The sequence below is a fragment of the Orcinus orca genome, chromosome X (genome assembly GCF_937001465.1).
Source record: "Orcinus orca chromosome X, mOrcOrc1.1, whole genome shotgun sequence".
NCBI lineage: Eukaryota > Metazoa > Chordata > Mammalia > Artiodactyla > Delphinidae > Orcinus > Orcinus orca.
Window position 1 is genome coordinate 44,077,738 of NC_064580.1, and position 72,089 is coordinate 44,149,826.

General features: G+C 41.2%; 1 protein-coding gene and 1 long non-coding RNA gene across 4 annotated transcripts in view; both read left to right on the forward strand.

The window, feature by feature from the left end:
- Positions 1-11,303: 11,303 nt before the first annotated feature.
- GAGE10 (G antigen 10) lies at positions 11,304-25,681 on the forward strand. 3 transcript variants are annotated; one of them, XM_049704653.1, is made up of 9 exons: positions 11,304-14,104; positions 14,326-14,417; positions 14,958-15,066; positions 16,068-16,159; positions 16,698-16,806; positions 18,279-18,370; positions 18,909-19,017; positions 21,693-21,818; positions 24,478-25,681. In XM_049704653.1, exons 2-9 carry the CDS (start codon positions 14,334-14,336, stop codon positions 24,498-24,500), a joined length of 744 nt encoding a protein of 247 aa, XP_049560610.1. In that variant the 5' UTR covers positions 11,304-14,104; positions 14,326-14,333; the 3' UTR covers positions 24,501-25,681. The 3 variants fall into 3 exon arrangements, with proteins under 3 accessions (XP_049560610.1, XP_049560611.1, XP_049560612.1); XM_049704654.1 differs by lacking the exons at positions 16,068-16,159; positions 16,698-16,806; XM_049704655.1 differs by lacking the exons at positions 14,958-15,066; positions 16,068-16,159.
- Positions 25,682-50,311: 24,630 nt separating this feature from the next.
- Positions 50,312-72,089, forward strand: part of LOC125963017 (uncharacterized) — a 29,554-nt gene continuing 7,776 nt past the window's right edge. The window contains exons 1-2 of the long non-coding RNA XR_007474777.1: positions 50,312-50,408; positions 66,153-66,266. This is a non-coding gene — a long non-coding RNA (uncharacterized LOC125963017). The remainder of the gene's footprint in view (positions 50,409-66,152; positions 66,267-72,089) is intronic.

Sequence of the window (72,089 nt, forward strand, 5' to 3'; positions counted from 1 at the left end):
CTATACCTGCCTTCGCCAGCAGGGATGTCTCATCTCCAAGTCTGGGAAGGCTTCAAAAAAGACAGAGGAACGACAGAGGCTTTAACATTCACACCTGAGAGGGTCACAGGCCTCTGGGTGTGTGAGCCCCAGGCCTGGGTGTCCCTCGGAGGCTCCCTCTCTGTGTGTGGACAGCTGGGGGTACCTAGGGTCAGCTCTGCCTGTTCCTCCTGGAGAACCCTGGTCTAAGTTCAGGGTCTTCTGTAGATGCCTTCCTCTCCCTCCTGCTCTACTGCCTCCTACCAGAAGCTCATTTCCAGGGTTAAAGGGAAGTTGTTGTCATAGTTTTAATCTTCTTTTTCTCACTGAAAGGTTGCATCATATGCTTCTTTCCACCAAGCCTGGAGTTCAGAAGTCTGCAGCCTGGATCCTGGGGCAGGTTTGGCTATAGCCGGAAGGCACAGCCACAGATGCTGAAGGCACTGGGGGAAGCCCCAACAGAGCCTGGGGTTTAGGAAAAGACCCCCCCCCAAGTCCCCATTCAGATCCTGGCCAGCTGCCAGCTCTGCTTCCACCCAGTCCCCTCCCTGAGACTGAATGCTGGTCTAGAACCCCTGGCTGGGGTGAGTGGAGCACCAGGGCTGCTTGTCTGGGGAGACACAGGCCTGGAGGGAGAAGCAGCAGAAAAGCTCCATTTGGCTTGAGGGGATGCGCTGCTGCAGGACGAGGACCACAACCCACAACCTGCCTGCTGACCTGCTGTGGGGCTGCAGGCCCAGCCCCTGCCCTCTCTGGGCCTGTCTCCTCACCTACACAGCAGGCACTATTACATTCCCAGTTTAATGCAGGGGGTGCTCATGAATGGAGGGTGACCTGTAGAGATGAGAGAGCAGATTTGCCCAAGAGGAGGAGGAGGAGGGGGTCAGAGCTGGTGGGGCAGGACTGAAGTGGCCGCCTCAGGCCTGGCCCAGGGATGCCTTCCTGGAAGTGCTCGCGGCAGGCAGGCAGGTGCAGAAGCTCTGAGATCAGAACCCTGGGCCAGGACCCGTTGAGGCCCTCTCCGGAGTGCTCTGGGGCGGCCAGCAGCCTGTGTCACAGGCTCCTTCCTGTTTGTCCTCATCTCTGCCCTCGGGAGCCCCAAGATGAGCTCAGTGAGCTCCCTGCCCCAAACGTTACTGGGACCCATCTGCAGTCTACAGGGACATGAGTCATCACCACAACAGCCCCTGGTGAGCACTTGTGTAACTCATCCAAACAGTGGCTCACAGGTTTTGAAGTGATTCTGATGATGTGCCATCATCTATCATAGCCAGGGTGTATTCAGTCATTCTCTATTGGGTGGTTAGGTAGTGTTCGATTTACCTTTCTGCCATCTTATACTAGCTGTGGTGCGCGTTCTCACGCATACATGTAAAGCTGGGAGAGATACAGGAATGTTCATGTAGTAAAACTATTTTTAATAGTAAAAAACCCGGAAACAAGCCAATTATACATCAATAGGAAGTGCATAAATAAATTGTGTTATATGGATACCATGGAATACTACACAATTATGAGATGGAATGAACTAAATCACACAGACAAAATGTTAAGTGAAAGAAGTCAGATACGAGAGGACGTAACTTAGGATTCCCTTTATATGTAGAGCAAAAGAAAACAGAACTACTGTTTAGGCATACGTACACCTGTGTTAAAACAGTCTTACAGAAAGCAAGGATTCTCACCTGTTTGATTGACAAAGATTTAAAAATTTATTTAAAAAATAATCATACAGGGACTTCCCTGGTGGCACAGTGGTTAAGAATCCGCCTGCCAACGCAGGGGACATGGGTTCGAGCCCTGGTCCAGGAAGATCCCACATGCCACGGAGCAACTAAGCCCGTGCGCCACAACTGCTGAGCCTGCGCTCTAGAGCCCATGCTCCACAACAAGAGAAGCCACTGCAGTGAGAAGCCCGCACACTGCAACAAAGAGTAGCCCCCGCTTGCGGCAACTAGAGAAAGCCCGCGCACAGCAATGAAGACCCAACGCAGCCATCAATCAATCACTCATACAGTAAAATTGACCTTGGGGATTCTGTGAGTTTTAACCCATGTGTGTATTCATGTAACCACCACCACACTAAGGATACATGACTGTCCCATCGCCCTACAGAACTCCCTTGTGCCATCCCTTCATAGTCACACCTTCGCACACAAATATGACCAATTGATATTTTACAAAGGTGTATCTATCCCTTTGCCAATACTACACTGTCTTGATTATCGTAGCTTTATAGTAATTCTTAAAATCCATCTTAGTCCTCCAATTTTGTTCCTCCTTTCAAAATTATTTTGACAGTTGTAGTTCCTTTGTTCTTTCACATACATTTTATTCTTTATTTTTAATTTTTTTCAATTAAAAAAAATGTTTTTGGCTGCCCTGCTCGGCTTGCAGTATCTTAGTTCCCCAATCAAGGATTGAACCTGGGCCCTCAGCAGTGAAAGAGCAGAACCCTAACCACTGGACCGCCAGGGAATGTCCTCCACATACATTTTAGAATCAATTATTCTGTATTTACAAAAAAATTCCTACTGGGATTTTGATTGGAATTGCATTAAATCTAAAGATCAATTAGGAGACAATTGATGTCTTAACTACATTGAATCTGTCAACCCATGAACACTATATTCATTTATTTAGGTCTTCTTTTATTTCTTTCATCAGCTTCTTGTAGTTTTCAACATCCACAGATCCTGTACATGTTTTGTTAGATTTTTTGAGGAGCTGTTGTAAAATAGTATTGCATGTGTGTTTTTAAATTTTGGTTTTGATTGTCCATTGCTAGTGTAAAGAAATAAGCCTGATTTTTGTGTGCTGAACTTATATTCTACAATGTTGCTAAATTTACTTATTAGCTCTAATATGTTTTAAATTTATTTATTTATGGCTGCGTTGGGTCTTTGTTGCTGCATGCGAGCTTTCTCTAGTTGTGGCGAGCGGGGGCTACTCTTCATTGCGGTGCGCAGGTTTCTCACTGCGGTGGCTTCTCTTGTTGCAGAGCACGGGCTCTACGTGCGCGGGCTTCAGTAGTTGTGGCCCATGGGCTCAGTAGTTGTGGCATGTGGGCTCTAGAGCGCAGGCTCGGTAGTTGTGGTGCATGGGCTTAGTTGCTTCTCAGCATGTAGGATCTTCCCGGACCAGGGCTCGAACCCGTGTCCCCTGAATTGGCAGGTGGATTCTTAACCACTGTGTCACCAGGGAAGTCCTAGCTCTAATATTTAAAAATTAAATTCCATGGGATTTTCTATGCAGATAATCATGTCACCTGAGAATTGGGATGGTTTTAGTTCTTCCTTCCCAAACTGTAAGCCATTTATATCCTTTTCCTGCTTTACTGAACTGGCTAGGACTTACAATACAATGTTAAATAACAAGCGGGAGAATGGACATTCTTGCCTCATTCCCTATCTTAGGGAGAAAGCATTGAGTATCTAACGAGATGCCCTGGTAGACAACACTGCACACATGTTGTCACAATTCGTTGCTGGAGGAATGAATTGTGTGACTCCACTGGGAAAGGACTCTTAGAAGCTTCTGCTGCTTTCCTCTGGACGTCACCCTATGCATTTTCCCTTTGCTGATTTTGCTTAGTACCCTTAAGTTGTAACAAATCTTAGCGATGAGCACACCTATATGCTGAATTCTATGGATCCTCTTTGCGAATAATAAACCTGGGGTGGTCTTGGGGGCTCCCAACACAATTGCATATACGTTATAGATCATTAAGTATTTTTGGTTAATTTTTATCAGTTTGTAACATCTCATTATCCCTGGTAATTTTCTTTGTTCTGTGGTTTACTTTGCCAGATATTAATAGAGTCACTTGAACCTTCTTCTTATTTTTAATTAATTAATTAATTTATTGTTGGCTGCGTTGGGTCTTTGTTGCTGCGTGCGGGCTTTCTCTAGTTGCACCGAGTGGGGGCTACTCTTCGTTGCGGTGTGCAGGCCTCTGATTGCGGTGGCTTCTCTTGTTGCAGAGCATGGGCTCTGGGGTCACCGGCTTCAGTAGTTGTGGCTCACGGGCTCTAGGCGTGCAGGCTCAATAGTTGTGGCGCACAGGCTTAGTTGCTCTGCGGCATGTGGGATCTTCCTGGGCCAGGGCTCGAACCCGTGTCCCCTGCATTGGCAGGAGGATTCTTAACCACTGTGCCACCAGGGAAGCCCTCTTCTTCTTATTTTTAATCTCTATAACTCTTTCACTTCTGGTTTTCTGAAGGAAAAATTATATATGTTTTGTATAAAAATTATAGATGTTTTAGTATTTTCCCACAGGTCTGTTTGTTTTTTTGATCTCTTTTTTTCTGAGTTGTTCAGATTGACTAATTTCTATTGATCTATCTTCAAGTTCACTATTTTCTCATCCCCATTCTGCTACTGAATCCATGCAGTGAGATTTTTATTTGGTTATCATATTTTTCACTTCTAAAATTTCCATTTGTTTCTTGAAATATTCCCTCTCTCTCTCTCTCTCTTTGCCAAGACTTCCTGTCTTTACGTTTATTTCAGAAGTGTTCATGACTCATTTGCTTAAGTATTTTTTTTTAACAATAGCTGCTTGAAAGACATTGTCAGATAATCCTGGCATCTTAGTCTTTTCTGCATTGGTGTCTATTGATTGTCTTTCCCATGTGAGCTCAGATTTTCCTGTTTTTTCATATTTTGAGCAATTTTTTCACTTAAAAATTTTAATACAATTTTAAAGGTTATTTTCCATTTACAGTTATTACAAAATATTGGTCATATTCCCTGTGCTATACAATACATTCCTTTTTTTTTTTTTTGTGGTACGCGGGCCTCTCACTGTTGTGGCCTCGCCCATTGCAGAGCACAGGCTCCCGACACGCAGGCTCAGCGGCCATGGCTCACGGGCCCAGCTGCTCCGCGGCATGTGGGATCTTCCTGGACCGGGGCACGAACCTGTGTCCCCTGCATTGGCAGGAGGACTCTCAACCACTGCGCCACCAGGGAAGCCCCTACAATACATTCTTGAGACTATCTTGCACCCTATAGTTTGTACCTCCCACCCCTCCACCCTTATATTGCCCCCTCCCCCCACTGGTAACCACTAGTTGGTTCTCTGTATCTGTGAGTCTGCTCTTTTGTTGTATTCACTAGTTCGTTGCAATTTTTAGATTCCACATATGAGCAATATCATACAGTATTTTTCTGTCTGACTTATTTCACTTAGCATGATGCCCTCCAAGTCCGTCCATGTTGCTGCATTCTTTTTTATGGCTAAGCAGTATTCCACTGTATATATGGATCACATCTTCTTTATCCATTCATCTACTGGGGGACACTTTGGTTGCTTCCATGTCTTGGCAATTGCACACAATGCTGCTATGAACACTGGTGTGCATGTATATTTTCCAAATAGTGTTTTTGTTTCTTTTGGATATATACCCAGGAGTGGAATTGCTGGGTCATACAGTAGTTCTATTTTTAGTGTTTTGAGTATTCTGCGTATCTTTTTTAACATCTTTATTGGGGTATAATTGCTTTACAATGGTGTTAGTTTCTGCTTTATAACAAAATGAATCAGTTATACATATACATATGTTCCCATATCTCTTCCCTCTTGCATCTCCCTCCCTCCCACCCTCCCACCCTCCGTATCCGACCCCTCCAGGCAGTCACAAAGCACTGAGCTGATCTCCCTGTGCTATGCAGCTGCTTCCCACTAGCTATCTACCTTACATTTGGTAGTGTATATATGTCCATGCCTCTCTCTCGCTTTGTCACAGCTCACCCTTCCCCCTCCCCATATCCTCAAGTCCATTCTCTAGTAGGTCTGTGTCTTTATTCCTGTCTTACCCCTAGGTTCTTCATGACATTTTTTCCCTTAAATTCCATATATATGTGTTAGCATACGGTATTTGTCTTTCTCTTTCTGACTTACTTCACTCTGTATGACAGACTCTAGGTCTCTCCACCTCATTACAAATAGATCAATTTCGTTTCTTTTTATGGCTGAGTAATATTCCATCGTATATATGTGCCACATCTTCTTTATCCATTCATCCAATGATGGGCACTTAGGTTGCTTCCATCTCTGCGCTATTGTAAATAGAGCTGCAATGAACGTTTTGGTACATGACTCTTTTTGAATTATGGTTTTCTCAGGGTATATGCCCAGTAGTGGGATTGCTGGGTCATATGGTAGTTCTATTTGTAGTTTTTTAACAAACCTCCATACTGTTCTCCATAGTGGCTGTACCAATTCACATTCCCACCAGCAGTGCAAGAGTGTTGCCTTTTCTCCACACCCTCTTCAGCATTTATTGTTTCTAGATTTTTTGATGATGGCCATTCTGACTGGTGTGAGATGATATCTCATTGTAGTTTTGATTTGCATTTCTCTAATGATTTGTGATGTTGAGCATTCTTTCATGTGTTTGTTGGCAATCTGTATATCTTCTTTGGAGAAATATCTATTTAGGTCTTCTGCCCATTTTTGGATTGGGTTGTTTGTTTTTTTGATATTGAGCTGCAGGAGCTGCTTGTAAATTTTGGAGATTAATCCTTTGTCAGTTGCTTCATTTGCAAATATTTTCTCCCATTCTGAGGGTTGTCTTTTGGTCTTGTTTATGGTTTCCTTTGCTGTGCAAAAGCTTTGAAGTTTCATTAGGTCCCATTTGTTTATTTTTGTTTTTATTTCCATTTCTCTAGGAGGTGGGTCAAAAAGGATCTTGCTGTGATTTATGTCATAGAGTGTTCTGCCTATGTTTTCCTCTAAGAGTTAGATAGTTTCTGGCCTTACATTTAGGTCTTTAATCCATTTTGAGCTTATTTTTGTGTGTGGTGTTAGGGAGTGATCTAATCTCATACTTTTAAATGTACCTGTCCAGTTTTCCCAGCACCACTTATTGAAGAGGCTGTCCTTTCTCCACTGTACATTCCTGCCTCCTTTATCAAAGATAAGGGGACCATATGTGCGTGGGTTTATCTCTGGGCTTTCTATCCTGTTCCATTGATCTATCTTTCTGTTTTTGTGCCAGTACCATACTTTCTTGATTACTGTAGCTTTGTAGTATAGTCTGAAGTCAGGGAGCCTGATTTCTCCAGCTCCGTTTTCGTTCTCAAGATTGCTTTGGCTATTCGGGGTCTTTTGTGTTTCCATACAAATTGTGAAATTTTTTGTTCTAGTTCTGTGAAAAATGCCAGTGGTAGTTTGATAGGGATTGCATTGAATCTGTAGATTGCTTTGGGTAGTAGAGTCATTTTCACAATGTCGATTCTTCCAATCCAAGAACATGGTACATCTCTCCATCTATTTGTATCGTCTTTAATTTCTTTCACAGTGTCTTATAATTTTCTGCATACAGGTCTTTTGTCTCCTTAGGTAGGTTTATTCCTAGATATTTTATTCTTTTTGTTGCAATGGTAAATGGGAGTGTTTTCTTGATTTCACTTTCAGATTTTTCATCATTAGTGTATAGGAATGCCAGAGATTTCTGTGCATTAATTTTGTATCCTGCAACTTTACCAAATTCATTGATTAGTTCTAGTAGTTTTCTGGTAGCATGTTTAGGATTCTCTATGTATAGTATCATGTCATCTGCAAACAGTGACAGCTTTACTTCTTCTTTTCCAATTTGGATTCCTTTTATTTCCTTTTCTTCTCTGATTGCTGTGGCTAAAACTTCCAAAACTATGTTGAATAAGAGTGGTGAGAGTGGGCAACCTTGTCTTGTTCCTGATCTTAGTGGAAATGCTTTCCGTTTTTCACCATTGAGGATGATGTTGGCTGTGGGTTTGTCATATATGGCTTTTATTATGTTGAGGAAAGTTCCCTCTATGCCTACTTTCTGCAGGGTTTTCATCATAAATGGGTGTTGAATTTTGTCAAAAGCTTTCTCTGCATCTACTGAGATGATCATATGGTTTTTCTCCTTCAATTTGTTAATATGGTGAATCACGTTGTTTGATTTGCGTATATTGAAGAATCCTTGCATTCCTGGAATAAACCCCACTTGATCATGGTGTAGGATCCTTTAAATGTGCTGTTGGATTCTGTTTCCTGGTATTTTGTTGAGGATTTTTGCATCTCTGTTCATCAGTGATATTGGCCTGTAGTTTTCTTTCTTTGTGACATCCTTGTCTGGTTTTGGTATCAAGGTGATGGTGGCCTTGTAGAATGAATTTGGGAGTGTTCCTCCCTCTGCTATATTTTGGAAGAGTTTGAGAAGGATAGGTGTTAGTTCTTCTCTAAATGTTTGATAGAATTCGCCTGTGAAGCCATCTGGTCCTGGGCTTTTGTTTGTTGGAAGATTTTTAATCACAGTTTCAATTTCAGTGCTTGTGATTGGTCTGTTCACATTTTCTATTTCTTCCTGATTCAGTCTTGGCAGGTTGTGCATTTCTAAGAATTTGTCCATTTCTTCCAGGTTGTCCATTTTATTGGCATAGAGTTGCTTGTAGTAATCTCTCATGATCTTTTGTATTTCTGCAGTGTCAGTTGTCACTTCTCCTTTTTCATTTCTAATTCTATTGATTTGAGTCTTCTCCCTTTTTTCCTGATGAGTCTGGCTAATGGTTTATCTATTTTGTTTATCTTCTCAAAGAACCAGCTTTTAGTTTTATTGATCTTTGCTATCGTTTCCTTCATTTCTTTTTCATTTATTTCTGATCTGATTTTTATGATTTCTTTCCTTCTGCTAACTTTGGGGTTTTTTTGTTCTTCTTTCTCTAATTGCTTTATGTGCAAGGTTAGGTTATTTATTCGAGATGTTTCCTGTTTCTTAAGGTGGGCTTGTATTGCTATAAACTTCCCTCTTAGAATTGCTTTTGCTGCATCCCATAGGTTTTGGGTTGTCATGTCTCCATTGTCATTTGTTTCTAGGTATTTTTAAATTTCCTCTTTGATTTCTTCAGTGATCACTTCGTTATTAAGTAGTGTATTGTTTAGCCTCCATGTGTTTGTATTCTTTACAGATCTTTTCCTGTAATTGATATCTAGTCTCATGGCACTGTGGTCGGAAAAGATACTTGATACAATTTCAATTTTCTTAAATTTACCAAGACTTGATTTGTGACCCAAGATATGATCTATCCTGGAGAATGTTCCATGAGCACTTGAGAAAAATGTGTATTCTGTTGTTTATGGATGGAGTGTCCTATAAATATCAATTAAGTCCATCTTGTTTAATGTATCACTTAAAGCTTGTTTCCTTATTTATTTTCATTCTGGATGATCTGTCCATTGGTGAAAGTGGGGTGGTAAAGTCCCCTGCTGTGAATGTGTTACTGTCGATTTTCCCTTTTACAGCTGTTAGTATTTGCCTTATGTATTGAGGTGCTCCTATGTTGGGTGCATAAATATTTACAATTGTTATATCTTCTTCTTGGATCGATCCCTTGATCATTATGTAGTATCCTTCTTTGTCTCCTCTAATAGTCCTTATTTTAAAGTCTATTTTGTCTGATATGAGAATTGCTACGCCAGCTTTCTTTTGGTTTCCATTTGCATGGAATATCTTTTCCCAACCCCTTACTTTCAGTCTGTATGTGTCTCTAGGTGTGAAGTGGGTCTCTTGTTGACAGCATATATATGGGTCTTGTTTTTGTATCCATTCAGCCAATCTGTGTCTTTTGGTCGGAGCATTTAGTCCATTTACATTTAAGGTAATTATCGATATGTATGTTCCTATTCCCATTTTCTTAATTGTTTTGGGTTCGTTATTGTAGGTCTTTTCCTTCTCTTGTGTTTCTTGCCTAGAGAAGTCCCTTTAGCATTTGTTGGAAAGCTGGTTTGGTGGTGCTGAACTCTCTCAACTTTTGCTTGTCTGTAAAGGTTTTAATTTCTCCATCAAATCTGAATGAGATCCTTGCTGGGTAGAGTAATCTTGGTTGCATGTTTTTCTCCTTCATCACTTTAAATATGTCCTGCCAGTCCCTTCTGGCTTGCAGATTTTCTGCTGAAAGATCAGCTGTTAAACCTTATGGGGATTTCCTTGTGTGTTATTTGTTGTTTTTCCCTTGCTGCTTTTAATATGCTTTCTTTGTATTTAATTTTTGACAGTTTGATTAATATGTGTCTTGGCGTATTTCTCCTTGGATTTATCCTGTATGGGACTCTCTGTGCTTCCTGGACTTGATTAACTATTTCCTTTCCCATATTAGGGAAGTTTTCAACTATAATCTCTTCAAATATTTTCTCAGTCCCTTTCTTTTTCTCTTCTTCTTTGGTACTCCTATAATTCGAATGTTGGTGTGTTTAATGTTGTCCCAGAGGTCTCTGAGACTGTCCTCAGTTCTTTTCATTCTTTTTTCTTTATTCTGCTGTGCAGTAGTTATTTCCACTATTTTATCTTCCAGGTCACTTATCCATTCTTCTGCCTGAGTAATTCTGCTATTGATCCCATCTAGAGTATTTTTCATTTCATTTATTGTGTTGTTCATCTTTGTTTGTTTCATCTTTAGTTCTTCTAGGTCCTTGTTAAATGTTTGTTGCATTTCCTCTATTCTATTTCCAAGAGTTTGGATCATCTTTACTATCATTATTCTGAATTCTTTTTCAGGTAGGCTGCCTATTTCCTCTTCATTTGTTAGGTCTGGTGGGTTTTTATCTTGCTCCTTCATCTGTGGTGTGTTTTTCTGTCTTCTCATTTTGCTTATCTGACTGTGTTTGGGGTCTCCTTTTTGCAGGCTGCAGGTTTGTAGTTCCCGTTGTTTTTGGTGTCTGTCCCCAGTGGCTAAGGTTGGTTCAGTGGATTGTGCAGGCTTCCTGGTGGAGGGGACTAGTGCCTGTGTTCTGGTGGATGAGGATGGATCTTGTCTCTCTGGTGGGCAGGTCCACGTTTGGTGGTGTGTTTTGGGGTGTCTGTGGACTTATTATTATTTTAGGCAGCCTCTCTGCTAATGGGTGGGGTTGTGTTCCTGTCTTGCTAGTTGTTTGGCATGTACAGCACTGTAGCTTGCTGGTCGTTGAGTGGAGCTGGGTGCTGGCATTGAGTTGGAGATCTCTGGGAGACTTTCGCCGTTTGATATTATGTGGAGTTGGGAGGTCTCTTGTTGGCCAGTGTCCTGAAGTTGGCTCTCCCACCTCAGAGGCACAGCACTGACTCCTGGCTGTAGAACCAAGAGGCATTCATCCACACGGCTCAGAATAAAAGGGAGAAAAAGTAGAGAGAAAGAATTAGGAGAAGCAGGAAGAAAGAAAGAAAGAAAGAAGAAAAGAAGGAAAGAAGGAAAGAAAGAGAGGAAGGAGGGAGGGAGGGAGGGAGGGACGGTGGGAGGGAGGAAGGAAGGAAGGAAGGAGGGAAGGAAACAAAAAAGAAAGAAAGAAAGAAAATAAAGTAAAATAAAATAAAGTAAAAAATAATAAAGTTATTAAATTAGAAAATAATTATTAAGAAAAAAATGAAAAAAAAAAACGGACGGATAGAACCTTAGGACAAATGGTGGAAGCAAAGCTATACAGACAAAATCTCACACAGAAGCATACACATACACACTGACAAAAAGAGGAAAAGGGGAAAAAATCATAGATCTTGCTCTCATAGTCCACCTCCTCCATTTGCGATGATTCGTTTTCTATTCATGTATTCCACAGATTCAGGGTACATCAAGTTGATTGTGGAGCTTTAATCCGCTGCTTCTGAGGCTGCTGGGAGAGATTTCCCGTCTCTTCTTTGTTACCACAGCTCCCGGGGCTCAGCTTTGGATTCGGCCCCGCCTCTGCGTGTAGGTCGCCGGAGGGCATCTGTTTTTTGCTCAGACATGACGGGGTTAAAGGAGCCGCTGATTCGGGGGCTCTGGCTCACTCAGGCCGGGAGGAGGGAGGGGCGCGGAGTGCGGGGCCAGCCTGCGGCGGCAGAGGCCACTGTAACGTTGCACCAGCCTGAGGCCTGCCGTGCGTTCTCCCGGGGAAGTTGTCCCTGGATCCCGGGAACCCGGCAGTGACCGGCTGCACCGGCTCCCCGGAAGGGAGGTGTGGAGAGTACCTGTGCTCGCACACAGGCTTCTTGGCGGCGGCAGCAGCAGCCTTAGCGTCTCCCGCCCGTCTCTGGGGTCCGCGCTTTTAGCCGCGGCTCGCGCCCGTCTCTGGAGCTCCTTTCAGCAGCGCTCTTAATCCCCTCTCCTCGTGCACCAGGAAACAGAGGCGAGAAAAAGTCTCTTGCCTCTTCGGCAGCTCCAGACCTTTTCCCGGACTCCCTCCCGGCTATCCGTGGTGCACTAACCCCTCAGGCTGTGTTCACGCCGCCAACCCCAGTCCTCTCCCTGCGCTCAGACCAAAGCCCAAGCCTCAGCTCGCAACCCCACCCGCCCCGGTGGGTGAGCAGACAAGCCTCTCGGGCTGGTGAGTGCCGGTCGGCACCGATCCTCTGTGCGGGAATCTCCCCGCTGTGCCCTCCGCACCCCTGTGGCTGCGCTCTCCTCCCCGGCTCTGAAGCTTTCCCCCTCCGCCACCTGCAGTCTCCGCCCGTGAAGGGGCTTCCTAGTGTGTGGAAACCTTTCCTCCTTCACAGATCCCTCCCACTGGTGCAGGTCCCGTCCCTATTCTTTTGTCTCTGTTTTTCCTTTTGCCCTACGCAGGTACGTGGGGAGTTTCTTACCTTTTGGAAGGTCTGAGGTCTTCTGCGAGCATTCAGTAGGTGTTCTGTACGAGTTGTTCCACGTGCAGATGTATTTCTGGTGTATCTGTGGGGAGCAAGGTGATCTCCGCGTCTTAGTCTTCTGCCATCTTCCCTGAGTAATTTTGAATCATATGCTGGACGTTTTGAATATTAGGTTCTGAGGCCTGGGCTTATGCAAATCCTATGGAGTATATTGTCATTTCGGTTTTAGCAGGCATTCTACTCATTTCACAGGCAACTACCACAGCCCTTGTCATAGTGGGGGCTGGGATAATGGAAAACGGGCCACAAAGGGGAGAGGGGAAGTTGAAAGTTGGGAGGGGCTTGGGGGCGTTACTTGAGGTATCTGAACCCTGGAGGGACCGGAAGTGCAGACGAGTACAGATCCGGGAGTTCTCTGTGGGGTCCCGTGGAGGGGCGGGGAAACCAGCCCACGCAGCACGTGCGAGACGCAGTGCGCATGCTCAGGGCTGCACGCCTTCCCGTCGGCCCTTGTGCGGCGTGTGCAACGTCGTCTGGGTGCGGAGCTGCGCGCATCGCGTCTTAGCCTCTCCGTTCTTTCTGCCTGGCTGAGACTCACCAGGTAGGTCCACAGATCTGTCCTGCCTGGAGTTTAAGTGTGCGTGTGTGTGAGGGGGAGCCAGCGGGCTTCGGGCGGGTCAGGCGGTGTGATCTATGGCCTCTGAGGAGGAAAGCCCTCGAGGTCGTTGTCCTCACCACAGGTGTCATGGCCACCATAGCTCTCGTCCTGGTGGCTGGCAAGGGAGGGCGGTGGGCGGTGGAGGTTAGGGAGGTCAGATGAAGGTAGAGCGAGTCATGGTGGCGTTATTTGCAGTATCTGGGTCCTGGAGGCCCTGGAACTGCAGACAGAGCACAGAATCCGGAGTCAGCAGTGGGGCCCGGGGCATGGGGGTGGGGCGGGAGGTAAAGGAAAGGCCTAGACACTAGACCAATGTGGGGTTGTAACGGCATCCTGAGATTTGTAGTGCCCCGAACAGGGTGCCAAGGAAGGAGAGTGCCTCATAGGAGTCTTTATTGCAGCCGCTCAACTCTGCAAATGCAAAAATAGCCGTAGGCAATATGCGAACGAGTGAGTGTGGCTTTGTGTTCCAAAAGAATTTAATTAGGGTGGGGGCAAGGGCTTGGTAAACAAGAGTGTGACGAAAGCAATAGTCCCTAAAGTTTTAAATTTCCAGTAGTATTTTACTAAATGTCTCCATAATGGTGTATGAAGTTGTGAATCCAAAACTCATCAGAAATGTGTTCTTGTCTTTTACTATGTTTGTTTGTTTTTTTTTTTTTTTTTTTTTTGCTGTACGTGGGCCTCTCACTGCCGTGGTGTCTCCCTCTGCGGAGCACAGGCCCCGGCCATGGCTCACGGGCCCAGCCGCTCCACGGCAGGTGGGATCCTCCCGGACCGGGGCACGAACCCGCGTCCCTTGCATCAGCAGGCGGACCCTCAACCACTGCGCCACCAGGGAAGCCCTACCATGTGTTTTAAGGTGATTTTTCTGTCAGCTTGGCCATGACATAAACAATTGCTTTTGCAAGTTGCCAGATTTGGTGTGATTGGAAAGCACACACATTTAAATTACCTTGAGACTTATTTTGAAAATGTGTTCAATATTACAAAAATAGTATACATCATCATTTGGCCACAGAAGTGTTCAAATATAATTATTCTCTTAAGTGCATTTTCCAAATGACAATGTTCTGTTTTCAGTGGGAAATATGAGTCGGAGAATAAAGTCAACATACAGACCTAAAGAAAGACGTGATGATCAAGGCTATCCCAGGGCAGTTGGGCCTGTGTTTGTAAGTGTTTTAACATTTGATGATTTTTATTAGTAGAAATTAATTTTTGTGCAAATGTTGTTGAACTAATATAGATACAGTGATAAAGGTCTTCCATGTGATAAGGAACATTGATCCAGGAGGATTACACTCTGGTGTTGCCTGGATGAATGCTGTTACGTTCCTGGGGAATTTGACTGATGACTTCCTTCTCATGCTTATTAACAGATTGCACACAGCCATCCTGACATAGATTAAAATAGCTTCCAAAGTCCTTGTGGGTAACAGTTTTCTTGGAGTAGCCTCTCTGTGGGAAGAGTAACTTTGTTAAGAATAAGTATGCTGGGAGCTCGAGGCCTTTTAGGGCATGAGCCACCTTGTCTCCTAGCATGGACTTGTAATACAACTTTCTCTGCTCCAAAAAAAAAAGTGTACTGAATAGTATTTGAAAAATGTCTTTAGATTTATTTATGATCAAATGTATCTTTGTATTTTGTATATTTATATTGTTGACGTGTATTAGTAACAAAACTTTTCATTTGCACACACACACACCCATAGTTCCAGCAGCCCGGTGATAAGCAACCTCAACAAGAGAAGCCACTAACTAAAAGTCAGGACATTATACTTGGTCAAGAGAAAAAGGATGAAGGAGCATCTTCACTTCAAGGTGAAGGGAAAGGGAAGAAGAATGCTTGTTGGGTGTGTGTGTGTGTGTGTGTGTGTGTGTGTGTATGTGGTGTCTCATGCATTATGATATACCGGTCAGAGAAGGAAAGAAAACAATAGAAAGGGATCTCAAACATGGCCTGAAAATTGGCTGGAGAAGTGAAGAGAGTATAATTTGCAGCTTAGGGCAATCCCTCGCTATAATAAATTTTCCCCAATTTATGAATGAGAAAATTGAGGCTAAAGGATTGGGCTTATCAAAGAGCACTTGGCTTTTGAATACAAAATCAGTATTTCACTCCAGAGTTTGTGTCTTCCTACCATGAGTGTTGCTGTAAAAAAGGTGAATGATTTTGCTCAAAACTCAAATGTCTGTACTGTAATGTAGCTCAGTATTGCCCCAGTTCAATGTAGTAGGATAGAGGCTCCAGAAATGAGTCATGCATGATGGCCATTGTTTCTGTAATTGATATTTTTACATGGTAAGTTTGATAAAAGCTGGATAGTTCAGGAGACTGGCATACAAGTAGCTGGTTTAGTATGATTTTTTATAAGTGTTTTTTTTTTTTTTTTGCGGTACACGGGCCTCTCACTGTTGTGGCCTCTCCTGTTGTGGAGCACAGGCTCCGGACGCGCAGGCTCAGCGGCCATGGCTCACGAGCCCAGCCGCTCCACGGCATGTGGGATCTTCCCGGACCGGGGCACGAACCCGCGTACCCTGCATCAGGAGGCGGACCCTCAAACACTGTGCCACTAGGGAAGCCCTACTATGTGGTTTAAAGTGATTTTTCTGTCAGCGTGGCCATGACATAAACAATTGCTTTTGCAAGTTGCCAGATTTGGTGTGATTGGAAATCACGCACAATTAAATTACCTTGAGAATTATTTTGAAAATGTGTTCAATATTACAAAAATAGTATACATCATCATTTGGCCACGGAAGTGTTCAAATATAATTATCCTCTTAAGTGCATTTTCCAAATGACAGTGTTCTGTTTTCAGTGGGATATATGTGTCGGAGAATAAGGTCAACATACAGACCTAAAGAAAGAGGTGATGATCAAGGCTATCCCAGGGCAGTTGGGCCTGTGTTTGTAAGTGTTTTAACATTTGATGATTTTTATTAGTAGAAATTAATTTTTGTGCAAATGTTGTTGAACTAATATAGATACAGTGATAAAGGTCTTCCATGTGATAAGGAACATTGATCCAGGAGGATTACACTCTGGTGTTGCCTGGATGAATGCTGTTACGTTCCTGGGGAATTTGACTGATGACTTCCTTCTCATGCTTATTAACAGATTGCACACAGCCATCCTGACATAGATTAAAATAGCTTCCAAAGTCCTTGTGGGTAACAGTTTTCTTGGAGTAGCCTCTCTGTGGGAAGAGTAACTTTGTTAAGAATAAGTATGCTGGGAGCTCGAGGCTTTTTAGGGCATGAGCCACCTCGTCTCCTAGCATGGACTTGTAATACAACTTTCTCTGCTCCAAAAAAAAAAGTGTACTGAATAGTATTTGAAAAATGTCTTTAGATTTATTTATGATCAAATGTATCTTTGTATTTTGTATATTTATATTGTTGACGTGTATTAGTAACAAAACTTTTCATTTGCACACACACACCCATAGTTCCAGCAGCCTGGTGATAAGCAACCTCAACAAGAGAAGCCACTAACTAAAAGTCAGGACATTATACTTGGTCAAGAGGAAAAGGATGAAGGAGCATCTTCAGTTCAAGGTGAAGGGAAAGGGAAGAAGAATGCCTGTTGGGTGTGTGTGTGTGTGTGTGTATGTGGTGTCTCATGCATTATGATATACCGGTCAGAGAAAGAAAGAAAACAATAGAAAGGGATCTCAAACATGGCCTGAAAATTGGCTGGAGAAGTGAAGAGAGTATAATTTGCAGCTTAGGGCAATCCCTCGCTATAATAAATTTTCCCCAATTTATGAATGAGAAAATTGAGGCTAAAGGATTGGGCTTATCAAAGAGCACTTGGCTTTTGAATACAAAATCAGTATTTCACTCCAGAGTTTGTGTCTTCCTACCATGAGTGTTGCTGTAAAAAAGGTGAATGATTTTGCTCAAAACTCAAATGTCTGTACTGTAATGTAGCTCAGTATTGCCCCAGTTCAATGTAGTAGGATAGAGGCTCCAGAAATGAGTCATGCATGATGGCCATTGTTTCTGTATTGATATTTTTACATGGTAAGTTTGATAAAAGCTGGATAGTTCAGGATACTGGCATACAGGCAACTGGTTTAGTATGACTTTTTATAAGTGTTTTTTTTTTTTTTTTTTTTTTTTTTTGCGGTACACGGGCCTCTCACTGTTGTGGCCTCTCCTGTTGTGGAGCACAGGCTCCGGACGCGCAGGCTCAGCGGCCATGGCTCACGGGCCCAGCCGCTCCGCGGCATGTGGGATCTTCTCGGACTGGGGCACAAATCCGTGTCCCCTGCATCAGCAGGTGGACTCTCAGCCACTGCGCCACCAGGGAAGCCCTAAAGTGGTTTTTAAAAGGTGGTTAAATCCTTCTATGGTTAGGAAAATCAAAAGATTAATTATTCTAAGACTAACATGAGACAGACATTATTTCTCCTGGATATATATAGTATTTTGAAGCAAAACATTTACATAACTTAGGCCACTATTAAAGGTTTGTAGAATATGACTGGCAACAATGCCCTTTCATTTCTTTCTACCCCATTTTCTTTATTCTCATTGTATATTTGACTGTTATTCATAAATAATTTTACTGTTATTTTGGTTATTTTATTTTTTTTTTGTGGTACGCGGGCCTCTTACGTCCATGGCCTCACCCGCTGCGGAGCACAGGCTCCGGACGCGCAGGCCCAGCGGCCATGGCTCACGGGCCCAGCTGCTCCGCAGCACGTGGGATCCTCCCGGACCGGGGCACGAACCCGCATCCCCTGCATCGGCAGGCGGACCCTCAACCACTGCGCCACTAGGGAAGCCCTACTATGTGTTTTAAGGTGATTTTCTGTCAGCTTGGCCATGACATAACAATTGCTTTTGCAAGTTGCCAGATTTGGTGTGATTGGAAAGCACACACATTTAAATTACCTTGAGACTTATTTTGAAAATGTGTTCAATATTACAAAAATAGTATACATCATCATTTGGCCACGGAAGTGTTCAAATATATTTATCCTCTTAAGTGCATTTTCCAAATGACAATGTTCTGTTTTCAGTGGGAAATATGAGTCGGAGAATAAAGTCAACATACAGACCTAAAGAAAGACGTGATGATCAAAGATATCCCAGGGCAGTTTGGCCTGTGTTTGTAAGTGTTTTAACATTTGATGATTTTTATTAGTAGAAATTAATTTGTGTGCAAATGTTGTTGAACTAATACAGATACAGTGATAAAGGTCTTCCATGTGATAAGGAACATTGATCCAGGAGGATTACACTCTGGTGTTGCCTGGATGAATGCTGTTACGTTCCTGGGGAATTTGACTGATGACTTCCTTCTCATGCTTATTAACAGATTGCACACAGCCATCCTGACATAGATTAAAATAGCTTCCAAAGTCCTTGTGGGTAACTGTTTTCTTGGAGTAGCCTCTCTGTGGGAAGAGTAACTTTGTTAAGAATAAGTATGCTGGGAGCTCGAGGCTTTTTAGGGCATGAGCCACCTCGTCTCCTAGCATGGACTTGTAATACAACTTTCTCTGCTCCAAAAAAAAAAGTGTACTGAATAGTATTTGAAAAATGTCTTTAGATTTATTTATGATCAAATGTATCTTTGTATTTTGTATATTTATATTGTTGACGTGTATTAGTAACAAAACTTTTCATTTGCACACACACACCCATAGTTCCAGCAGCCTGGTGATAAGCAACCTCAACAAGCGAAGCCACTAACTAAAAGTCAGGACATTATACTTGGTCAAGAGGAAAAGGATGAAGGAGCATCTTCAGTTCAAGGTGAAGGGAAGGGGAAGAATGCCTGTTGGGTGTGTGTGTGTGTGTGTGTGTGTGTGTGTGTATGTGTATGTGGTGTCTCATGCATTATGATATACCGGTCAGAGAAGGAAAGAAAACAATAGAAAGGGATCTCAAACATGGCCTGAAAATTGGCTGGAGAAGTGAAGAGAGTATAATTTGCAGCTTAGGGCAATCCCTCGCTATAATAAATTTTCCCCAATTTATGAATGAGAAAATTGAGGCTAAAGGATTGGGTTTATCAAAGAGCACTTGGCTTTTCAATACAAAATCTGTATTTCACTCCAGAGTTTGTGTCTTCCTACCATGAATGTTGCTGTAAAAAAGGTGAATGATTTTGCTCAAAACTCAAATGTCTGTACTGTAATGTAGCTCAGTATTGCCCCAGTTCAATGTAGTAGGATAGAGGCTCCAGAAATGAGTCATGCATGATGGCCATTGTTTCTGTAATTGATATTTTTACATGGTAAGTTTGATAAAAGCTGGATAGTTCAGGATACTGTCATACAGGTAGCTGGTTTAGTATGATTGTTTTAAAGTGGTTTTTAAAAGGTGGTTAAATCCTTCTATGCTTAGGAAAATCAAAAGATTAATTATTCTAAGGTTAACATGAGACAGACATTATTTCCCCGGATATACATAGTATTTTGAAGCAAAACATTTACATAACTCAGGCCACGGTTAAAGGTTTGTAGAATATGACTGGCAACAATGCCCTTTCATTTCTTTCTACCCCATTTCCTTTATTCTCATTGTATATTTGACTGTTATTCTTAAATAATTTTACTGTTTTTTTTTTTTTTTTTTTGCTTTACACAGGCCTCTCACTGTTGTGGCCTCTCTTGTTCGGAGCACAGGCTCCGGACGCGCAGGCCCAGTGGCCATGGCTCCTGGGCTCAGCCGCTCCGCAGCATGTGGGATCTTCCCAGACCGGGGCACGAACCCATGTCCCCTGCATTGGCAGGCGGACTCCCAACCACTGTGCCACCAGGAAACCCCTATTTTGGTTATTTTTTAAATTTAAAAGTTAAATAATTTTACTTTGTTCTACATGGGATTTATTTATGGAAAGTTACATATAGGACCTTTGGACCTAAATATAACTTTTGTTTATTTTAACGAAGTAAGTTTCTGGCTACCCCAGTAGAGCGTGGCTGTCACAACTGTAAGATTTGTCATGGGCCTGCAAATGCACTGAGCTAACTCTTCAGAAGATTACCTTTTAATTGTAATTGAAATCCTATACGTGGTATAGACTTCAGGCTTTGTAAATAGCTGATGCTCACTGCTTTTAGTACACTTTAGCAAAATACAGAAATTATACGTTTATTATGGTTTATTCTTAGACCATTTAAAATAAAGGTTTCATAATACAGGAAAACAAATATGTAAAGTCCATTTCTAGTTTCTGCTAATGATGCAAAAATAACCCCTTACTGAACTGTACACTTAAAAATGGTTAAGATGGTAAGTTTTATGTTACGTGCTTTTTAAAACAATTTTTTTGTTCTTTTGGCCATGTGGCTTGTGGGATCTTAGTTCTCTGACCAGGGATTGAACCTGGGCTCTCAGCAGTGAAAGCACAGAGTCCTAACTACTGGACCACCAGGGAATTCGCTGTTATGTGTTTTTAAACCACAATTAAAAATAAGATCACTCTTGTCTTCCTGAAGTACAACGTAGTTGTCATGTATTCTCTTTAATTTTTACTTTATATTTCTAAAAACATAAAATTTACAGAAAATTTGCAAGAATAGTACAATTAACTCATAAACTTTTCACCTAGATTCACCGATTGTTAATAGTTTTTACCACATTGGTTTCATATCCTCTTCCCTTCCCCTCTATATGTATACACACACACATACACACTTACTGATATGTTTGCTCTTATTACTACTGAGTCATTTAGATAAAGGTTCAACTATCATGACCCTTTACCCTAAGTACATTAGTGTATGTATAGCCTGAGAACAAAGAAAAAGTAATTCTCTTGGCTCTAATCACTGTACAATTATCAGAATCAGGAAATTTGACAATGAGAATATGCAATCATTAAATACACAGTGTATATTCAAATTTCCCCAGTTGTCCCAATAACTTCCTTTATAGAATTTTTTTTTATCCAGAGTTCAGTCCAGGATCATGCATTGCATTTAGTTGTCATGTCTGTTTAGTTTTCTGGCATTCATGACACTTGACATTTTTGAAGAGGACATACCAGTTGGTTTGCAAAATGTTAATCAGTTTGAGGTATTTTTTAAGACTTTTTTCCCCACTCAACATTTATCGTTGTCTGCTCATGCCATGTAATATGCTAAGTACTAATAGGAGACATGGTTTCAACCTTGAGCTCACAATTTAGTCGGAGAGACCCAAACGAATCACTGATAAGTACAGTCACAGGTACAATATGGGTAAGTACAAAGGGAGCACCTAATTTGTCTGAGGGCAGTCTTGGGAAAGGAAGAGTGTAATAAAACCCTGTTTCTTGTAACAGACTCCTGAAATAATGCTCTTGGGATTCTCATGCATCACATTTATTACCACACTAGCCTAAGGCTTTTACTTCATAACACTGAAGGAGTGAATATTATCATTCCCTTATTTATATCTCAAGTTTTACTTCTTAAATTGATAAACTTTTTATTTGCAAGGTCCTGCCCTGGAAGCTAATCAGCAGGAACTGGCTCAGCCAAAGACTGGGTGTGGGTGTGGAGATGGTTCTGATGTCAAGAGGAAGAGACTGCCAAATCCAGAGCCCATTAAAGAGCCAGAAGCAGGTATGTTATTTATTATGCATGCAAATTATAGGGTGTCTGTTTTCCACAATATTATATTTTTAATAATATAAAGATAACATTACTGTTGGTTTAATAGCAGAGTTCACATATAAAGCTGATTTGAAATGTAGTTCAGACCTTAACTATCAGGTATAGAAACAAATTGGGTCAAAGCCATATTGAATTATAAAATGAAAGCATTTTCTTACTTTTAAGTATAAGCCCTTTAACCAACAGTTAATAATTTTCAGATGCTTTTATAGAGATCTGCATTTAACAAACGTGTAATGCATTTGTAACACACATCAGTTTGTATGAAATACGCTGAAGCGCTGAAGTAGGTTCCAGTACCAGCTCCAACATAATTTGTGTGACTCTGGGCAAATCCCTTAATTTCTAAACCCATCTTTGCTCTTATAAAAATAGTGACTTCAAATCAGATATTTAAAAATTATTTTCAATTCTCATTTTTACTTACTCTGGTTCTGTTGCATAGAATACAAAGATAAGCTGCTTTATGTGATTTTGTTTATCATAAATCATCAAATCCTGACCTGAGTCAAATTACATTTGAATTGAGGTTTCATCACTACTAAGAAAATGAACTAACACTTTGCTTGATATTTGTTATTCTGTTGGAGTTCTGAATGCCTGTCCTCGGATTCTGTTGAATTCTGAATTATCTGGCTTTTAAAGAACAATTGCATTTTATTTTTTCTTCCAGTTTTATTGATGTATAATTGACAAAAATGTGAACAATTGCGTTTTATTTTATTTTTTTGCGATACGCGGGCCTCTCACTGTTGTGGCCTTTCCCGTTGCGGAGCACAGGCTCTGGACGTGCAGGCTCAGCAGCCATGGCTCACGGGCCCAGCCGCTCCGCGGCATGTGGGATTTTCCCGGACCGGGACACGAACCCGTGTCCCCTGCATCGGCAGGCAGACTCTCAACCACTGCGCCACCAGGGAAGCCCAACAATTGCATTTTAAATCCTTCCCGGAATGAAGCCTCAGATGACTGAATAATAACATATCAAGAGACAGTCTAGTCTCTGGTCTCTGTGGGTGATCAAGTAGAGAGTGCATGTAGTCAGTGATGGTCAAGGTGACTGTTAGTAAGATACCTGTGCTGAGCACGCTCCCTGTCCCCACTGTCAGTCTTAATGAGCTACTGTTCCTAATAAAATGTGGATAGTATGATATAATCACCTCTAACCATGTCAAATGTGTGAAAATTTTGCTCCTTGAGGCATCAAATTGTTAAGATTGAATTTCAAAGACCGTAACTGAAGTACTTCCTGAGTAATCAATTTAAGTGTGTTTTACATGTGTGTTTTCCAAATTACTGACCATTAATCACACAGCTTCTGAATTTAAAGGAAGCACTTGATGTTTAGAGAAGAAATTTCCCTGCATTAGTCTTCTAAATATTTTCACTTTACATTCCTGGTCCATTCCAGACTCTTTACGTTAAAAGATAGTTTTCAGGCTACTTTCAGGAACCTACTGAACATGGCTAAAATGTACTCATAGGAAGATCATAGCCTTAAATACATAGGCTGTTAAAAAAGATAATAAAATTACATGAGCATCCAATATAAGAAAATAATAACAAGGCAACAAAATAAATCTAAGGGGAAGAGGAAGGGGATTCTTAATAAAAGACAGGTATGAATCATTAGGAAAAGGAAAAATAATACAACTAATAAATCAATGAGATTGCTCTTTTAGAAAATATTTGTGAATAGAAGATCCACTAGTTTAAATAATCTTGCAGAAAACAGACAAAAGGCTAAGTGTACACAATAAGGATTATGAAAAAGACACTAACAGATATTGACTATATTATCTTTCTGTCTATCTAGATATTTGGCTCTCCAGGTTTTTTTCCTTTCTCTCCACCCCACTTCTGTCCTTTTTTTTCTTCCGGACTGTGAGACATGGTACTATTTTCCTTCACAATGTGATGTTACTTTTGATGGTAATGACTTAAAACTAGTGTAACCATATAATTTATTATACAAACTGGAATGCTTTTAGGTGTGTAGAGAGTCACTACTCATAGGAGTATGGATGAAAACAGGGACAAATGGTTAACCTACTACTATGTAAGGGCTAAACTGGCTCATAGAAAGTTTTGTACTTTTCCACAGTAGAGCCAAAACAAATGCAATACTAGCCTTTCTGTTTTCCATTTAAGCAATTCTAAGTGTGACATTACTGTTTTAGATATCCTATATTAAGAATTTTTTTTCAAGTCAAAACATTTAAATGAACTTTTTAAAAGTTTCTTTTGTTTCTTAGGTTTTTTATTTGTTGTTTGGTTGGATTTTTACTAAAAGTATAAAAAAATGTTGCTTTCTACTTAAAACTACTTCTGAATGGAAGCATTGGGCTTAATCAGTTCTGAACTTGAACAGTCTCTTTGTTTCTCTGTACCACTAGAAAGAGTGATGTGTTTAGCAAATATTGTTGAAGTGCCTGAAAGTCTACCTTCAAAGTCTCTACAGAAGTTTAACTGTATATAAGCCAAGGGTCACCCTTAGGGTTCTGGTTTTAGTCCATTTTATAAAACTAAGACTGTAGTGTCCTCTGTATCCCTTTAGCGTCATCTGAATAAAGTTCTAACTAATATTCCCAAATGTTATGTTATCTTACAGGTGAAGGGCAACCACAGGTTTAAATGAAGACAAACTGTAACCATGCAGGCTGTTCTTGTGTTGGAAATGTGACTGTAAAATTCTCTCAGTAAAGTTTTGCAGTTTTGTCCAAAGAAGTCTTGCATGTCTTCTGTTAAATTTATTCCTAGGTATTTGATGCTATTGAAAATTGTACCTTTTTTTGGAAACTTTATATTTTGTTTGATCTGGTATATAGAGACCTAATTTTTATGTGTTGTTTTTTCTATCCAGCAACCTTGCTAAAATATGCTTATTAAGTCCTAAAGTTTATCTTTAGATCCTTTTCAGTGTTCAACATACATAATCATATCATCTTTGAATAATAATGTTTTGTTCCTGCCATTTTAAACATTACAGCTTTTATTTCCTTTTCTCATTTTAAAGTAGATAGTAGATAGTGGATATCCTTGTTTTTCCCTGATGAGAAATGGAAAATTTTCAATATTTCACCATGGTGTTTACTGTGCTTTTCTTTTGGTAGATACACTTTATCAAAGTCATTCTATTTTATTATTCATTTGCTTAGAGTATTCGTGTTGATTACATGTTGAATTTCACCAAACACTTAAAGTGCATTTATTGAGATGATCATAAGATTTTCCCCTCTATTAATATGTTAATGGGTTGAATTAAATGGATAAGTTTCTATGTTTAAGCCAACTTTATATTCCTAAAATAAACAGTTTGGTCATGAGTAATCTATGTCCTAATAATTTGTTTAGGATTATGTGTGTCCCCATGAGTGACACTAGCCTATACTTTTATTTCATGTACTCTCTTTGACTTTGGTATCAAGGTTATGCTAGCTTCATACAATGAGCTGGGATGTAAAACCTCTTCTATTCTCTAGAGCTTCAAGGCTGTGAGTAATGTGGGGCCAGGCTTTCCTGTGATCAGCTGTTTCTGAATTGCCTTTCTCTTTGAAGATTGGACTTTACTTAAAAGGTAGAGACAGAAGGGGCAGCTCCAGGTTGCCATCCCTTCAAACTTTGTGAGGTGCCCATCTTCCCTGCAAGATACCTCTAATGATGCTGTCACTCTGAAAGCTACCTGCTCCTGTTTCTATGCTGATACCAATCTCCTGTACACAGAAAGTTAAAAGTCACGGCTCTGTTAACTTGCCTAGATGATTTTGATCTGTCCTGTATGGTCACGAATGGCTGACCAACCCTGGAGCTGTGTACAGTTATGACCATAGCTTCATCTATTGAGTTCTATAGATCTATAGATCTATAGTTCTATAGTTCTATAGATCTATAAATCAATCTATATTTGATTTACTATAAAAACTCACATTTATAGAGTATGTACTGTTAGCCATTTTTGCGTGCTAGATTCTGTACATGTATGACCTCATCAGGTCCTCAAAAAGGAAGTCAGAGTTTTCACAAAATTGAGAATCTCTGACTCCAGTAAAAAGCAGATTGGGGGTTCGAGTTCGAAGTTCAAAACCCTTGCTCTTTTCTCAGAGTAAAAGCTCCTGAAGTGTTGAGTACAGAACTGATGCTGTATATGATGACTTCAGTTATAATGTGATGTTTTTATAAGATTTAATTTAAATTTTAAAAATATATAAAATTGTTTGACTTAAAAGGCTTTGTTCTCCTCTTGAAGGAAGGGTTTCCCAATATGTGAAACACAGACCACATACTGCAGATGAAGCGTTGCCCCAGATGGTATTCCAGGCGAAATAATTGATATTAAAAACAAACATCTAAAAGTAGTAACATGCTTATCTTATAGTGCTACAGAAAAGTATAACTAGAACACTAAACCTTTTGGGGACAGTTTGTGGAGAGACAGAGAAAAAAACTTATGCCACAGGCCTCATGGCAAAATGTCACAACATCCCCTGCAAACACCCCTATCCTTCCAAGTTATTCAGAGGTGGGGAGGGAGCAGCCACAAATCTCTTTATTTCTTCTGCAAAATCCTCCACTGGCATGACAGTCACAGATCACACTCAGAATCCCCCAACTGCCCGATTCCAGCCTTACACCCCTATTAATATATACAATGAGAGCCAAGTTACATCTCTGAGCTCGCATTTTTATCTTAACACCCCAAAAATCAGTTCTGAAGAAAAGACCCTGCTCAGAATCCATCCCGCTTAAGGAATAATAAATGCAATTATTTCTCCCTCTTAATACAGGTTTAAAGATATTTCCTGACCCAAAAGGACTGAAAATCTATGGTTCAAATAAAAAGACTAAACGTAAGGTATCCCAATTTGCTACAAAATATGTGAGAAGTCCCTAGGCTGTAGAGTTGGATGAAAGGATTAGAATGTAGGTAGAAGAGGGAAAGGGAGCAGGGAAATTGGCTGAGGCCAAACGACTTGGGTCCTACCTATTCTGTCTGCTTATAGGCCATGGCATGAAATAGCCATTGGTTTCGATCCTGCCTCTGACATGCACTGTGTGATGGTGGGAAAGGTATCTATATCCTTTGGGTCTGTTTCTCCGTTTCTAAAATAGGAATTAAAATATTTACACTAAAGGATTGCTGTGGTGAAATAAGTGAGGTAGCATATGGATACATATGGTGTTTGCCATGGGGGATATTACACTGGTGGGGCAGACAAGTCACATAAACAGAAGAGCAGTTGAGGTGCAAAGGAGGAACACAGGGAAGGAACCTAGAAGAAAAGTGATGAATGAGGTGGCCACAAAGCAGGAGGAAAACAAGCAGAGGAGACTCGTGAGGGTGAAAGAGGCCAACTGGACTTCCCACACCCACTGATCACTGGGTTCACATACTTGGTTCTGTTGATATAAGGCTGAGTGACATCTATGCCTTACACTTAAAACTAAAATAACCAGATTGGCAGTGTTGTGTTTATTCAAGAAGTATTTATTGAGAGCCTAGTCTGTTCCTTAGCCCCTTTGTATATGGGAAGGCTTTAGCGAATTAGCCAATGCAGCCCCTGGAGGCTGATCTGAGAAAGCAGCAGTGACTAAGGTTCATTATAAATATAAATGTGGGCAGTACACTGGTACTAGATGATTCTGGCAAGAGTGTGGGTAAAGGGCACAAGCTCCCTGTGCCAGAGATTCCCAAGATCACCCTCAGGCTTGATGATCTGTTAGAAGGACTCACAGGACTCAGAAGCTATTATATTCATGGTTTGGTTTATTACAGTGAAAGGATACAGATTAGAATCAGCAAAGGGAAAAGGTGTATGGGATGGAGTCCAGGAGAAACCAGGTGCAAGATTCCTTTCCCAGGGGTCCCTTCCCAGTAGAGTTGCATGGGGACATGTTTGTATATTCTCCCAGCAATGGTGTGGGACAATACATGTGAAATGTTGCCAACCAGGGACGGTCATCTGAGCCTTGGTCTCCATGTTTTTTTTTGGGGGAGTCAGTCACATAGGCATGCAGAGTTCATGTGACTGATCTCAGTTACTCAGACCATATCTCCCCAGAGCAAAACCAGACAGTCATCATAAATCACATTGTTAGGATAAACTTATTTGATCCTGCTGGTACAGCATGGCCCAAGGTCTCAAACATGCAAAAACTCTTATCAGGCAAAATATTCGAAGGGCTCAGAAGTTATCTCTCAAGAGCCATCCAAGGGCCAATCCCAGAGGCAGGCTTTTCTTTGGTATGTGCAGGATTTGAGCAACCCAGGCCCACTGAGGTAACCCTTTCCTGCACATCCCCCTCTAAGAGAACAGAAGTTTGCAAAGAGAGATTTCCTATGATCTCTTGTTTATAATGTATTATTTCCAATAACCAAATGCTAGTTTCATAATGGTGTAGGGAGGAAAAATATCTTTTTTCTCTATCCTTTGAAGTTCTTGGCTGGGGCTGCTGTAACAAAAGAAAGATAACAAGAGAAAAGCATATTAATTTGTTTAATATAAGTTTTACAAGACCCGAAGAAGTGGTTAAACCTGAGCGTTTTATGCTAGATTTGATGAAGAGTGGGAAGTCCTGGAAAAATGTGATAAGATAAAAAAGAATGTGAGCCGAGTGTAATAAACTAGGGGAAACATCAAGGCCTGTCTGTTCAGATTCTTGTCAGTGTCCCTGTGTCTTTGGAGATAAGGATGCTCCTTTCCTCTGGGTAGAGGGAGGGCACCTCTCACATGAGGGTCTTATGACCTGTTTCAGAGAAAGGTCAGAAAATCCTGCCTGTACTTGCCGTTTCTTAAATTCCTTCAGCTGGAAGTATTCAACATGTCAAGGTGCCATATTTTGGAGTAGTGGTTCCTGAACTTCATCATCCTCTAAACTTGATTATCTAGTGTCATCATCACTCAGACAAAACCCCCCAATCAACCAAGCCAAACCAAACCAAACCCAAAACCAAAGACAAAAAACAATCTTGTCTGAGCCCCTGCCGGGAATCAAGCTCCTTGCTCTGGGCTAGGCAGGCTCTGAGGACATAGGAATGATTGATTCAGGCAGGATATAAGTTCTCAAAGAGCTCAGAGTTAATGAGTAGAGAACCATCCAGAACATAATGATAGAACAACTATGATGAGAGCCATGGCAGGGGAGAGCCAGGGGATGATCAGAATACAGAGGAGAGCCCTGTAACCCAGGTGGTCAGGAATGGCTTCTCCCAGGGGATGATGTGAGTGCTCTAGGTACTGCTTCACTGTAAGTACATTTCAATCTCTCTGTTACTACCCTTATTAAAAAAAAAACTCACTGTTCTATTATCCTCATTTTATAGGTCAAGTAATGGAAGATAAGAGAAGATAAGTATCTTGTTCAAGGTCAAATCACTAGTCCCCAGTGCAGCTAGTTTTCAACCCAGGACTCTTAGAACCCCTATGTACTTCTCATTATAACCATCTATTTGCTTTTAATATTGTCTTCTGTCTTAATTCACATTCACCATACATATGTTTCTTTGCTCTGCTTGTCCCATAAATTCTTTCTCTTTAATTCATCAGGAGTTTGTTTATTTATTTATTTTTACAGCTTTAGTGCCAAACCACCAAAATATTTTTCAAACTGGCTGTACAATTTTGCATTCTCACCAGCGGTGTATGAGGGTTGCTTCACATCCTCATTAACTCTTGGGATGGTCAGTCATTTTAATTTTAGCCATTCTAAAAGGAGTGTGTGGCATCTTCTTGGGGTTTGAATTTGCATTTCAACATGTTGAGCCTATTTTCATGTGCTAATTTTTCATTCACATTTATTCTTGTTTGTTCACATTTCTTGTTTTATTGGGTTGTCTTTTTTTTGGCTGCATTGGTCTTCGTTGCTGTGTGCAGGCTTTCTCTAGTTGCGGTAAGCGGGGGCTACTCTTCGTTGCGGTGCGTGGGCTTCTCATTGTGGTGGCTTCTCTTATCATGGAGCATGGGCTCTAGGTGCGTGGGCTTCAGTAGTTGCAGCATGTGAGCTCAGTAGTTGCGGTGCACGGGCTTCAATAGTCGTGGCACATGGGCTCTAGAGCTCAGGCTCAGTAGTTGTGGGCACACGGGCTTAGTTGCTCTGCAGCACGTGGGATCTTCCTGAACCAGGGATCAAACCCGTGTCCCCTGCATTGGCAGGTGGATTCTTAACCACTGTGCCACCAGGGAAGTCCCTGGGTTGTCTTCTTTTTTTTTTTTTTAGGATCTACTATTTATTTTTATTTTTACTTGGTATTCTGAAATTTTACAGTAATATCCCTTTGTCTAAGTCGTTATTCATTTGTGTTGGATACACATGGCCTTCATTTCTAAGGCACATTCTTGGATTATTTCTTCGATAATTTTCTCTGCCTTTTCCTCTGTTCTCAGTATCTGGAAAGTTTTAAACTCTAATTCTAGATCACCTTTATTAAGACTTAAAAAAATTGTTTCACTCCTTTTGTCTTTATTTTTCTTTCTGGAAGATTTGCTCAACTTTTTTTTTCAAGCCTTCCATTGAATGATTCATATTAGCTACCTGATTTCCAGGAAGTTTTTTGGAAATCTGTATTTTTTCACTTCAATAAAAAATTAAAAAACAAAAAACATCTACTTTTTGGGAATTCCCTGCTGGTACAGTGGTTAGGACTCCACGCTTCCGCTGCAGGGGGCATAGGTTCTATCCCTGGTTGGGGAACTAAGATCCTGCAAGCCTCACAGTGCGGCCCAAAAAAAGTGTACTTTTCTACTTTTTCTTAATTAATGGGTGATTAAAATATAAACATACACTTAATCCAATTAAGGTCTCTTTATTGAGTTCTGAAACCAATATTATGGCAAATTCCAACAAAATCTTGGAAATTCATTTTTTTCCCTTCCCAATGGAAGAGTTTACAGAGCACTGAAGTTGTGTGTTGCCCATAGACTTACAAACCCTGGAGTCCCCTAGCTTTGACAATAACCTTTTGTAAAGGACAAAAGATGGCCCATGGGAGCAGAAGTTCTTAGGTTGTATCAACTTTGGAGTGTTTTCAGTGAGTTGAAAGCCAGGGAAAACTGGCTGATGTTTGCTCTTTCCCCCAAGTCACCTGATGACTGTCTTTGATTCAGAAATATAGGTGAAGAGGCACTCAAAGGATGACAGAAAATGCAGGGAATGAGGGAATGTAGGGAGTTGTTTTTTGGTTTTTGTTTTCTTATGGAAGGAGATAAATCCCTGACATCTGGTCAGTTTACACTCAAGTTTACGCATTAAAGGTGTTTGGAAATCTTTTTATTGCTCAGGCTTTGGATCACAGACCTTTGTCAGGAACTGTGTGGCTGGGTCAGAAGTCATGCTGAAGACTGGTGTCAGCCCCCCTCAGCCAGGGCTCCTTAGAGAAAAGATACTTATCTAGGCCCCAGGTAAGGCTTATAGTTGCACAAATTGGTCTATGTCATAGGGACAAAGGCCTCAGGATGACCAGAGACCACCAGATGTGTCTGCTGGGAATCATGAGGCTGAGAATCCGGTGATGAATTCCCCAAAGAGGCACCAGCCCCTCCAGGCTGCTCAGCTCAGGTCGGTCAGGGTCTTGGGCACCTGGAATTGCAGGACAAGCATTTGCAGCAGTTGCGGGTAAGCAGCCTCCCCCTCCTGCACGAAACATTTTGCTCTGGGGTCCTGGTAACAACCACTGCTTCATTTAAACAATTATTTATTTACTTTAAAATTGCGGTTAAAGATACATAACACAAATTTTACCTTTTAAACCATTTTTAAGTGTACAGTTCTGTGCCAATAAGTACATTTACATTTCTGTGAATGATCACTATCATCCATCTCCAAAACTCTTCATTTTGCAAAACTGAAACCCTGTACGCATTACACATGACCTCCCCATTTCCCCCTCTGTCTCTCTTTCACTCCTGATATTGGTAATTTGTCTCCTCTTTGATTTTTGTTTGTTTGTGTTTTTGGTCCGTCTGGCTAGAGTTTTATCAGTTTCATTGATCTTTCCAAGGAACTAGTTTTTAGTTTCATTGATTTTTTTTCCCTCTTGTTATTCTGTTTTCTTGATTTCTTTTCTGTATTATTTCCTTCCTTCAGCTTGGCTTAATTTTGTTTGTCTTTTTCTAATTTCATGAGGTGGAAGCTTAGATCATTGATAGGAGGACTTGATGGAGTTCAGGACATGCTTCTCCCAAATATGGCACCTTGGCATATTGAAAACTTTAAGCTGAAGGAAGTGGAGAAAACAGCAGAAGCAGGGAGGTCACTCTGACTTTCCTCCTGCCCTCTCCCCTGAAACAGTTCATACACCCTCATGTGAGAGGTGCCCTCCGCATACCCAGAGGAAAGGAGCATTCTTATCTCTGAAGACAAAGGAACCTTAATAAGAATCTGAACAAACAGGCCTTGCTAACTTTCCCCCAGTTTACTACACTTACCACATGCTCTCTGACCCTATCATATTTCTCTATGACTGTCTAGGCTTCATCAGACCTAGAATAAAACTACTCAGGTCTGTTTCCTCAGGTCTTCATTTCCTTATGAAGGTTCCCGTGTCATGTAAAATTTATATTAAATGAATTTGCATACTTTTCTCCTGTTAATCTGTCATTTTACTTTTCAGACCCAACCAAGGACCCTAAGAGGGTCAAGGGAAAATTTTTCCTTTCCTATAACCTTCTTTTCTAACATAAGTATTTAATGTCATAATTTTTCCTCTAAGCACTGCTTTAGGTGCATACCACACACTCTGTTACATTGTGTTTTCAGTGTCATTTAATTAAAAATATTTTCTAATTTGCTTTGTGACTTACTCTTTGATGCACCCATGGGTTATTTACAAGTGTCTTTCATTTTCAGACCTTTGGAAATTTTCCAGATATTTTTCTGTCATTGATTTCTAGTTTAGTTCCATTACAGCCAGAGAACATACTGTGCATTATTTCAATTCTTTTAAATTTGTTAAGATTTTGTTATGACTCAGAATTTGGTCATATGGACATTGGTTTTCCTTCTTCCACTTATAAGGATCTTTGTGATTACACAGGGGCCATCCAGATAATCCAGGATAATCTCCCCAGCTCAAGGTTCTTAACTTAATCACGTCCTCCAAGTCCCTTTTGCCATGTAAGGTGACACATTCATAGGTTCTGGGGATTAGAATGTGGACATCTTTGCGGGGGTCATTATTCTGTGTATGACACCTCCTTTCCCGCCCCCAAGCCCTTGTGGTGACTGTCACTGTCCCCAAATGTGTCCATAGATGTGGACATATAGGGCTTACCTCTAAGAGTAGCAAGGTCCCCATCCCACAAGGGAGAAAAATCCAGCAACAGTCGATGGCCTTAAGAATAATAGTGGCCTTTGTCACCTTCTGAGATGGCCCACACTCTGCCTGTGGAGTGTGTTTCTCTCTAAATAAATCCACTTCTTACCTAAAAATAATAATAATAATAATAGCGACAATGTTGATCATAACAGGTACTGTTTGCACTGGGCTTGCCATGTGCCAGTGCTTTGCATGAGTTATACTTGCCACTGTCTCCATTTTACAAGTGAGAGTCTGAGGCCCAGCAAGGTTCTATGATTTGCGCAGTGTCACGCAGATGGGAAGTAGTGGAGGAGCCAGGGTTAGAACTCCAGCTTTCTCCACAGCCTGTGCCCCTAAGCCACTGCCTCCAGTTATGACCATGACCCCCAGAGGTCAGGGGAGACCTCCTTAGAATGGATCGTTTATGGACCTAGAATTGTAGGATGGATTTTAGGGTTTGCTAGTGGCCAGATCACTACCTTTTATGAACCTACAGAGAGGCTGTTTGACTCCACCTCTCTCTGTGTCTGACTCTCTGATTCTGTCTCTTCTCCTTCCCTCCCTCTCTTTCTCTGTCTCTCTCTTACACATACACACAGAGCATGGTATCTTATACTTGTGGCTTAATCTACATAATTTAGGGGTTATGTATCTACATAACTCAGGGGATGATGACCCTCAGTACACGTGGGGCATGCCTTACCCAAAGCTCCACATTCCTGTCCAGGATAATCTCCTCAGCTCAAGATTCTAGGCCATTAAAGTGGCCTAGTTGTTGAGAGCGAGCGGGAGGCAGCCCGGGAGAGTGAAAGTCTCCTGTGGGCATCTGGGGGGAGGTGGGCAGCAGACCATGAATGGTGCAGGTGTCTGGACAAGGACTTCTGGACACCCCAACACGTGTGTTCCCAAACCTCCCCTCGCCTGCCACCAGGCCTCCCCTTCCACCCAGGGGCCTCTTTAGCCCCCTCCCCCAGCCCTATTCACAGGGCCTCAGTTACACCCTCACCCCATTTGTGTCCTCTCACCCAGCACCCAGTGCTGCCTCAGAGGATCCCTTCAGGACCCTGCCAGCTCCCTGCAAGGGCAGAGGTGTCTTCAGGACACCTCGCTCCTGCCCACAAACAGGGGTCTCTCAAAAAGTCCCTGTGAGGGCGGAACTGAAAATCTCTCCAGGATCCAGATGAAATCCAGACCCAGACCAGGAGTCCAGGGCAGTTCCCGCAGGGCTGGGTGGAAAGGGAGAGGGTCTCTGAGAGCAGGAGTGGGCTGGGTGTCCCGCAGGAGGTAGGATGACAGAGTGCAGGGCTGGGTCTGTGAGGACAGGGAAGGGACCCTGGGAGGGGCTGGGGCAGCATAAGTGCCAGGACTGCCCCAGCTGCTGTCCTCGTGGGCTTTGGCACCTGCCCTAGCTGGATGACAGAGCCAGTTAAGTGCCTTCTCTGGGCCTGAGTGTCCTCATCGCTGACAGGGGTGACAGTGTTTTCTTCCAAGGGGCTTAGTGAGGATTAAGTAGGATGGCACTTAAGAGGTGCTTGGGATCAGCCATAAAAAAGAAGGAAATCCTGGGCTTCCCTGGTGGCACAGTGGTTGAGAGTCCACCTGCCGATGCAGGGGACACGGGTTCGTGCCCCGGTCTGGGAAGATCCCACATGCCGTGGAGCGGCTGGGCCCGTGAGCCATGGCCACTGAGCCTGCACGTCCAGAGCCTGTGCTCCACAACAGGAGAGCCCACAGCAGTGAGAGGCTCAAGTACCGCAAAAAAACAAAAAAACAAAAAGAAGGAAATCCTGCCATTTGCAACAAAATGGATGGCCCTGGAGTGCATTATGCTAAATGAAATAAGTCAGGGAAAGGCAAAGACTGAATAATCTCACTTATAGGTGGAATCTAAAAAACGAAACTCATAGAAACAGAGCACAGATTGGTGGTTGCCAGAGGCAGGGCAGGGGGTGGGGGTTGGGGAATGGGTGAAGGGGCTCAAAAGGTACAAAATTCCAGTCATAACGTAAATAAGCCCTGGGGATCTAGTGTACACACACACACACACACACACACACACACAAAAGCACTAAAAGAAAACAATAAGGCACTGCAGTATGTGGTTATGAGGATGGAACTCTGGATCCACATGGCCTTGGTTCAAATCCTGGCTCCATGATTTCCCAGCTGTGTGACCTCTGGTAGGTTTCTAAACCTCTCTGTTTCCCAGGTGCCTCATTTGTAAAATGGAGAAAACAAAACTACCTAACTCAATAGGTTGTTGTGAGAGTATTACGTAAGTTAATATTTGTAAAGAATTTTGAACAGTTCCTGGAATATAATAAACATTTAATAAGTGCTTGCTAATGAAACAATTTTAAAGCATTGAATTAGGAGTGCAGCCCACAGAAGTTCAAGAAGGGACACAGGGGAAGAAGACATAAAGGTCACCTCACATGTAAAGTGGAGGTGATATCAGCACTACCCTCCAAAGTTTATTGCGCCTATTTTGTTACAACTTTCTTAATGTGTTCACTTCGAGAAAGCCCTAGCCTTAGTCCTAGGGCTAAGCCTCCATCCCTTAGCAGGGGGCCTGTCTCCTCCACTCTGGATGGCACTCCTGTTATTGCGCCTCCAAGATTTCCCTGTGGCTCCCAAGGGTACCTTCCCAAAGTGACATGGGACCCCCTTTCCCTGCCATGAAAGGGCCTAGCTGGGTGTCAGGGCCTCATTCTGGGCCCCATGAAGGTCACTCCAGGAGGCCTGACTTCCTGGAGACAGTTAGGATCTGGGGATTCCTGTCCTCCCACTGTCAGTCTGGATAAGCTTCTCATTGTATCTTCATCCAAGTCCTAAAGGTAACTGGCAGCCCACTGCATTTGTGAATAAATGAATGACACTCAAAGGAATGGCTCACCCCCTCCCAGGCTCCTGAGCCAGCCCTCCCCAAGCCCCTCCTCTGAGATTGCCCTGTGAGTGATGTGAAGACAGACCTGCGGTGAACAAAACCCAGTCCCCATTCCTTCCGCAGGAATCGGGCACTAGCCTCTTGGGGTCGGACACTTTTCTCTGCAACACACTTGTTCCACCTGCTGTTCTCTGTTAATAGCGTGTCCTGTAGAAAGCACTCCCCCTTGCCCCTGCAGGTACACACAGGTCCCACTCATTTTGTATCATATCCAGTGGATGCTGTGTGTATAACATGAATCCCAGTCATTAATTTTACTCTGCAAGCTACTGGCTATAAATGGTCATTTAGACCACCCCCCCCGCCCTCTCCAATAGTTTGCTCGTATCATCCTTGTGCACACAGCTATGTGCACATGTGTGAGTGTTTCTTTAGCACACAATCTTAGAAGTGGAACTGCTGAGTCAAAGGGGTCAGTCAACAACCTGAGTGCCTACTCTGTGCCAGACACTGCTCCAGGCGTTGGGGAGACTCAAGGAACTAGAAAGCCACATGTTCCTGCTTTGGTGGAGCTGACATTCCAGTGGAGGATAGTTCCAGTTTTTATTTTGATAGATGCTGCCACACTTGTCCAATTACTGACATCCTCGGCCTACTTCTGGGGCAGGAACTTTAAGGCAGGTGGGTGTACTCTTTTGCCTTTGCTCTCTGCAAGACCTTCCTGGTCAGGGCCTGGGATGGTCCATTTGCAGACGTGGGTGTGGAGTGGGGGGAGACAGGGATGGAAGGGTCCAGGGAGTGGCAGGAGGCTGAGGAAGGAACGGTTCACAGGGCATTTGCATAGAAGCCTCCTTGATCACACCACTAGGGGGCCTACGGGAGGTAGGGATAAGGAGTCGGTAATAGAACCGTCCTCTCAGGTTATACCCCTGCGTGAGGCACAGATGGAACAGTCCGTTCTGGGAGGTACCACTGGGTAGGTGGCATCTTTTTTGGAACAAACCACTGCGTGGGTTGGAGGGGACACTAAGGGCCGCTTAAGTGTTTCCGCACAAGCTCCCGATGGAAGCAAGAATGTCAGAACCTTGACCGTTTGCAGCCCCCACCCATCCTCCTGATTCCTATCCGAGTCCCAGGCAGGCACCTTTTATTGGACTGAGGCCTCCACATTGCCCAGGCTTCCTTCGCAGCTTCTCGGCCTCCACCCTACAATTTCTTTACCTTTGAATCGGTGGCTTGAGCATGCAGGAGCAAGCGATTGGATCCACGCAGAGGTGAGCGGGTCTCAAGGTGCGTTTTGGGATCTGATTGGTCAACACGAGTTTTTACCAATCCTGAGCTTTTTCTGTGCGCACAGGGGCATTAGCCCCGCCCCCAGGCGCGTGCCGAACTCCAATTGGCTGGTAATTTGGCGCAGGCGCGATGGCAGCTTGGCCAGAGTTTCGGGATGTGGAGGCAGGGCTTTTGGGATGGAGAATCCGTTCGAATCCTGTGTCCGTGACTCAGTTGGTTCACTTGTCAAAGGTGCTGAAGATTCTCCTGTAGCAGAATTGAAAACTATACCTCTTAGTGCAGCGGTGATGGGGGCCGACCTTGCGTGAGCAGCTGCAATCTCTTGTTCCCCATTTGCCCCTAAACTCAGTCACAGGCCCAGCAAGCGCTTCTACCTCCTTGCATTCATTCATTCATTCATTCTCTCCATTGCTAAAATTGCATCGTCGGATTTGAGATTTAGGGAAATTTCACAAAAGTTACTTTATTAAGCAGAAATCCTGCCCTGGTGGAAGGCCCATGATCCCTGGACCACAGAGCAGGGCTCCTTAGACAAACCCAGTTTCCAGAAGTTGGTGCTTTTGTGATGAAATATTTTCCCATGTGGGTTTTCTTTTTGCTGTTAATTCCAGAAATACTTTAAGCCTGGAACCAGGTTTATCTTGAAACTGTACTGCAATCTAGTTTTAAAACACAGCAGAAATGTTTATCTAAAGGCAACAACAAACACCTGTGTTTGCAGCATATATTTCCAACATTTTCTCTTGTGATGCATAGAAAAGTGGGGAAAGCTACGTAGTCAAAAAGTAAAAATGTGAAAGTATGGGAGGAAAAGCAAACCCTAAAAGTGAATACAAGCATACACAAATGAACCTCTTTTTTTTTTAAATTGAAGTATAGTTGGTTTACAATGTTGTGTGAATTTCTGCTGTACAAGAAAGTGATTCAGTTATACATATATATACATTCTTTTTAAAAATATTCTTTTCCATTATGGTTTATCATAGGGTACTGAATATGGTTCCCTGTGCTATGCAGTAGGACCTTGTTGTTGATCTATTCTATATATAATAGCTTACATCTGCTAACCCCAACCTCCCATTCCATCCCTCCCCCAACCTCCTCCCTCTTGGCAACCACAAGTGTGTTCTCTATGTCCGTGAGTCTGTTTCTGTTTTGTAGATAGGTTCATTTGTGTCATATTTTAGATTCCACATATAAGTGATACCATATGGTATTTGTCTTTCTCTTTCCGACTTACTTCACTTACTATGATAATCTCTAGCTGCATCCATGTTGCTGCAAATGGCATTATTTTGTTCTCTTTTATGGCTGAGTAGTATTCCATTGTGTATATATATACCACATCTTCTTTATTCATTCATCTGTTGATGGACATTTATGTTGTTTCCATGTCTTGGCTATTGTGAATAGTGCTGCTATGAACATAGGGGTGCATGTATCTTTTCGAATTATAGTTTTGTCTGGATATATGCCCAGGAGTGGGATTGCTAGATCATAGGATAATTCTATTTTTAGTTTTCTGAGGAACCTCCATACTGTTTTCCATAGTGGCTGCACCAATTTACATTCCCACCAACACTGAAGGAGGGTAAATGAACCTCACCCTTGATCAAATTGAAAACCCACAGAGAAAAGTGTTCTTCCAGATAACTGTCTCTGGCTGTGTCAGTAGGGCTCCAGTATTCAATTCAATACAGTCTTCAGTATTCAATTTGATCTTCTTTTCTTTTTGTCAGGATTCCTGAATGGTTCCTGTTTGTTTTAATCAGGATGCTGTCATTTATCTGAAGCCAATTTCTCCAAGACAAAGGCAGACTGGATAAACAGCCTGTTTAAATCAGTTACTGGTCTGGAATTTCCTCAGAATACAGGATTCAGAACTGGGTAAGCAGGTGGCTGGAGTAGTCTCACTATCCTCCCAGGTCCCTTCACCATTTCTCCAGCCCCTGGAGTAGCCCAGATCACTCCAGCTGCTGAGGGCCATAACCCAGCGTGGTGCTTGTCATTAACCCTTTCTTAGAATACTACTCTGATCTTTCTCTGCCTTTCCATGTCAAAGTGGCTGCTGAGAAGCCACGATTTGTGGCTGCCTCTACTTATGACAGTCTGCCCCGCTGGCCCCAACATAGCTCTGAAATCCCTGCATTATACTTCTCTTCTGGAAAAAGCATAGAAATAGGACTGTTTACTTTGCTATTAGCAGCTATTAATAGTCTGGTTGATCCAGATTAATGAGTCATTTAGCACTTGTCTATGGGGATGTGACCCACAGGGATAATGAAGAATGGGTCACTTTTGGTGGGCAGGGGAGTTTAATGGGGGAGAAGGTCTTGGAGGTTTGCTGGGGACCCAGGTCACAGTGAGAGTTCACATGGTAAATGGAGGAGAAGGAGGAGGATGCCCAAAGGGAAAAGTGAAGACCTCGAAGGAACATAACATGTTTTACAACGTTACTGAGAAGTGTTCCCTTCCATTTATATTCTTTAGTGTAGCTCCCTCTCTACATGGGCCTCCATGTGTTTCCAAGGAAAGGAACTCAGAAAATAACAGTTTTGCTTGAGATGAAATAAGTAAGAACATCAATTGACCTCACACAGCTCTTAATAAAGAGCTGATTCTTTATTCCATCCAGGAGTTTGTGCTTGTAACACTCCTATACTGTCTGTGAAATCTCTATTAAAGTACAATTTTCAAACATGACGCTGATACAAGTATAGAACGAACACATATGTCACATGTTGTATTCTCCCAAGACAGTTGGGGGCAAGACATTTATTAAGGACCAACACCTGTGACAGAAGGATACAGAAGTGGAAGTGGGCAGAGGGAGAAGTCAAACAGTGATTGAGAGCCTGACAAAGCCTCGGCCAGCCAATCCAGGAGGGAACCCTGGAGTGTCTTAGTCTGCTTGGACTGCTACAACAAATTACCATAGACCAGGGGGCTTCAGCAACAATATTTATTTCTCACAGTTCTGGAGGCTGGAAGTCTGAGATCAGGGTACCAGAATGACTGGGTTCTGGTGAAAGCCTTCTTCTGGGTCGCAGGCTGGCGACTTCTCATTGTATCCTCACCTGGCAGAAAGAGAACCAGCTAGGTGTCTGGCCTCTTTTACAAGAGCACTAATTCCACTTGAGGGTTCCACTTTCATGACCCATTTACCTCCCACAGGCTCACTTCCAAATACCATCACATTGAGATTAGGGTTTCAATACATGAATATGGGTGGGGGGACACAAACATTCAATCCATTGCAGTAAGTAATGCTCATCAGAGTGTCTTGTGTTGGGTGGAGCTGGCTGGGGCTTCATGCCTCCTGTCTTCCTCAGTCACTGCTTGTGTGCTGTCTTGGGGAGGCTATAACCCAGGTGGTTCTCTGAAGCTGAGGCAGATGCCAAAGGAGCTTGAAGCGGGCCTGGGGGGCTCACGTTTGTGTCTGCACAGCCCACCCCCTGTATCACATGGATCTACTTCTCCACATATGATCAGGTGCTCCTCTTCCAAAGTTCTGGTGGGCCTCTTTTCCTGAGGGGTAACTTAGAAGAGGGAGATTAGTGGGATGAACCATAGCCCCTGCCATTGCAGCTGGTCGTGGACAACTATACTAGGAAGGGAAATATCCAGATGTCTTAAGGACTGTTGGACATAGGGTCTGAGTTGACATTGATATCTGGAAACTTTGTGTCATCATGGCCTCACTGTTAGAGTGGGGGTGTTTAAGGACCAGGTAATAAATGGAGTCCTGTCCCAAGACCAGGTCACAGTGACACTTGGTTTAGTTTACGGTGGGGGCACTGAGTCCATGGTCCCAACCCGTGGTCATTTTGCCAGACTTTGAACGTATGATCGGGATTGACATGATGGGCAGTTTGTGCAACTCCTATATTGGTTCCTTGGCCTGTAGGATAAGAGCTATGATAGTGGGGAAGGCTAAGTGGAAACCTCTGGAACGGCCTTTATTCATTTCCTGGGGCTGCTGTAACAAAGTACCACAAACTGCGTGGCTTAAATAATAGGAATTTATCATCTCACGGTTCTGAAATCTAGAAGTCCGAAATCAAGGTGTTGGCAGGAAAGGTTCCTTCTGAGGCTGAGAGAGAATCTCTTTGTGCATCTTCCTAGCTTCTGGTGGTTTGCTGGAAATCTTTGGCATTCTATTTTTGTTTGTTTGTTTTTGTTTTTGTTTTTTTTTTTGCGATACGCGGGCCTCTCACTGTTGTGCCCTCTCCCGTTGCAGAGCACAGGCTCCGGACGCGCAGGCTCAGTGGCCATGGCTCACGGGCCAGCTGCTTTGAGGCATGTGGGATCTTCCCGGACCGGGGCACGAACCCGTGTCCCCTGCATTGGCAGGTGGACTCTCAACCACTGCGCCACCAGGGAAGCCCTCTTTGGCATCCTTTGGCTTCTGCTGCATCACCCTGATCTCTTCTTTCATCTTCACATGGCATTCTCCCTTTGTGTGTGTGTGTGTGTGTGTGTCTAAATTTCCCCTTTTCATAAGGTCACAGGTCATATTGGATTAGGGGCCCACCCTGCTCTGGTATGACCTCATCTTAACTAATTACATCTGCAACAATCCTATTTCCACATAAGGCCACATTCTGAGGTACTGGGGGTTAGGACCTCAACATATGAATTTTAGGTGGACACAGTTCAACCCATAACACTACCCTTCACTCATCAAAGGTAGTAAATCCAAAGCAATATTACATCCTTGCGGGTATGGCTGAGATTAGTGCCACCTTTAAGGATCTAAAGGATGTAGGAATGGTGATCCTCATTGTTTATCCATCTAATATGCCAGTCTGGCTCCTGCAGAAACTGACTGGATTCTGAAGGTTGACAGTGGACTGCTCCAAGCTCAACCTAATAACAGCAGTTCCAGTGGCAGCCAGATACGATATCATTGCTAGAGAAGATTAACATGGCCTCAGGTACATGGCCCTCGATTTGTTGAATGCATCCTTTTCTATCCCTATCAGAAAATAAGATAAAAAACAGTTTACAATCACATAGAATGGGCAATAATATTAATTTACAGTTTTGTCCCCAAACTCTTTTAACTCTCCTGCCTTCTGTCGTAATTAGTACAAAATAATCAGGACTGTCTGGCCACTTCACAGAACATCATATTGATTCATTACATCAGTTATCATGTAAGAGACGGCCAGCACACTGGACAACCGGAAAACATGTGCTCCAGAGGGTGGGAGATGAACACTGTGAAAATTCCGGAATCTGTCACATGCTTAAAAATGTTAGGAGTTCAGTGGTCCAGAGTTCAGTTCCAGAACATTCCTTCCGAAATAAAAGATGAATTATTGCATCTTGCATCTCCCGCCACAGAGGAAGGATAGTGCCTGGTGGGCCTCTTCAGATTTTGCAGGCAGGGTATTTGACACCTGGGTTATTGCTTTGGCCCACATGCCAGGTGACATAGAAGGCTGCTGCATTTGATTGGAACCCAGAGCAGGAAAGGGCCCTGTATCAGGTTCAAGGTGCAGTTCAAGCAGCTCTAGTGCTTGGGACGTATGATTTGGCAGACATTAGGCTGTTGGAAATATCAGTGGTGGGAAAAGATGGCGGAGAATTTATAGCAAGCCTCAGTGGGAGAATCCCAACTCAGACTCCTGGGGATCTGGAGCAAGTCCGTGACATCTTCAGTGGAGACTTATATATTAAAAATATGGCCCTGGAAATCCTGACACATGCTACAACATGGATGAGTCTTGAGGACGTTATGCTAAGTGAAATAAGAGAGTCACAAAAAGACAAATACTGCATGATTCTGCGTATATTACGTAGAACAGGACCTACAGTGTTGCAGACTCCTGTCCAAGTGTTGCTGTTGCTAACAAATCCCACTGAAATCTGCATCCCCCAGCTCATACTCACAATAGGATGTACATTTCCAGGTGAAGACCTTGGCAGAATTTTTTTCTGAGAATTGGTTTTGTTAGAAGTGTGATGGGGGTAAGGTGGAAAGAATATGGCTTCTAACGTCTGAGAGGTGTTCCTGAGGGAAACCAATAAAGCAGGCAAGGGAGGCTCTGACACATAAAGACACACGTTTCTGGTTTTCCAACATTGTAGAGTTGCCCCTATACAGAGTTTATCTCCTTGAACTTCAACTTGCCTGTCACAAAATTTTTCCATAGGCATTTGCCCTCATTGGGATCTGGTCTATAGATACCCAGTCTCACCAGATTCGCTAGCTTCATAATGCACCTTCTGTATAAATAGTCAGTTGACCCTTGAACAACAGGAGTTTGAACTGCTTGAGTCCATCTAAATGCAATTTTTTTGGACAAATAAGTATTACACTACTACAGGGGCCGCGGATGCGGGACTATGCAGATTTTCAAGTGTGCTTGGGGTGGTCAGAGCCTCTAACCCTCCACGTTCTTCAAGGGTCAACTGTATATATTTTTTCATTTTTTAAAAATTTATTTATTTATTTTATTATTTATTTTTGGCGGCATTGGGTCTTCATTGCTGCGCATGGGCTTTCTGTAGTTGCAGCAAGCAGGGGCTACTCTGTTGTGGTGCGTGGGCTTCTCATTGTGGTGGCTTCTCTTGTTGAGGAGCACCGGCTCTAGGTGCGCGGGCTTCAGTAGTTGTGGCTCGCGGGCTTCAGTAGTTGTGGCTTGTGGGCTTCAGTAGTTGTGGCTCATGGACTCTAGAGCACAGGCTCAGTAGTTGTGGCACACGGGCTTAGTTGCTCCGTGGCATGTGGCATCTTCCTGGATCAGGGCTCAAACCCGTGTCCCCTGCATTGGCAGCTGGATTCTTAACCACTGTGCCACCAGGGAAGTCCCTGTCAAACTGTATATTGATAAACTTGCTGACTTGTGTATGCGTTTCATGTAAAGTCTCTCTTTTATTATTTTTTTAATTAATTAATTTATTTATTTTTGGCTGCATTGGGTCTTTGCTGTGCGCGGGCTTTCTCTAGTTGCAGCAAGTGGGGGCTACTCTTTGTTGCAGTGTGCGGGCTTCCCATTGCGGTGGCTTCTCTTGTTGAGGAGCACAGGCTCTAGTCGTGTGGGCTTCAGTAGTTGTGGCACGCAGGCTCAGTAGTTGTGGCTCACGGGCTCCAGAGAGCAGGCTCAGCAGTTGGGGTGCACAAGCTTAGTTGCTCCACGGCATGTGGGATCTTCCCGGACCAGGGATTGAACCTGTGTCCCTTGCATTGGCAGGCAGATTCCCAACAACTGCGCCACCAGGGAAGCCCGGAAGGTCTCTTTTTAAAGCATAGATTTACATGTTATAGACTATAAAATATGGATGTTTCTTTACTTTCTAAAATACAATACTTTATTTAGAATTTTAAGATATCCTGTGCCCATTTTATAGAGCCGTAACTATCTTGAAAAATTGTTTGTTGCATAAATATTTTCAATAACTCTGACTGTAATCCTAAAGTGGTTTCTAACCATTGTGACAGGAGAGGAGCTGATCACTGCTATAAACACAGGAATTCATGCATCCTAGTGGCTACTTTAGCCTGAGAGGCTGGTTGCAAAAGTTGCAAAACAACTCCAGAGTCCAACGGCTGTATAGGGGGTGCAGGTGCAAATGTCATGAAAAAGCAGCAACAACAAACTCTGATAAGAGTATTAGGAACAATCATCTTTATTATTTTTATTTATTTATTTAGTTTTTGTTTTGTTTTGTTTTTTAACATCTTTACTGGAGTATAATTGCTTTACAATGGTGTGTTAGTTGCTTCTGTATAACAAAGTGAATCAGCTATACATATGCATACGTCCTCATATCTCCTCCCTCTTGCATTTCCCTCCCTCCCACCCTCCCTATCCCACCCCTCTAAAGCACCTTACACCCTAGATCAGGGTCTCTCAGCCTCAGCTCTACTGACATTTTGGGCCAGATAATTCTTTGTTGTGGGGGTTGTCCTATGCATTGTAGGATGTTTAGCAGCATGCCTGGCCTCTACACACTAGACACCAGTGGCACTTACCTGCTTATGACAATCAAACTTGTCTCTAGATATTGCCAAATGTCTCCTGGGGGACAAAATCACCTCCTTGTTGCCCATTGAGAACCAGTGCCCTAGAGTAAAATGTTCTAAAATGTTTAAATTTTTTAAAAAATGCTTTATTGAGATACAATTCACATACTATACAATTCACTTACTTTTTTATTTTTTTAATTTAATTTTATTATTTTTTTATATAGCTGGTTCTTACTAGTTATTTTATACATATTAGTGCATATATGTCAATCCCAATCTCCCAATTCATCCCTCCCCACCCCCCACCCCAGTTTCCCCCCTTGGTGTCCATATGTTTGTTCTCTGCATCTGTGTCTCTATTTCTGCCTTGCAAACCAGTTCATCTGTACCATTTTTCTAGATTCCATGTATATGCGTTAATCTACGATATTTGTTTTTCTCTTTCTGACTTACTTCACTCTGTATGACACTCTCTAGGTCCATCCATGTCTCTACAAATGGCCCAATTTCGTTCCTTTTTATGGCTGAGTAATATTCCATTGTATATATGTACCACTTCTTCTTTATCCATTTGTCTGTCGATGGGCATTTAGGTTGCTTCCATGACCTGGCTCGTGTAAATAGTGCTGCAATGAACATTGGGGTGCATGTGTCTTTTTGAATTATGGTTTTCTCTGGGTATATGCCCAGTAGTGGGATTGCTGGGTCATATGGTAATTCTATTTTTAGTTTTTTAAGGAACCTCCATACTGTTCTCCATAGTGGCTGTATCAAGTTACATTCCCACCAACAGTGCAAGAGGGTTTCCTTTTCTCCACACCCTCTCCAGCATTTGTTGTTTGTAGATTTTCTGATGATGCCCATTCTAACTGGTGTGGGGTGATACTTCATTGTAGTTCTGATTTGCATTTCTCTAATAATTAGTGATGTTGAGCAGCTTTTCATGTGCTTCTTGGCCATGTGTATGTCTTCTTTGGAGAAATGTCTATTTAGGTCTTCTGCCCAATTTTGGATTGGGTTGTTTGTTTTTTTAATATTGAGCTGCATGAGCTGTTTATATATTTTGGAGATTAATCCTTTGTCCATTGATTTGTTTGCAAATATTTTCTCCCATTCTGAGGGTTGTCTTTTCATCTAGTTTATAGTTTCCTTTGCTGTGCAAAAGCTTTGAAGTTTCATTAGGTCCCATTTGTTGATTTTTTTATTTCCATTACTCTAGGAGGTGGGTCAGGAAAGATCTTACTGTGATTTATGTCAAAGAGTGTTCTTCCTATGTTTTCCTCTAAGAGTTTTATAGTGTCTGGTCTTACATTTAGGTCTTTTTTTTTTTTGCGGTACGCGGGCCTCTCACTGTTGTGGCCTCTTCCCGTTGCAGAGCACAGGTTCTGGGCGCACAGGCCCAGCGGCCATGGCTCACAGGCCCAGCCGCTCCGTGGCATGTGGGATCTTCCCGGACCGGGGCACGAACACGTGTCCCCTGCATCGGCAGGCGGACTCTCAACCACTGCGCCATCAGGGAAGCCCACATTTAGGTCTTTAATCCATTTTGAGTTTACTTTTGTGTATGGTGTTAGGGAGTGTTCTAATTTCATTCTTTTACATGTGGCTGTCCAGTTTTCTCAGCACCACTTATTGAAGAGACTGTCTTTTACAGTTCACCATTTAAAAGTGGTTTTAGGGCTTCCCTGGTGGCACAGTGGTTGAGAGTCCGCCTGCCGATACAGGGGACACGGGTTCATGCCCCGGTCCGGGAAGATCCCACATGCCACGGAGCGGCTGGGCCCGTGAGCCATGGCCGCTGAGCCTGTGCGTCCGGAGCCTGTGCTCCGCAACGGGAGAGGCCACGACAGTGAGAGGCCCGCGTACCGCAAAAAAAAAAAAAAAAAAAAAAGTGGTTTTAAAAATGTATTTATAAGGTCAAGCAACCATAATCACAATCTAAGTTTAGAACAATTTTGTCCTCCCCCTCAAAGAAACTTCATGCCCGTTAGAAGTCAGTCTCTATTCCCCCCCTCCCCAAGGTAACCACTAATCAACTATTTCTATGGATTTGCCTATTCTGGACATTTCATATGAATGGAATCATGCAATGTGTACCTTTTGTGACTGACTTCTCTCACATAGCATAATGTTTTCAAGGTTCACTCACTTTTACAATGTATCAGTTGTTCATTCCTTTCTTTTTCTTTTTTTTTTTTTTTGGCCGCACCACACAGCTTTCCGGATCTTAGTTCCCCAACCAGTGATTGAACCCCTGGCCACCGCAGTGAAAGTGCCGAGTCCTAACCACTGGACCGCCAGGGAATACCTAGTATTTCATTCCTTTTTAAGGCTGAATAATATTCCATTTTATGGATAAACCACATTTAACTCTTCATCATTTGATGGACATTGGGCTTGCATCTACATTTTGGCTATTATTAATAGTGCTGCTATGAACATTCATGTACAAGTTTTTGCATGGACATATATTTTCATTTCTCTTGAATAAAAGAAATGGAATTGATGTGTCATCTAAAACACTTTTCAAACAGCAAAATCTTCTTTTCAAGATACATTTTATGGGAAACCCCAAAATACAAGATAAATTGAAGTCGAGTACTTGAAGTGAGGTTAGTTGGAGTTCCAGAACCCTGCCTGTACTGCCACTTGACAGCCCTGGTGGCCTTGAGATGTCTACCCAGAGCATGAATGGGGAGAGAGGAGGTGGGGGACAGGGTTCCCAGGAACACAACCTCCACATCTGCGCCTTAAAGACTTCCAAGACCTTTCAACAAAATATTTTTTTAATTAATTAATTAATTTTTGGCTGCATTGGGTCTTTGTTGCTGTGCAGGCTTTCTCTAGTTGTGGCGAGCGGGGGCCACTCTTCACTGTGGTGTGCTGGCTTCTCATCATGGTGGCTTCTGTTGTTGCAGAGCACGGGCTCTAGGGCACACGGGCTTCAGTAGTTGTGGCACGCAGGCTCAGCAGTTGTGGCTCATGTACTCTAGAGCGCAGGCTCAGTAGTTGTGGCACACGGGCCTAGTTGCTCCACGGCACGCGGGATCTTCCTGGACCAGGGCTCGAACCTGTGTCCCCTGCATTGGCAGGTGGATTCTTAACCACTGCGCCACCAGGGAAGCCCTCAACAAAATTTTTTTAAAAATGAGTGATTATCAACTAAGCTCAGACCTTGAATCAAGAAGGAACAAAAGCACAAAACAGTTTGGCAATTGCTCTCTGCTTATTTGTGTCTAGGGCACCTCCATGTTTAGTTACCCAAGATGAAACCTTACCCTTCATCTCCTACAGGCCACAAGTCTTGGCTTGAAATGCCTTTCCAGTTTGCTCTTTCCTGTCCAGGCCCAGTTCTACTGTCTGGATCTCTACCTTTGTCTCCTCACTCCGTGATAATCACAGGTCCCTTGTTTGGCTCCCCTGGTTTCCCCTTCTCTGGCCTATTTGCCTGCCTCAGCCAGGCTAAGCTTTGGAACAACATTGCTTTGATTTGGTCTTTACCTTTCTGCCAATGACATGAATTCAATTCAATTCATTCATTCATCAGATATTTATGATGCCCAGAATTTACTGTGCTAGGAGTGCTAGAGGAGTTCTGGATATGCATTAGAGTCCCTGTCTTTCAGTAGGATAGATAAGACAGTTAAAAAATACCCATCTGAGGTGGTATGTGGTAATAGCCATTGGAATGGTACAAGCACAAATATAGTTAGCGATCTTTTCTGGTGGGTGAGATTGGGGATGATTTAGTGACTAGGAAGGCACTGAAGAATTGGTAGAAATTCTTTATATAGAAATGGTAGCAGTGGGACATCTGGTGGAGAGGATGGCATGAGCAAGGGCATAGAAATAGGAAAGCACAGATTCTATTCTGGGAATCATGAGTCAGATAATTAAAGTAGATGAGTAATGAAAGATCAAGTAGTACAGTTATGTAGAACAAAGAGAATGGAAGGCTTTGAAAGCCAGGCTGAGAGGTTTGAATTTTATGTAGTGGACACTGGAGAACAAGTGACCTGGGGTTTCTCTGTTATTATAGCCCCACCCCCCAGCCTATTGTTAGGAGATGCTGTGATGCAGTGAAAGGGTTTTTTCTTTTCTTTTCTTTTTTTAAATTAAATTTTATTTTTTTATTTTTTATTTTTTAAGAGTAGGAAAAAGTTTTATTTGAGCCAAACAGAGGACTGTAGCCCAGAAGCCAGCTTCCCAGATTACCTTGAGAAACTGCTCTGAAGAAGCATGGTTTTCAGCACAGTTTTATATCTTGTCAGAAGAAAGAACATTAAACAAGTCAGGGACACATTTCTTCAAGGTTTCAAAAAAACAAACATACCAGCACATACATAACTAATCAGTATGGCCTTGGCACCTAGTAAGAGAATCTTTTTTTTTTAAATTTAATTTAATTAATTTATTTTTTATATAGCAGGTTCTTATTAGTCATCAATTTTATACACATCACTGTATATATGTCAATCACAATCGCCCAATTCATCACACCACCACCACCACCACCCCGCCGCTTTCCCCCCTTGGTGTCCATACGTTTCTTCTCCATACCTGTGTCTCAATTTCTGCACTGCAAACTGGTTCATCTGTACCATTTTTCTAGGTTCCACATATATGCTTTAATACACGATATTTGTTTTTCTCTTTCTGATTTACTTCACTCTGTATGACAGTCTCTAGATCCATCCATGTCTCAACAAATGACCCAATTTCATCCCTTTTTATGGCTGAGTAATATTCCATTTTATATATGTACCACTTCTTCTTTATCCATTCGTCTGTCGATGGACATTTAGGTTGCTTCCATGACCTGGCTATTGTAAATAGTGCTGCAATGAACATTGGGGGGCATGTGTCTTTTTGAATTATGGTTTTCTCTGGGTATATGCCCAGGAGTGGGATTGCTGCATCATATGGTAATTCTATTTTTAGTTTTTTAAAAAACTTCCATACTGTTCTGCATAGTGGCTGTATCAAGTTACATTCCGACCAACAGTGCAAGAGGGTTCCCTTTTCTCCACACCCTCTCCAGCATTTGTTGTTTGTAGATTTTCTGTTGATGCCCATTCTAACTGGTGTGAGGTGATACCTCATGGTAGTTTTGATTTGCATTTCTCTAATAATTAGTGATGTTGACAGCTTTTCATGTGCTCCTTGGCCATCTGTATGTCTTCTTTGGAGAAATGTCTATTTAGGTCTTCTGCCCAATTTTGGATTGGGTTGTTTGTTTTTTTAATATTGAGCTGCATGAGCTGTTTATATATTTTGGAGATTAATCCTTTGTCCATTGATTTGTTTGCAAATATTTTCTCCCATTCTGAGGGTTGTCTTTTCATCTAGTTTATAGTTTCCTTTGCTGTGCAAAAGCTTTGAAGTTTCATTAGGTCCCATTTGTTGATTTTTGTTTTTATTTCCATTACTCTAGGAGGTGGATCAAAAAAGACCTTGCTGTGATTTATGTCAAAGAGTGTTCTTCCTATGTTTTCCTCTAAGAGTTTTATAGTGTCTGGTCTTCCATTTAGGTCTCTAATCCATTTTGAGTTTATTTTTGTGTATGGTGTTAAGGAGTGTTCTAATTTCATTCTTTTACATGTAGCTGTCCAGTTTTCCCAGCACCACTTATTGAAGAGACTGTCTTTTCTCCATTGTATATCCTTGTCTCCTTTGTCATAGATTAGTTGACCATAGGTGCGTGGGTTTATCTCTGGGCTTTCTGTCTTGTTCCATTGATCTATGTTTCTGTTTTTGTGCCAATACCATTTGTCTTGATTACTGTAGCTTTGTAGTATAGTCTGAAGTCAGGGAGTCTGATTCCTCCAGCTCCTTTTTTTCGCTCAAGACTGCTTTGGCTCTTCAGAGTCTTTTGTGTCTCCATACAAATTTTAAGATTTTTGTTCTAGTTCCGTAAAAAATGCCATTGGTAGTTTGATAGGGATTGTATAGAATCTGTAGATTGCTTTGGGTAGTATAGTCATTTTCACTATATTGATTCTTCTAATCCAAGAACATGGTGTATCTCTCCATCTGTTGGTATCATCTTTAATTTCTTTCATCAGTGTCTTATACTTTTCTGCATACAGGTCTTTTGTCTCCCTAGGTAGGTTTATTCCTAGGTATTTTATTCTTTTTGTTGCAATGGTAAATGGGAGTTTTTCCTTAATTTCTCTTTCAGATTGTTCATCATTAGTGTATAGGAATGCAAGAGATTTCTGTGCATTAATTTTGTATCCTGCAACTTTACCAAATTCATTGATTAGCTCTAGTAGTTTGCTGGTGGCCTCTATCGCGTTCTGTATGTATACTATCATGTCATCTGCAAACAGTGACAGTTTTACTTCTTATTTTCCAATTTGTATTCCTTTTATTTCTTTTTCTTCTCTGATTGCCATGACTAGGACTTCCAAGACTATGTTGAATAGTAGTGGCGACAGTGGATATCCTTGTCTTTTTCCTGATCGTAGAGGAAATGCTTTCCATTTTTCACCATTGAGAATGATGTTTGCTGTGGGTTTGTTGTATATGGCCTTTATTATGTTGATGTAGGTTCCCTCTATGCCCGCTTTCTGGAGAGTTGTTCATAAATGGGTGTTGAAATTTTCCAGAAGCTTTTTTGGCCTCTCTTGAGATGATTCTATGGTTTTTATTCTTCAGTTTGTTAATACAGTATATCACCTTGATTGATTTGCGTACATTGAAGAATCCTTGCATCCTTGGGATAAATCCCACTTGATTATGGTGTATGATCCTTTTAATGTGTTGTTGGATTCTGTTTGCTAGTATTTTGTTCACGATTTTTGCATCTGTATTCATCAGTGATATTGGTCTGTAATTTTCTTTTTTTGTAGTATCTTTGTCTGGTTTTGGTATCAGGGTGATGGTGGCCTCATAGAATGAGTTTGGGAGTGTTCCTTCCTCTGCAATTTTTTGGAAGAGTTTGAGAAGGATGGGTGTTAGATCTTCTCTAAATGTTTGATAGAATTCGCCTGTGAAGCCAACTGGTCCTGGACTTTTGTTGGTTGGAAGATTTTAATCACAGTTTCAATTTCATTACTTGTGATTGGTCTGTTCATATTTTCTATTTCTTCCTGGTTCAGTCTTAGAAGATTATACCTTTCTAAGAATTTTTCCATTTCTTCCAGGTTGTCCATTTTATTGGCATAGAGTTGCTTGTAGTAGTCTCTTAGGATGCTTTGTATTTCTGCATTGTCTGTTGTAACTTCTTTTTCATTTCTAATTTTATTGTTTGGAGTCCTCTCCCTCTTTTTCTTGATGAGTCTGGCTAATGGTTTATCAATTTTGCTTATCTTGTTAAAGAACCAGCTTTTAGTTTTATTGATCTTTGCTATTGTTTTCTTTGTTTCTATTTCATTTATTTCTGCTCTGATCTTTATGATTTCTTTCCTTCTGCTAACTTTGGGTTTTGTTTGTTCTTCTTTCTCTAGTTCCTTTAGGCATAAAGTTAGACTGTTTATTTGAGATTTTTCTTGTTTCTTGAGGTAGGCTTGTATAGCTATAAACTTCCCTCTTAGAACTGCTTTTGCTGTGTCCCATAGGTTTTGGATCGTCGTGTTTTCATTGTCATTTGTCTCTAGGTATTTTTTGATTTCCTCTTTGATTTCTTCAGTGATCTTTTGGTTATTTGGTAAACTATTATGTAGCCTCCATGTGTTTGTGTTTTTTATGTTTTTTTCCATGTAGTTGATTTGTAATCTCATAGCCTTGTGGTCAGAAAAGATGCTTGATATGATTTCAATTTTCTTAAATTTACTGAGGCTTGATTTGTGACTCAAGATGTGATCTATCCTGGAAAATGTTCTATGTGCACTTGAGAAGAAAGTGTAATCTACTGTTTTTGGATGGAATGTCCTATAAATATCAATTAAATCTGTCTGGTCTTTCGTGTCATTTAAAGCTTCTGTTTCCTTATTTAGTTTCATTTTGGATGATCTGTTCATTGGTGTAAGTGAGGTGTTAAAAGTCCCCCACTAATATTGTGTTACTGTTGATTTCCTCTTTTGTAGCTGTTAGCAATTGCCTTATGTATTGAGGTGCTCCTATGTTGAATGTATATATATTTATAATTGTTATATCTTCTTCTTGGATTGACCCCTTAATCATTATGTAGTTTCCTTCCTTGTCTCTTGTAACATTCTTTATTTTAAAGTCTATTTTATCTGATATGAGTATTGCTACTCCAGCTTTCTTTTGATTTCCATTTGCATGGAATATCTTTTTCCATCCCCTCACTTTCAGTCTGAATGTGTCCCTAGATCTGAGGTGTGTCTTTTGTAGACAGCATATATATGGGTCTTGTTTTTGTATCCATTCAGCAAGCCTGTGACTTTTGGTTGGAGCATTTAACCCATTCACGTTTAAGGTAATTATCGATATGTATGTTCCTATGACCATTTTCTTACTGTTTTGGGTTTGTTTTTGTAGGTCCTTTTCTTCCCTTGGGTTTCCCACTTAGGGAAGTTCCTTTAGCATTTGTTGCAGAGCTGGTTTGGTGGTGCCGAATTCTCTCAGCTTTTGCTTGTCTGTAAAGCTTTTGCTTTCTCCATCGAATCTGAATGAGATCCTTTCCAGGTAGAGTAATCTTGGTTGTAGTTTCTTCCCTTTCATCACTTTAAGTATATCCTGCCACTCCCTTCTGGCTTGTAGAGTTTCTGCTGAGAAATCAGCTGTTAACCTTATGGGAGTTCCCTTGTATGTTATTTCTCATTTTTCCCTTGCTGCTTTTAATAACTTTTCTTTGTCTTTAATTTTTGCCAGTTTGATTACTATATGTCTCAGCGTGTTTCTCCTTGGGTTATCCTATGGGACTCTCTGTGCTTCCTGGACTTGGGTGGCTATTTCCTTTCTCATGTTAGGGAAGTTTTTGACTATAATCTCTTCAAATATTTTCTTGGGTCCTTTCTCTCTCTCTCCTCCTTCTGGGATCCCTATAATGCACATGTTGTTGCATTTAATGTTGTCCCAGAGGTCTCTTAGGCTGTCTTCATTTCTTTTCATTCTTTTTTCTTTATTCTGTTCCGCAGCAGTGAATTCTACCATTCTGTCTTCCAGGTCATTTATCCATTCTTCTGCCTCAGTTATTCTGCTATTGATTCCTTGTAGTGTAGTTTTCATTTCAGTTATTATATTGTTCATCTCTGTTTGTTTGTTCTTTAATCCTTCTTGGTCTTTGTTAAACATTTGTTGCATCTTCTCTATCTTTGCCTGCATTCTTTTTCCAAGGTCCTGGATCATCTTCACTATCATTATTCTGAATTCTTTTTCTGGAAGGTTGCCAATCTGCACTTCATTTAGTTGTTTTTCTGGGGTTTTATCTTGTTCCTTCATCTGGTATATAGCCCTCTGCCTTTTCATCTTGTCTCTCTTTCTGTGAATGTGGTTTTTGTTCCACAGGCTGCAGGACTGTAGTTCTTCTTGCTTCTGCTGTCTGCCCTCTGGTGGATGAGGCTATCTAAGAGGCTTATACAAGTTTCCTGATGGGAAGGACTGGTGATGGGTAGAGCTGACTGTTGCTCTGGTGGGCAGAGCTCAGTAAAGCTTTAATCCCCTTGACTGCTGATGGGTGAGGCTGGCTTCCATCCCTGTTGGTTGTTTGGCCTGAGGCAACCCAACACTGGAGCCTACCTGGGCTCTTTGGTGGGGCTAATGGAGGACTCTGGGAGAGCTCACGCCAAGGAGTACTTCCCAGAACTTCCGCTGTCAGTGTCCTTGTCACCACGGTGAGCGATAGCCACACCCTGCCTCTGTAGGAACCCCCCCAGCACTAGCAGGTAGGTCTGGTTCAGTCTCCCCTGGGGTCACTGCTCCTTCCTGTGGGTCCTGATGTGCACACTACTTTGTGTGTGCCATCCAAGAGTGGAGTCTGTTTTTCCCAGTTCTGTCGAAGTCCTGCAATGAAATCCCAGTAGCCTTCAAAGTCTGATTCTCTAGGAATTCCTCCTCCCATTGCCGGACCCCCAGGTTGGGAAGCCTGATGTGGGGCTCAGAACCTTCACTCCAGTGGGTGGACTTCTGTGGTATAAGTGTTTTCCAGTCTGTGAGTCACCTACCCAGCAGTTATGGGATTTGATTTTACTGTGATTGCGCCCCTCCTACCGTCTCATTGTGACTTCTCCTTTGTCTTTGGATGTGGGTATCTTTTTGGTGAGTTCCAGTGTCTTCCTGTCGATGACTGTCCAGCAGCTAGTTGTGATTCTGGTGTTCTTGCCAGAGGGAGTGAGAGCACGTCCTTCTACTCCGCCATCTTGGTTCCAATCTTAAATTTTATTTATTTATTTATTTTATACAACAGGTTCTTATCAGTTATCTACTCTATACATATCAGTGTATGTATGTCAATCCCAATCTCCCAATTCATCCCACCATCACCACCCTCTTTTTTTAAAAATTTTATTTATTTATTTATTTTTATACAGCAGGTTCAGTGAGAGGATGTTGACGAGAAGTTTGGAGGAACCCATGAACTTTTGTCATGAACTCCCATCATAATTTCTTACAGTTCCTTTATCTCTTTGGTCCTGGTTTTCCTTGTTAATAAGTCAAAGGCTATTGGACAAAATGATCTTCCCAGCATCTCTACTTCTGACAGTAAGCATGGACCAAGAAGCCCTGATGCTACTTGAAGAGTTGAGGCTAACGGCTGTGGGAAGATGGCGAGGATCATCTGTGGGATTTCCATGGAGAAATGAGTCCTTTGGAAACACTAGAAAATAAAACATTTCTCTATACTATATCCAGGTTCCCTGTTGCACATCTTTTTCTTTTTAGTGGCTTCCTTTCCACCTTCAATCTAGAAGGCTGTAAAATTCTTCAGGGATGAAGCACATGTGCTTTGCTTCATCTTCGTACCCCTAGGGTATAGCACAGTGCCTGGCCCTTAGCGTCTCAGTAAGACTCTGCTATATGAATAATTTCTTCCAGCCTCCATCAAAATCCACTCTCAAGAAGGAAATATGTAAGCAAATTCATACTAAGGTATAAATGGCTGATAACCATTTAAATGATGGCCCATATACTAATAGGAATTTTTCTTATAAGGAATGAAATAACCCTTTGCTAAAAACAAAATCCAGTTCTAATAGTGGCATACATAGAACTGAAGGAGGTGTCAGGATGGTTGCAGTGACATTTCCAGCTGGCTTTCTAGTCACTATTATCATTTTCTCCTAAAAGGACCCCTCAATTCCCACCTCAAGGCTAAATCTTGCCTCATTCTCTATAACAAACACTGTCTGTTCGCAGTGAAAACTTCTGGAGCCCTGCTTTAACATTCTGGACTCAGCGTTGGGCTCTGCTTGCTTCTAAATTGGTTCTGGGTCTTTCTAGTCCATTTCACAGAACTAGACTTTTGTCTCGCTTCTTCAGCCTGAATATCTACCATGACGATATGTCTTCTCCCCTGGATGCTCTCAGATTAGAACTCTGTGTTTGTCTCTTTCCAGTATGTCCTAACATCTTTTCCCAATCTGATTGCCCATGAGGTCAAGTTTTGGCTTCTGTAGCTAGTTTAGTACCCGAAGTCTTGCTCTCTGTTGTGCCCTCCCTTCATTCAAGCACTATGCCTAAGAGGGAGGTGGATGCCTGTTGGCCAGTTTAGGTCACAGGAGGCCCAGCCCTGTGGTCAGGAGGGGCAGATGGTTTCAGCTCCAACCAAACTGCAAGGATGATGGGTTCTCTGCAGAATAAAGGGGTTCCCATACCAGAGCAGGACAAAGAGAGTCTGAGCTAGAACAATCACAGTCAGATATCCATTTTAGGGATCAGGTGAGTAAAGGGGCTGTATTACATATTTGCCTAGATCCCCAACACCTTTTTGCTCACTTCAGTGAGAATGTAAAGGTAAGAGTTGGGGCAGGAGTGGTGGTAAGGAATCATGCTGGGTCACATCTCCGTGTGAAAGAGTTTGTTCCAAATGTTCCCCTTGTGCTCCTCTTGACCCAGGTCATAGAACACTTTGGAGAGCAAGTCAGAAAGCCTAAAATGGGAGAGTCTCAAAATAGGGCAGAGAGGAGTATCAAGAGCCAGGGAGATACTCCCAGCCTGCTCTACAGCATGACCCTAGGCCAAGGGCCAGCCTGAGGATTACCATGTCTGCATGCCAATGGACGCTAGGTTCTGGCACTCATCTCCGAGCAGCCGAGCATGTGTGGGGGTCTTTCCTTCCCTGTTTATCTGCTTCCTCTCTCCTGAGTGCCTTTCCACTCGAAGAGCTATCCACAGCGTTTTCCTCAGAAGGCTCCTCTCTCCTCGGGCAAGGTGGCTTTGTCCCCTTGACCCCACAGAGTAGGCTCTCCAAGGACAGTTGTGCTTAACACATCTGGACAGAATTCACAATGACACCTTGACAAATGATGCCATTTCACTGAAAAGCATTGTCTTTATGCCAACCTAAGGGCAGAAATGAAACTCTAAACCAACACAAGCACATTCCAAGTCAGTAGTATCATGAAAAAGGACCGTATCATAAAACATTTGTGTATTGTAGCTTAAATTCAACCACAGTAGGTCGTTTTAGCTGTTTCCAGGGGACAGGTTTGGCATAACAAGAAGCTGAATACTCTCTTCTCTTCCCATCTCTTCTCTTCCCACCAGAAGCGCCGTCCCCACCAGTTTCTAAGAGCCAACCTGTCATTAGCTTCAGCAAATGAATAATGATCCTCAGTGGCTGTGATCACTTCAAGGTTTTCCTCTGATCGTATCCTTCCTAGTCTTTGAAAATCATAATTACCCCTCTTGTGTGCGTTGCTTAATGCCTATGACTTTGCAATTAGTGTTGAAGGAAGGGACCATCACACCTATGCATCCATCAAGCTGTCAGCAAGTATGTCTCTCCAGGCTCCTTTAATACCTTCTGTCAAAGAGCTTCTTGCTTTATTTCACAGGTGCTTCTCTGCTTTTTCATGTACCAGCTCCATTCTTGGCCAGGCTCTATAAAACAGCAATTTGAGTGTAAGAAATACTGCTCACCAGAAAGCTCTTCTTGGTCACAATGCACATATTTCCCTTTCCTCAGCCCCTCACCCTTGGTCTCCCCAGACAAACTCTTGTTCCCTCCTCAAACTCTGTGGCCTGGCTTTAGCCACCAGTAGCTGAGACTGTGTCAGCAGTTAGACTGACATTTTCCCCACCTCTGGCATTCAGTTGTAACAGTGATCTCTGTCTCCAAATTAATGACCTGCTGTTGTCGGAACCAGAATCCTTCTGAACGGTGGGGTTTCTCCTGCCTTGATGTTGGGACATTCACAAGTACCCCTCAAGAAAAATGGAATGATGTTTACTATGTGTTTCTGTCTGTTCTGCAGGGGAACAGCTTCTCAGTGACTCTTAAAGCCTGGTGTCTTAGAAGCAAAAATCTAGACCGACAGGAGGAGCCTGTTGAATGCTAAAGAATTTGGAGACTCCTGTCTCTGATTCAGATGCCTTTCTGTCAAAAGCTCAGACCCTATATGTGTGTGTGTGTGTGTGTATACACACATACACATACATACACATATACACAATGGAATATCACTCAGCCATAAAAAAGAATGAAATAATGCCATTTGCAGCAACATGGATGCAAGTAGAGATTATCACACTAAGTGAAGTAATTCAGAAAGAGAAATACAAATACCATATGATATCACTTTTATGTGGAATCTAAAATATGACACGAACTTATCCACGAAACAGAAACAGACTCACAGACATAGAGAAGAGACTTGTGGTTGCCAAGGGGGATGGGGGAGGGGGGAGAGATGGAGTGGGAGTTTGGGATTAGCAGATGCAAACTATTATACATAGAATGGATAAACAACAAGGTCCTTTTGTATAGCATAGGGAATGATATTCAATATCCTGTGCTAAACCATAATGGAAAGAATATGAAAAAGAATGTATATATATGTATAACTGAATCACTTTGCTGTACAGCAGAAATTAACACAGCATTGTAAATCAACTATACTTCAATAAAATTTAAAAAAAAGCTCAGACCCTAAATCCTTCATCAATCCCAAGCTGCTCTAATCATCCAAGCTTGCAATTATGATACTTTTTATTATTTTTTTTGTTTTTGTGGATTTATTGTACAAATTAAGCACTGATAAATATTTATAAGACATGGACTAACAAATAGTATTTTATCCTCTTTATTCTAGGTTATTATAATTTTACAATCATATCTTTATTTTTAGACTTCATGGGATAGTATAACAAAAATAAATTCTGGCAATGAAAATGAGCTGTGTTTCAAACCTCCATATGCAAACTACCATACCTCCTTCCAACTGTGAATAAGAAATGTTATATTATGCATGAAGCCTTTCATATAATGTTTTGATATAGTTACAATTCAGGTATTCATAACTATGTAAAGCACTTATTAAAATTGTGAGGGTCTCCTAGGAACTGAATCTGGGGAAGGATAGGATGGGGGGACACACACAGTGAGAAGATTTCCCCTTTTGGCATCACTACAATTATGATACTTTTGAATTCTTCTTTAGCCCATTTATTCCCAGCTACTACAGAACAATGGCATGACTCCTGTTCTTCATAGGGGAAATTTAGGCACCCAGCAAGCATCAGGCAGATGTGGGAACAGAGCAAACTTTGTGAATTGCAGGCTAACTTCTGTCTTGCCACCTCTGTGTGTGGATGAGGCCAATGGACCTCGGCAGAGATATTGAGACAGGGCTGGCTAATGTTGGACAAGCATTTGAAGAGAAGGTGGTGGTTGGTACATGCACACCTCCTTGTGAGGTCCTCCCCCATTTCCTGGGGCTCCCTCCTTCTGTCTCCTGAAGCACCCCTGATACAATCCAACATGCCCTCAGGGCAGGAAATGACCTAACAAAATGAGCTGGATAAAGCTATAGCTGGAAAGCAATTGCTTAAGGATTTTCCCCACTGAGGGATATTTACAAGACCAAAAAGACTTTTCTGGGGATGTATTTCTTAAAGTTAAAAAAAGTTATTTTGAAATAATTATATACTTAGAGGAAATTGCAAAAATAGTACAAGTTCATCCTTCACCCAGCTTCCCCCAATATCACAGCTGTAGTATAATATCAAAATTAGGAAACTGACATTGGTACATTACTCTTAATTAGACTACGGACCACATTCAGTTTTTAGCATTCAGTTTTCACCATTAAAAAAACCCTGTGTGTGTGTGTGTGTGTGTGTGTGTGTGTGTGTGTGTGTGGTTCTGTGCCACTACCACAAGCAAGATACAGAAGTGGTTCCCATCACCACAAAAGAACCACCTAATATTACCTCTTTGTACGTATTCACTCTACCCCCAACTCTTCTCCAGACTGGCTGCACCATTTTACATTCCCACTAGCAATGTGCAGAGATCCAATTTGTCTGTGTCCTCACCAGCATTTGTTATTTATCACTATTTTTTATTTCAACTGATATCTCATTGCAGTCTTAATTTACATTTCCCTAATGGCTAGTGGTGTTGAATATCTTTTCAGACACTTATTTGCCATCCATATCTCCTCTTTGGTGAAATGAATGTTCATGTCTTTTGCCCAGTTTCTAGTTGGATTGTTTCCTTTTTTTTATTGTTGAGTTCTGAGAGTTCTTTATATATTCTAGATATAAGGCCTTCACTGGGTATGTGGCTGGCAAATATTTTCTTCCAGTCTGTAACTTGTCGTTTCATCTTCTTAACAGTCTTTCAATGAAACAAATGTCTTTAATTTTGATAAAGTCCAATTCATCAATTTTTCCTTTTAAGGACTGTGCTTTTCACGTCAAGTATAAGAACTCTTCACCTAGTCCTAGGTCCCTAAGAGTTTTTCCTATATTTTGTTTCTAAAAGTTTTAGAGTTTTACATTTTACATTCACTCCTTGATCCATTTTGAGTTGATTTTTGTAAGGTTTCAGGTTTAGGTCAAGGTTCATTTTTTTGCTTATGAATATCTAATTGCTCCAGCACCATTTGTTGAAAAGGCTATCCTTCCTCCATTGGATTGCTTTTGCATCTTTGTCAAAAATCAGCTGGCTGTATTTGTGTGAGTCTATATGAGATTTTGATTTTGTTCCATTGATCTATGCCCATCTCCCTGCTAAGACAATAACTACCTTGATTACTGCAGCTATATAGTAAGCCATCAGGTATGATCCCTCCCAATTTACTCTTCTTTTTAAAGATTATTTTAATTTAATATTTAAAAAATTAAAAATTAGGTATGTCTTATTTAAAATTTTATTTTAATATTGCTATTCTAGGGCTTGTACCTTTCCATATACATTTTAGAATAAGCTTGTTTGTGTCTACAAAAGAACTTCAGTAGGAATTGCATTAAACCTATAGATCTATTTGGAGAGAATTGACATCTACAATATTCTCAGTCTTCCAACCTATGAACATATGTTTCTCCATTTATTTAGGCCTTTGATTTCTCTCAGCAGCGTTTTGTAATTTTCAGCATACAGATCCTGTACATGCTTTTAGGTTTATATCTATTTAATTTTCTTTAGCACACACCATAAATGGTATTTAAATATATATATATATATATATATATATATATATATATATAAATTTATTTACTTATGGCTGTGTTGGGTCTTCATTGCTGCCCGTGGGCTTTCTCTAGTTGAGGCGATCAGGGGCTACTCTTCATTGTGGTGCATGGGCTTCTCATTGTGGTGGCTTCTCTTGTTGCGGAGTTCAGGCTGTAGGCACGCGGCCTTCAGTAGTTGTGGCATGCAGGCTCAGTAGTTGTGGTGCACGGGCTTAGTTGCTCCGCGGCATGTGGGATCTTCCCGGACCAGGGATTGAACCCATGTCCCCTGCATTGGCAGGCAGATTCTTAACCACTGTGCCACCAGAGAAGGCCCTGGTATTGTGTTTTAAATTTTTGTTTCCACAAGTATGTTGTTAACATATAGAAATGCGATTGATTTTTAAGTGTTGATCTTATATTCTGAAACCTTGCTGAACTCATAAGTTCTAGGAGGGTTTTGTTTTGTTTTAGATTCCTTGGGATTTCGTACAGTATAGATATCTGCAAATAGGGACAGTTTTATTTTTTCTTTTAAAAAATATGTATCTCTTTTATTTATTCTATTTTTTGGGTGTTATTTCACTGGCTAGAACTTCCAGAAGAATGTTGAATGAGAGTGGTGAGATGCATACATCCTTGCCTTGTTCCCGATCTTAGAGGGGAAGCATTCAGTCTTTCACAATTAAATAAAATATTAACTGTAAGTTTTTGTAAGTACTGTTTACCAAGCTGAGGAAATTTCCTTCTATTTCTAGTTTTTTTGAGGGTTTTTTTTTTAAATCATGAATGAATGTTGGATTTTGCAGATGCTTTTTCTGCCTCAATATCTCTTCTTGGTGAACTGATCCTTTTATCATTATGTAATATCCCTCTTTGTTTCTAGTAATTTTCTTTGCTCTGGAGTCTAATGTTAATATAGTCAGTTCTGCTTTTTAAAAAGACATAATGTGTTGTACATATTTTTCCATTCTTTTACTTTTCTGTGGTTGTATTCGAAGTGAGTTTCTTGTAGATAGGATATGGTTTGATTAAATTTTTTAATCCACTTTGCTAATCTGTCTTTCAATTGGTGAACTTAAACTGTTTATATTTAAGGTAATTACTGATAGGTTAGGGCTTAAGTCTGCCATTTTATTATATTTACATAGTCATAAATATGTCAACACCGAATATTGCTTTAGCCCCAAACCATGTAATACCTATGCTGGGAAGGTGGAAGAGAAACTTTTGTGTGCAGAATGCTGGAAGAGGAGAGTTAGATCATTGTCTTCTGTAGTAGGAAGTCAACTCACAATAAATAAAATTGAAAATAAATAAGAAATATCAGTATAATGATAAAAGATGTAAATAATTTAAGGGAATAGTTAAAAGGGTTGAATATGGGGCGTCCATGGTGGCACAGTGGTTAAGAATCCACCTGCCAATGCAGGGGACACTGTTTCAAGCCCTGGTCCGGGAAGATCCCACATGCTGTGGAGCAACTAAGCCCGTGCCCAACAACTCCTGAGCCTGTGTACCACAACTACTGAGGACCACGTGCATAGAACCCATGCTCCACAAGAGAAGCCACCACAATGAGAAGCCTGCACACCGCAATGAAGAGCAGCCCCTGCTCGCCTCAACTAGAGAAAGCCCGTGCGCAGCAACAAAGACCCAATGAAGCCAAAAATAAATAAATAAATTAATTAATTTTTTAAAAAAGAGTTGAATGTGGTTGCCTCTGGGGAATGAGGATCAGGGATGGGAAGGGGTAGAGCAAGAAATTTCTTTCTTAAAAAGCTTTGTAGTAAGTACCATTTGACTTTTAGAACTTTATATTGCTTGATAAAAATATAATTAGTAAATCTAAATTTAAGAAATACTCAAGTCTTTCTTAGTGCAGTTTTCATCAACCCTAGCTGCCCACTGGAGTTGCCCAGGGGAACTTTTTAAAAATATGAATTTTCAGGCCCCAACCTACACCAATTAATTGGGTCTGGGGTTCAGGCATCAATATTCAAAAATTATTTCCCAGGTTATTTGAATGTGTATCTAGGGTTGAGGATGGCTGGTTTAGAACATATATTAACAGTAGACCTTTGGTAAAATGTTAGCGGCAGTGAGAAAGGTAAAACACGAAGCTCTTATCATCTTCAAGTCAACCCATTTATTGGAGATTGGTAGATCATACACTTTTGGGAAACCTTGCTTGAGAGAAATCAAACACAAGCTTGTAGATGGTGAATCAAACACATATTTGTAGATGGTGAAGCAGAGAGAGCTAAAGGGCATTAGAACTGCAATTTTGGGCCTCTGGGTTTAATTCATGTGATTAAAACTAAACAGAGGCTATGACAATTACATTTTCTCAGTCCATAGAGGAAAGCAGAAGAGAAGGAAAGAAGAAAACATAATTCCTAAATTTAGGGTATTTTATAGTCCTTACAATATGACCTGATATAGGTTATTGTACAAAGTGGCCCATGATACATTCTCAACTCCTCTATTTGGGCCTCCATCTCCTTTTGGCAGTCATAATTAATGGACTAAGATACCAAGATAGAAGACATTGAAGCTGTGTCTGCAGATGAATATGGGACAATGACAAGAAACACGGAGAAGGTCCATTTTGTACAGGTGTCCAGAAGGATGTACATTCAGGAAGGCTTCAAAAGTTAAAAGATATGCTTCACTCATCACAAGAGGTAACTAGAAAATGTGCCCCTAAAGGGAATTATAGGATTTTTAAAAACTGTACAATTTATTAGGCTTTTTTTTAGTATATTCACAAAGTTGTACTACCATCACTACTACCTAATTGTAGAACATTTTCATCCTCCTCTAAAGAAACCCAGTACCCATTAACAGTTATTTCCCCTTCTCCCCTCCTCCTAGGCCCTGGCAATCACTCATGTATTTTCTGCCTCTATGGATTTGCTTATTTTGGTCATTTCATATAAATGGAATCATAAAATATGTAGTCCTTTGTGCCTGGCTTCTTTCACTTTGCATAATGTTTTCAAGGTTCACCCATGTTGTGCCATGTATTAGTACTTCATTCTTTATTATGGCTGAATAATATAACGATATATGACATTCTGTTTACCCATTCACCAGCTGATGGATATTTAGGCTATTTCCACTTTTTTTTTAGTGATTAATTGAAACTCATTTATTGGTTCTGAGGAAAAAATGTGATATTTTTCTCCATTTAAATAATCATTTTTGTTTCTGCTATGGTTTTTGTTACAGATGTATTTTTTTAAAAATATCTTTATTGGAGTATAATTGGTTTACATTGTTGTGTTAGTTGCTGCCGTATAACAAAGTGAATCAGCTATACGTATACATCTATCCCCATATCCCCTCCCTCTTGCGTCTCCCTCCCACCCTCCCTATCCCACCCCTCTAGCTGGTCACAAAGCACCAAGCTGATCTCCCTGTGCTATGCAATTGCTTCCCACTAGCTATCTATTTTACATTTGGTAGTGTATATATGTCCATGCCACTCTCTCACTTCGTCTCAGCTTACCCTTCCCCCTCCCTGTGTCTTCAAGTCCATTCTCTATGTCTGCGTCTTTATTCCTGTCCTGACCCTAGGTTCTTCAGAACCGTTTTTCTTTTTTTTATAGATTCCATATATGTGTTAGCATATGGTATTTGTTTTTCTCTTTCTGACTAACTTCACTCTGTATGACAGACTCTAGGTCCATCCACCTCACTACAAATAACTCAATTTCATTTCTTTTTATGGCTGAGTAATATTCCATTCTATATATGTGCCACATCTTCTTTATCCATACATCTGTTGATGGACACTTAGGTTGCTTCCATGACCTGGCTATTGTAAATAGTGCTGCAATGAACATTGTGGTACATGACTCTTTTTGAATTATGGTTTTCTCAGGGTATATGCCCAGTAGTGGGATTGCTGGGTCGTATGGTAGTTCTATTTTTAGTTTTTAAGGAACCTCCATACTGTTCTCGATAGTGGCTGTATCAATTTACATTCCCACCAACAGTGCAACAGGGTTCCCTTTTCTCCACACCCTCTCTAGCATTTATTGTTTGTAGATTTTTTTTTTTTTTTCAGTATGAGGGCCTCTCACTGTTGTGGCCTCTCCCATTGCGGAGCACAGGCTCCGGACGCGCAGGCCCAGCGGCCATGGCTCACGGGCCTAGCCGCTCCGCGGCATGTGGGATCCTCCCGGACCAGGGCACGAACCCGTGTCCCCTGCATCGGCAGGCGGACTCTCAACCACTGCGCCACCAGGGAAGCCCCTGTTTGTAGATTTTTTGATGATGGCCACTCTGATCATGTGTGAGGTGATACCTCATTGTAGTTTTGATTTGCATTTCTCTAATGATTAGTGATGTTGAACATCCTTTCATGTGTTTGTTGGCAATCTGTATATCTTCTTTGGAGAAATATCTATTTAGGTCTGCCCATTTTTGATTGAGTTGTTTGTTTTTTGATATTGAGCTGCATGAGCTGCTTGTAAATTTTGGAGATTAATCCTCTGTCAGTTGCATCATTTGCAAATATTTTTCTCCCATTTTGAGGGTTGTCTTTTCGTCTTGTTTATGGTTTCCTATGCTGTGTAAAAGCTTTTAAGTTTCATTAAGTCATTTCTGTTTTTATTTCCATTTCTCTAGGAGGTGGGTCAAAAAGGATCTTGCTGTGATTTATGTCATAGAGTGTTCTGCCTATGTTTTCCTATAAGAGTTTTATAGTGCCTGGCCTTACATTTAGGTCTTTAATCCATTTTTAGTTTATTTTTGTGTATGGTGTTAGGGAGTGTTCTAATTTCATTCTTTTACATGTAGCTGTCCAGTTTTCCCAGCACCACTTATTGAAGAGACTGTCTTTTCTCCAGTGTGTATTCTTGCCTCCTATATCAAAGATAAGGTGACCATATGTGCGTGGGTTTATCTCTGGGCTTTCTACCCTATTCCATTGATCTATATTCCTGTTTTTGTGCCAGTACCTTTCTACCTTGATTACTTTAGCTTTGTGGTATAGTCTGAAGTCAGGGAGCCTGATTCCTCCAGCTCCGTTTTTCTTTCTTAAGATTGCTTTGGCTATTTGGGGTCTTTTGTGTTTCTATACAAATTGTGAAATTTTTTGTTCTAGTTCTGTGAAAAATGCCATTGGTAGTTTGATAGGAATTGCATTGAATCTGTAGATTGCTTTGGGTAGTAGAGTCATCTTCACAATGTTGATTCTTCCAATCCAAGAACATGGTATATCTGTCCATCTGTTTGTATCATCTTTAATTTCTTGCATCAGTGTCTTATAGTTTTCTGCATACCGGTCTTTTGTCTCCTTAGATAGGTTTATTCCTGGGTATTTTATTCTTTTTGTTGCAGTGGTAAATGTGAGTGCTTCCTTAATTTCTCTTTCATATTTTTCGCAGTGTATAGGATTGCAAGAGATTTCTGTGCATTAATTTTGTATCCTGCTACTTTACCAAATTCATTGATTAGCTCTAGTAGTTTTCTGGTACCATCTGTAGGATTCTCTATGTATAGTATCATGTCATCTGCAAACAGGGACAGCTTTACTTCTTTTCCGATTCGGAGTCCTTTTATTTCTTTTTCTTCTCTGATTGCTGTGGCTAAAACTTCCAAAACTGTGTTGAATAAGAGTGGTGAGAGTGGGCAACCTTGTCTTGTTCCTGATCTTAGAGGAAATGGTTTCAGTTTTTCACCATTGAGGATGATGTTGGCTGTGTGTTTGTCATATATGGCCTTTATTATGTTGAGGTAAGTTCCCTCTACGTCTACTTTCTGGACAGTTTTTATCATAAATGGGTGTTGAATTTTGTTGAAAGCTTTTTCTGCATCTATTGAGGTGATCATATGGTTTTTCTCCTTCAATTTGTTAATATGGTGTATTTGCGTATATTGAAGAATCCTTGCATTCCTGGGATAAACCCCACTTGATCATGGTATATGATCCTTTTAATCTGCTGCTGGATTCTGTTTGCTAGTATTTTGTTGAGGATTTTTGCATGTATGTTCATCAGTGATATTGGCCTGTAGTTTTCTTTTTCTGTAACATCTTTATCTGGTTTTGGTATCAGGTTGGGGGTGGCCTCCTAGAATGAGTTTGGTAGTGTTCCTCCCTCTGCTATACTTTGGAAGAGTTTGAGAAGGATAGGTGTTAGCTCTTCTCTAAATGTTTGATAGAATTCGCCTGTGGATCCATGTGGTCCTGGGCTTTTGGTTGTTGGAAGATTTTAATCACAGTTTCAATTTCAGTGCTTGTGATTGTTCTGTTTATATTTTCTATTTCTTCCTGGTTCAGTCTCAGAAGGTTGTGCTTTTCGAAGAAGTGGTCCATTTCTTTCAGGTTGTCCGTTTTATTGGCATATAGTTGCTTGTAGTAATCTCTCATGATCCTTTGTATTTCTGCAGTGTCAGTTGTTACTTCTCCTTTTTCATTTCTAATTCTGTTGATTTGAGTCTTCTCCCTTTTCTTCTTGATAAGGTTAGCTAATGGTTTATCAATTTTGTTTATCTTCTCAAAGAACCAGCCTTTAGTTTTATTGATCTTTGCTATTGTTTCCTTCATTTCTTTTTCATTTATTTCTGATCTGATCTTTATGATTTTTTTCCTTCTGCTAACTTTGGGGTTTTTTTGTTCTTCTTTCTCTAATTGCTTTAGGTGTAAGGTTAGGTTGTTTATTTGAGGCTTTTCTTGTTTCTTGAGGTAGGATTGTATCGCTATAAACTTCCCTCTTAGAACTGCTTTTGCTGCATCCCATAGGTTTTGGGTCATGGTGTTTTCATTGTAATTTGCTTCTAGGTACTTTTTGATATCCTCTTTGATTTCTTCGGTGATCTCTTGGTTATTTAGTAATGTACATTTAGCCTCCATCTGTTTGTATTTTTTACAGATCTTTTCCTGTAATTGATATCTAGTCTCACAGTGTTCTGGTCAGAAAAGATACTTGATACAGTTTCAACTTTCTTATATTTATGAAGGTTTGATTTCTGACCGAAGATATGCTCTATCCTGGAGAATGTTCCATGAGCACTTGAGAAGAAAGTGTATTCTCTTGTTTTTGGATGGAATGTCCTATAAATATCAATTAAATCCATCTTGTTTAATGTGTCATTTAAAGCTTGTGTTTCCTTATTTATTTTCATTTTGGTTGATCTGTCCATTGGTGAAAGTGGGGTGTTAAAGTCCCCTACTATGAATGTGTTACTGTCAATTTCCCCTTTTATGGCTGTTAGTATTTGCCTTATGTATTGAGGTGCTCCTATGTTGGGTGCATAAATATTTACAATTGTTATATCTTCTTCTTGGATCCAACCCCTGATCATTATGTAGTGTCCTTCTTTGTCTCTTCTAATAGTCTTTATTTTAAAGTCTATTTTGTCTGATATGACAATTGCTACTCCAGCTTTCTTTTGGTTTCCATTTGCATGGAATATCTTTTTCCATCCCCTCACCTTCAGTCTGTATGTGTCCCTAGGTCTGAAGTGGGTCTCTTGTAGACAGCATATATATGGGTCTTGTTTTTGTATCCATTCATCCAGTCTACGTCTTTTGGTTGGAGCATTTAATCCATTTACATTTAAGGTAGTTATCGATATGTATGTCCCTATTACCATTTTCTTCATTGGTTTGGGTTTGTTATTGTAGATCTTTTCCTTCTCTTGTGTTTCCTGCCTAGAGAAGTTCCTTTAGCATTTGTTGTAAAGTTGGTTTGGTGGTGCTGAATTCTCTTAGCTTTTGCCTGTCTGTAAAGGTTTTAATTTCTTCGTCAAATCTGAATGAGATCTTTGCTGGGTAGAGTAATCTTGGTTGTAGATTTTTCTCTTTCATCACTTTGAATATGTCCTGCCACGCCCTTCTGGCTTGCAGAGTTTCTGCTGAAGTTCAGCTGTCAACCTTATGGGGATTCCCTTGTATGTTATTTGTTGCTTTTCCCTTGCTGATTTTAATATCTTTTCTTTATATTTAAATTTTTTTATTTTTTAACATCTTTATTGGAGTATAATTGCTTTACAATGGTGTGTTAGTTTCTGCTTTATAACAAAGTGAATCAGTCATATATATTCATATGTTCCTCTATCTCTTCTCTCTTGTGTCTCCCTCCCTCCCAACTTCCCTATCCCACCCCTCTAGGTGGTCACAAAGCACCGAGCTGATGTCCCTGTGCTATGCAGCTGCTTCCCACTAGCTATCTATTTTACGTTTGGTAGTGTATATATGTCCATGCCACTCTCTCACTTTGTCACAGCTTTCCCTTCCCCTCCCCATATCCTCAAGTCCATTCTCTAGTAGGTCTGTGTCTTTATTTCCATCTTGCCCCTAGGTTCTTCATGATCATTTTTTCCCTTAGATTCCACATATATGTGCTAGCATACGGTATTTGTTTTTCTCTTTCTGACTTACTTCACTCTGTATGACAGATTCTAGGTCCATCCACCTCACTACAAATAACTCAATTTTGTTTCTTTTTATGGCTGAGTAATATTCCATTGTATATATGTGCCACATCTTCTTTATCCATTCATCCAATGATGGTCACTTAGGTTGCTTCCATGTCCTGGCTATTGTAAATAGAGCTGCAATGAACATTTTGGTACATGTCTCTTTTTGAATTATGGTTTTCTTAGGGTATATGCCCAGTAGTGGGATTGCTGGGTCATATGGTATTTCTCTTTGTAGTTTTTTAAGGAACCTCCATACTGTTCTCCATAGTAACTGTATCAATTTACATTCTCACCAACAGTGCAAGAGGGTTCCCTTTTCTCCACACCCTCTCCAGCATTTACTGTTTGTAGATTTTTTGATGATGGCCATTCTGACCGCTGTGAGATGATGTCTCATTGTAGTTTTGATTTGCATTTCTGTAATGATTAATGATGTTGAGAATTCTTTCATGTGTTTGTTGGCAATCTGTATGTCTTCTTTGGAGAAATGTCTGTTTAGGTCTTTTGCCCATTTTTGGGTTTTTTGTTCTGTTTTTTTCCCCTTTTTTCCAGTTTATTGAAGTATGATTCACAAAACTACATATATTTCGATTGTAAAAATTGAAAGTTTCATTAAGATTTCCAAAATGATGATTTAATACAGATAGACATTGTGAATGATTACCACAATCAAGGTAATTAACTGTCACCTCACATAGTTTCTATTTGTGTGTTTCTGGGTGTTGAGAACACAAGCAGGTCTCTCATACTAGATAGCAAAAAAACAATACAGCATTATTAACTATAGTCAACATGATACATATTTGATACCTAGAACTTTGTCATCTTTTAACTGAAAGTTTGTACCCTGCACCAATATATCCCCACTTTCTCCACCATCTACTCCTTACAACTACAGTTCTAATTTATGGTGTTATGAGTTTGATTTACTTAGATTCCACATATATGTGAGATCATACATTGTCTTTCATTGTCTGGTGTATTTCTATAAGCATAATGTCCTCCAGGTCCATTTACATTTTCACCAACAGCAAGGTTTCCTTCTTTTAATGGCTGAATAATATTCCATTGTCTATATATACACTACATTTTCTTTGTCCATTCATTTGTCAAAGGACACTTGGTTGTTTTCCTTTTTTTTTTCACCTCCCTCATTACCAAGTATTATTTTTTTCACACACACACACTGTATTTTATTTTTACAAGAGATAAATAAACTGACACCAAGCATTGTAAATGGATGACCACAACAAAAGCAACAATGATTGCAGTTACCAAACATGAAACACACTCATACTATGTCATAATATTGACATTCAGTCCAGTAATCCTCCACTGTAACAGCTCCTTTACTTTGCAGTGAAAATTGATTTGTATATTTTTTGCCTCTGAGTCCTTGTGGGATTTTTTTTATTCAAACAGAAAGTCACATAAATTATAATCATCCTCATCAGTTCACTCAGTCCCATGTAATTAATTATTTTTATCTTGATCTTTTGTTAGCACTTTTATGAATTCATCAGTTTTCCATTAGAGTTCTGAAAATGCTTATTCATTCAGTTCAGCACTATAGTCAGTTACCAGAAACCTGTACTTGTCAGAGTCTTTTCCATGAATTCCTTGAAGATGAAACCCTTTTATAGGAACATTTTTGCAAAAGCATCAGAGTACACCCAGAACTGTCTGTTAATGACAAAAGACTTAAAAATGACCACGGTTAAAGATTTGATGAAAGTTCATAATAATGCAATTGATGAGGAAATTTAGTTATTTCTGAGATATACATCTTAAAGTAATAACTAGAATTAT

Coding starts and splice junctions, on each gene's coding strand:
- GAGE10 (XM_049704653.1), top strand. CDS start 14,334: ATGAGTCGGAGAATAAAGTCAACATACAGACCTAAAGAAAGACGTGAT. Junction 16,160..16,697: donor GGGCAGTTGGGCCTGTGTTT/GTAAGTGTTTTA, acceptor ACACACCCATAG/TTCCAGCAGCCTGGTGATAA. Junction 21,819..24,477: donor CATTAAAGAGCCAGAAGCAG/GTATGTTATTTA, acceptor GTTATCTTACAG/GTGAAGGGCAACCACAGGTT.